Consider the following 72,089-nt stretch of genomic DNA (forward strand, 5'->3'; position numbering starts at 1 on the left):
CACCTGCTGCTTTATTCCGTATAACTACAATACATTGCACAACAGCGCCACCTGCGGCTTTCTCAGTGTAATTAAAAAGGACATAAGCGCAAGAGCGCCACCTGCTGTCTTTAGGCCTTACTACTGGTATGTTCCAACACAGCGCCCTCTGGTGTCATCAAGTGACTATTACATCGGCCGCGTTGTTCGGCCATTTTCTTGGAGACCAAAATCTCAGCAGTGTTGGAGACACTTTGACTTTCCTCTTTCTCTATCATGCTGGGATTATCGGACGTTATTCCCATTTTATAGGGGGGTCTAGGCTGCCTTGCTCCATCTCCCAGCATGCTGTGCGGCCAGCCCTGACTTCCTGTGCTGTGATAACAGAGATACTTCCGGTCCTGTCCTGGCTGTTGCAGGTCTGTGCTCATTGTTGTCACCAGTCATGTCAGGGGGTCCTTGTGGTTCAGTATGTTGGAGGCGGGAGGAGTGAGACTCTTTGTGGTGTTCAGCATTTTGTAGGCAGAGAAATGTTATGGAGGATGGAGGTACAATGGGGGGATGGGAAGAACTAGAAATCCCAGCATGCTTTATGGGCGTAGGGGATGCTGGGATTTGTAGTACTGGACAGCCAGAGCAACTAAGGAAGAGTTAGTTCAATTATACTAAAAGAAACTGCCAATGGAGATAATAGGGGTCTGTAGATAGATAATAATAATGTGTTTCTATCTTTGTACCTCCTGAAGCCTGACAGAAAAACCTGCCAAAGGATCTACAAAGTTATGACAGATTAATCAGCCCCCCGCCTGTATTTAACTACTTCCCACCCATTCTGGGAGAATGTACCTGTTTATCCTCCCCTAGTGCGACTCATGTCCACAGAGCCAATCACAGTTTGGGGTACTGGGCCGCTGTATCAAGTGATCACTGTGACTGATCAGAGTAATAAGATATGGTTGCATAATATTGTACTGCTGTGGCGGTGATCATGTACAATCGCTGCTCTGATAACATTGTATGTCAGTTTTGCCAGACATTGTCTCTGATCACCGCCACAGCACTGTGATGAAATGCAGCCATTGCTGCCAGTCAGTGTCTCCAATCACTCCCACACCAATGGCAGCGTCCCCGATCACCCCCGCACCAATGGCAGCGCCCTCGATCACCCCCGCACCAATGGCAGCGCCCTCGATCACCCCCGCACCAATGGCAGCGTCCCCGATCACCCCCGCACCAATGGCAGGGCCCTCGATCACCCCCGCACCAATGGCAGGGCCCTCGATCACCCCCGCACCAATGGCAGGGCCCTCGATCACCCCCGCACCAATGGCAGCGCCCTTGATCACCCCCGCACCCATGGCAGGGCCCTCGATCACCCCCGCACCCATGGCAGGGCCCTCGATCACCCCCGCACCCATGGCAGGGCCCTTGATCACCCCCGCACCAATGGCAGCGCCCTTGATCACCCCCGCACCAATGGCAGCGCCCTTGATCACCCCCGCACCAATGGCAGCGCCCTTGATCGCCCCCGCACCCATGGCAGGGCCCTCGATCGCCCCCGCACCAATGGCAGCGTCCCCGATCACCCCCGCACCAATGGCAGGGCCCTCGATCACCCCCGCACCAATGGCAGGGCCCTCGATCACCCCCGCACCAATGGCAGGGCCCTCGATTACCCCCGCACCAATGGCAGGGCCCTCGATCACCCCCGCACCAATGGCAGCGCCCTTGATCACCCCCGCACCCATGGCAGGGCCCTCGATCACCCCCGCACCCATGGCAGGGCCCTCGATCACCCCCGCACCCATGGCAGGGCCCTCGATCACCCCCGCACCAATGGCAGCGCCCTTGATCACCCCCGCACCAATGGCAGCGCCCTTGATCGCCCCCGCACCAATGGCAGCGCCCTCGATCGCCCCCGCACCCATGGCAGGGCCCTCGATCGCCCCCGCACCCATGGCAGGGCCCTCGATCGCCCCCGCACCCATGGCAGGGCCCTCGATCGCCCCCGCACCCATGGCAGGGCCCTCGATCGCCCCCGCACCCATGGCAGGGCCCTCGATCGCCCCCGCACCAATGGCAGCGCCCTCGATCACCCCCGCACCAATGGCAGCATCCCTGATCACCCCGTACTAATTGCATGTCCATGTTGTGAGTAATATCTTATTAAACTTATTTTATGTGTAAAGGAAAAAAAATATATACTTTTGCAAAATGGCAGCGTCCCCGATCACTCCCGCACCAATGGCAGCGTCCCCGATCACCCCCGCACCAATGGCAGGGCCCTCGATCACCCCCGCACCAATGGCAGGGCCCTCGATCACCCCCGCACCAATGGCAGGGCCCTCGATCACCCCCGCACCAATGGCAGGGCCCTCGATCACCCCCGCACCAATGGCAGCGCCCTCGATCACCCCCGCACCAATGGCAGCGCCCTCGATCACCCCCGCACCAATGGCAGCGCCCTCGATCACCCCCGCACCAATGGCAGCGCCCTCGATCACCCCCGCACCAATGGCAGCGCCCTTGATCACCCCCACACCAATGGCAGCATCCCTGATCACCCCCGTACTAATTGCATGTCCATGTTGTGAGTAATATCTTATTAAACTGATTTTGTGTGTAAAGGAAAAAAAATATATACTTTTGCAAAATCTTGTGGTAAAAAATGAAGTCTTCAAAAGACTTGATATTCCTCTTAAAAACTACCATGGAGTGTTTGCTTTCCAAAATGGGGTAATTTTGTGGGTGCACCAGGGCCTCCAAAATTGTAAGAGGTAGTCAGGAAATTAGATGTGTAATTTATGCCCCATAGAATGCCTGAAGGTGCTCCCTGGATTTTGGGCCTCTCTGTGTGACTAGGCTGTGAAAAATTCTCACACATGTGGTATAGTTTTTTTTGGCGTGTAACTCTAAGGCCTCTTTCACACGGGCTGGATTTTGTTTTTCTCAGCAGGGGATCCATCTTTTGAGCTGAGCGGAGAGAGGCTGGATGACAGGTCTGTGTCCGCTCTGCATAAGCAGAGCAGACACAGACCGCTCTGCTCTAAGGGCAGTTGGTTGTAAATCTGGCTGGCCAGATGGAGGGAAATTGATCCCTTTGTTTTTTTAAATCGGATCGGAGTTAGCTGGGTGTAAATGGACACAAGTTCGTTTATATCTGACTGCCCATAGAGGAGAATGGAGGGTGCAATCGTGTCCGCCGGAAAAATGGAAAGACGGACCTGAGCAGAAGTCTTGTGTGAAAGGGGCCTAAGTATGCCTATGATGTGTGTTAGAAATAGCATAAAATATTAACAACCTAATATAATAATAATTTTTAATTTTCTTTCCTGCATTTTCCAAAACTTTGTGGCAAAAATAAAATTTTCAAGACTCATTCTGCCTTTCAGAAGGTACCTTGGGGTGTTGGCTTTCCAAAATGAGGTCATATTGTGAGTGTTTCCCCAGTCCTGGCACGTCAGGGATTCAAGAAATATGAAAAATAATCAGGAAAGTAAAATCATATTGTATGCTCCTTGAAAGCTCAAAGGCGCTCCTTGGATTTTGGGCTCCTCTAGTCATCCAGGCTGTGAAAAAGTCTCCACACATGTGGTGTCCCCATACTAGGGAGGCATAGCAGAATTTTTTTGGGGTTATAATTGTGAGTGTGCCTATGCTGTGTGTGATAAATAGCCTGTTAAATTGACAACTTTAACATTTAATTTCTTTGTTTTCCCCAAAAAAATTACAACTTCATAAAACTCTCCATGCCTCTTACTAAAAACATTACATTGGACTGTCTGCTTTCCAAAAAGGGTAATTTGGGGGATATTTGTGCTGTCCTGGCATTTTAGGGCCTGAACAAATTAGATCAATACATCAGGATTGATCAATTTTCAAATATTTATACCATAGTTACATAGTTAGTAAGGTTGAATAAAGACACCAGTCCATCCAGTTCAACCTGAGAGAGTGTCTAACATTTTCCCTATCCCTGTACATCGCACACTCCTATCGGTCCCTACCCTCAAGGAGCCCACAATCCAAGTTCCCCATTTAACCTACCTGCATGTCTTTGGGGTGTGGGAGGAAACTGGAGTACCCGGAGGAAACCCACGCAGGCACAGGGAGAACATGCAAACTCCAGGCAGGTAGTGCTGTGGTTGGGATTCGAACCAGCGACCCTTTTTACTGCTAGGTGAGAGTGCTAACCACTACACCACTGTGCCGCCATAGTTTGTAGATGCTATAACTTTCCTACAGATTAAATAATATACACCGATTTGGCTTATTTTTACCAAAGAAATGTAGCAAAACTTGATTCATGAACATAAGGTGTATTTTTTGTTCTCCTTCCCAGGCCGCTGCCATGCCGAGCTGCATTGTGAAGGGCTGTAAGCACCACACTAGCATGAAGTCCTCCAACCCCCTGCTCACCATGCACGTCTTCCCACGGGAGCTCGGCCGGATTAAGCTTTGGCTTCAGCAGACCGGTGAGAACTTTGATGATATAGACGCGTTCGCTGCCAAAATTTTGGACGCGGCAAAAACAGGTAAATACCGAATCTGCTCAGCCCATTTTGATCCGGGCTGCTACACCACAGTGGGCTGCCGGTTGGTACTGAAACACGACGCCATACCAACAGTCTTCCCTGGGGTCTATCCCAAGCCATCCGCAGACTGGAAGACCTTCTCTCCACATGCCAGAAAAGCCCACATGGGCCTGGATGTCATAGGGGCGTACGCCCCGGGATTTGAAAATGTTGGCACGTCCAAGCTCGGCTTCCTGAGAAAAGACGCAGCAACGCAGACAAAGGCGGACAATGATAAGACGCGTCCAATATCCCTGAACACAAGTCTAATGGAGAGATGTAACAAACAGGAGGAGATATTTGATTCTAGCGGGCGCCTCATTGGGGTCTTCACGCCAGATTCTCACCAGAGAGATCTGAAGGTCAGACCAGGACTCTGGACTTATGATTGGTCAACCCAAATACCCGAAGAGCCTTCCAAGAAACCCCAAACAACGGAGAATAAAGAGGCCTTGTCTTCTCTAGAGAAAGTTCTGGTTAGTCGATGACATCATTGAGGATGTCCTCTGTAAGGGCATACTTTCACATGGGCATACTGATCGATACACCTGTGTGAAGGTCCGTCTTCACCCACAGGATGCGCGGGTGTTCCATGCTGGTAACCTGTTCAAATCATTGACGGGTGGCTGACTTCACAGACCAGCAGTGTTTCCCGGAGTATACATCCTTGCTGGTCTGATGCATGGATCAGGGTGCAGTCTGTCTGCTTTCTAATCCATGCATCAGTCTCACACAGATGTACATTCTGGGATGCTCTTGGAGATCCATCCAGCCGGCCGCCTATCATTGATTTGAACAGCCGGGCTGCACAGAACGCCTTTGAATCCAGCATGGGTAAAGGCAGCCTTTCACATCGGTGTATTTTTCAGGATTTCTGTGTGAACAAATCTTTACTTAGATGTTTTCTTCTCTGTGTTCCATTTCCAGACATCCTTTTACAACCCCATTTCCAAAAAAGTTGGGACGCTTCGTAAAATCTACATAAAACCAAATTCTTTCCAAATCTCATAAACCCAAATGTTTCTTGGGCCCCTCCTACACTCTCTCTACCCCTCTTCCCTGGGTCAGTTGATAATCAGTATGGATGTCACACCACTTACTGAAACTCAATCTTTCTAAAACTGATCTTGTAATATTTCCTCCTCCCCGATTCCCACTCATGACTTTACCATTGAAATCAATGGCACAACCATTGGTCCCTCCACTCATGCCAGGGTGTTCGGTCTAATCCTAGACTCTGATCTCTCCTTCAGCCCCCACCCAATCACTGGCTAAATCTTGCTGCCTTAACCAACGCATTTACAGAAAGGTGTGGGAACCACTCTCCTTCCATCGTCCAGCGGCTAATAAGCAGCTCAGATGGTTTTAGTGAAAAAGAAAATCCCCGGCTTGGAACAAACAAAAAAAAACAAAAACAGGGTTATGTGAGATAGCTTCAGCCATGACCGTGTGTGTGTGCGTGTGTGTGTATATATATATATATATATACCGTATTTGCCGGCTTATAAGATGACTGGGCGTATAAGACGACCCCCTATTTTTCCAGTGAAAACATAGGTTTTGGGCTATACTCACTGTATAAGACTACCCCCTTCTGAGGCAACACCATTAAAAAAAAAATCTTAACATCAGATTTGATTTAAACACAGTAATTTTAATGAACCATCAGAAACAGGTACAGAATGCAGTATATGATGGTTTGTTAGTGGGTACAGTATACCGTATATGATGGTACAGTATGCTTTGTTAGTATGGTAGGTACAGTATGATGGTTTGTTACTGCAAACTTGTTGTCACTTCCTCACTGGTTAACAAATTACTGTACAGTATACCGGTATTTTGTTTGTATATTTCGTAGTGATGCACCGAAATTTCGGCCGCCAAAACATATCGGCCGAAAATGCCCTTTTCGGCAATTTGCCGAAAGAGAAAAACGGCCGATAATGGAGCCGAAAATGGGGCGTGACCTGGGTGAGGGGGGGGGGCTCCGCCCCCCGCCCCTGGTGACGCCCATCATGGGGGGTGTATAGCGCAGGAGAGCCGCCTCCGCCGCCTGTTTGATCACAGCGCCGGGAACATCACAGCTTTCATTTCAATAGCTGTGTGTTCCCGGCCGCGCGCCGTCACACACAGCCCCTCCCCCTTGTCCGGGCACTTAGATAGACAGATCATCCGCAGGATTGGACGGATGATCTGTCTATCAAAGTGCCCGGACAAAGGGGAGGGGCTGTGTGTGACGGCACGCGGCCGGGAACACACAGCTATTGAAATGAAAGCTGTGATGTTCCCGGCGCTGTGATCAAACAGGCGGCGGAGGCGGCTCTCTTCCCTGCACACAGTGCACAGGCTGGCTGCAAGATGGCACACAGGCTGCAATGGGGCACACAGGCTGCAATGGGGGATGCCTCCTGTACCATGTCCCCAGTCTGACCATCTTCTGTATTCATCTTCTGTATTCATCTGCATTCATCAACAGTGCATCGCCCGCCAAGATTGGCTGAGGCGCACACTGTATGCACACAGGATCACCCGGCGGCCTCTCCACCCAGAACGGAGCACCGTACAATCACGATCGTCCGGCGGCCTGTTATCCAGCTTACTGAGGGCTTTACCAGGTATTCTTCCTCTTCACCTGGCGTATAAGACGACCCCCGGTTTTTGGCGGCGGAATTCGGGTGTAAAAGGTCGTCTTATACGCCGGCAAATACAGTATACATTATATATATATATATATATATACACACACACACACACACACACAGTTGTGCTCGTAAGTTTACATACTCCGGCAGAATTGATGATTTCTTGGCCATTTTTCAGAGAATATGAATAATAACACACAAACTTTTCTTTCACTCATGGTCAGTGATTGGCTGAAGCCAATTATTATCAATCAACTGTGTTTACTCTTTTTATATCATAATGACAACTAGGGGTGCAATGGATCGAAAAACTCTCGGATCGTTCCTCGGATCAGAATCACGGATCGGATCATTTTTCGGATCAGCAAATAATAATTGAATTTGCAAAAACCTGTGAAAATTCCACCACCATATAGTCCCCACTGTAATATCCACGTCATCTCCTCCACTGTAATATTGGCTGAGTATGGCTGGGTACGGCTGAACATGGCTCGGTACGGTTGGGTATCACAGAGTATGGCAGGGTATTGGCAGGGTATTGCAGAGTATTGGCAGAGTATGGAGGGATGGCTGTGGCTGCAATTGTCACAGAGCAGCGCTGTGGGCACTACAGATCCAGCCCACAGTGCTGCTGCCATCCGATCTCTCCCCCTCCACTGTACAGATCATTACACAGAGGGGAGAGAGGAACCGGCATCATGACATGACGCCGGTTTGTTTACAAGTGATCGCTCCATCATTTGACAGAGCGATCACATTGTAAATGGCCGCTGGGTGTACAAAGATGGCTGCCGCTCTGGAGATAGGCCTGTATAAAACAGGAAAGGGATATATTTTTTTCTTTTTACAGTATCTCACAAAAGTGAGCACCCCTCCCCCCCCTCACATTTTTGTAAATATTTCATTAATCTGTCATGTGATGATACTTTGTTACAATGTAAAGTAGTGAGTGTACAGCTTGTATAACAGTGTAAATTTGCTGTCCCCTCAAAATAACTCAACACACAGCTATTAATGTCTAAACCGTTGGCAACAAAAGTGAGTACACCCCTAAGTGAAAATGTCCAAATTGGGCCCAAAGTGTCAATATTTTGTGTGGCCGCCATTATTTTCCAGCACTGCCTTAATCCTCTTGGGCATGGAGGTCACCAGAGCTTCACAGGTTGTCACTGGAGTCCTCTTCCCCTCCTCCATGATGACATCACGGAGCTGGTGGGTGTTGGAGACCTTGCGCTCCTCCACCTTCCGTATGAGGATGTCCCACAGATGCTCAATAGGGTTTAGGTCTGGAGACATGCTTGGCCAGTCCATCACCTTTACCCTCAGCTTCTTTAGCAAGGCAGTGGTCGTCCTGGAGGTGTGTTTGGGGTGGTTATCATGTTGGAATACCGCCCTGCGGTACAGTCTCTGAAGGGAGGGGATCATGCTCTGCTTCAGTATGTCACAGTACATGTTGGCATTCATGGTTCTCTCAATGATCTGTATTCCCCAGTGCCGGTGTTGTGCCATATAGTGTCCGGCCATCATATAGCGTCCGCATGCGCAGTACGGAGCAGACAAAGCTTCGGAAAATCTCCGAAGTTGAACGGCGCCTGTGCCGTGAGTGGAGGTGGTAGCCCCACCATCCAAGGGACATAGGGTTGTGAATATTAGAGGGCCCCTCACGGGCGAGCTTCGCTCGCCACGCTTCGCTCGCCACGCTTCGCTCGCCACGCTTCGGGCTCGGCCTCGCTGCGCTCTGCTCTTTTATATTCCTACTCTATGTCCACTTGGATAGTGGGGATGGAAACTGGACTCACGACGCAGGCGCCGTTCATCCTCCGCAATTTTCGGAATCTGTGTTGCTGTGTACTGCGCATGCGCAGTACACAGCGGACACTATCGGATGGGGGACCTTATATGACAAGACACCGGCAGCACTCATGCAGCTCCAGACCATGACACTCCCACCACCATGCTTGACTGTAGGCAAGACACACTTGTCTTTGTCCTCCTCACCTGGTTGCCCCCACACACGCTTGACACCATCTGAACCAAATACGTTTAGCTTGGTCTCCTCAGACCACAGGACATGATTCCAGTAATCCATGTCCTTAGTCTGCTTGTCTTCAGCAAACTGTTTGTGGACTTTCTTGTGCATCATCTTTAGAAGAGGCTTCCTTCTGGGATGACAGCCATGCAGACCAATTTGATGCAGTGTGCAGCGTATGGTCTGAGCACTGACAGGCTGACCCCCCCTTCAACCTCTGCAGCAATGCTGGCAGCACTCATATCATCTTATTTCCCAAAGACAACCTCTGGATATGACGCTGAGCACGTGACCTCAACTTCTTTGGTGGACCATGGCGAGGCCTGTTCTGAGTGGAACCTGTCCTGTTAAACCGCTGTGTGGTCTTGGCCACCGTGCTGCAGCTCAATTTCAGGGTCTTGGCAATCTTATAGCCTAGGCCAGTGATGGCGAACCTTGGCACCTCAGATGTTTTGGAACTACATTTCCCATGATGCTCAACTACACCGCAGAGTGCGTGAGCATCATGGGAAATGCAGTTCCAAAACATCTGGGGTGCCAAGGTTCGCCATCACTGGCCTAGGCCATCTTTATGTAGAGAAACAATCCTTTTTTTCAGATCCTCAGAGAGCTCTTTGCCATGAGGTGCCATGTTGATCTTCCAGTTACCAGTAAGAGAGAGTGAGAGTGATAACACCAAATTTACCACACCTGCTCCCCATTCACACCTGAGACCTTGTAACGACACTATTTGTCACTGTTTACCGATTTGTTGGTAATATTTGATGATTTATTTATTTATATTATCTCACTAAACCTCACTTAGGTGGCGCAATTGAAGCTCTTTTTCAGTTACACTTAACCCTATATTCAGGTTTTTTTTTAGTTGCAGCACCTGGTAATGTTTTATCACCTTTCAGTGTTTTTTTTCAGGTGGCGTTTATTTACTCCAAATTTTCTTTTCACATACCTTTTGTACATTGTTGCACATTGTGTTTGATTAACGAGGTACAAATGACCTCAAATAATTATCACCGGTTAGCACAGATTTTTCCCTTTTAAACAATAATATTATAAAAACATGTATATAGAGATATTTAAAGTGACATACACATTTAATTAGTAGCTTTTTCCTATAAAGTTATTCACTGAGGTTAGGTGGTGAAATAGATACTCTTCATGTTGGATATTCGTCATTCAAAAGGTTAGCGTGAATCAAGAAGATACTGCATTATGGCCACTAGATGGAGCTGATGACCAAGGAAATGGATAATTATTTACTATGATCATCGGTGCCATCTAGTGGCCACAATGCAGTATTTTCCCGATTACCTGGAGAGAAAATAGCTTAGCAATATTTGATTTTGCCAATATTCGCATGGAATGAATTTTCATACAGTTTTAGCAGATGAATAGCTCTGCAAATTTTTAGAAATACCTCCAGAGTATACACAACTGTATTTATATATACATATTTATTATATATGGATTTTATGTAGTGATGCCTTTTTTTTGGGGTATTATTTTGTACATCCCAATTTTCTGTAAAAAAAAATAAAATAAAAGGATACAAGGCAGTCACAATATATCATATAATATATAGTGCTGTATTTTTGTTCATTTGTAGCTCTCCGTATTGAAACACATGGCGGAAGTTCCTCATACCCGCCCTCAGAAACAAAGGACCAGCCGCCTGCTAAACCGGACCGCTGAGATCATCTCCATCCTGACCGGAGAGGTGAGGGGGGGGGGGGCGGGGGATCCAGGGTTTGGGGGTATTACAAGCAATTAGCTGCACTGTCCTTTAAAAATGGACCTTCACCATGATCTAAAGCTAGCTATACACTAGCTTTTTAAATGAACATTCGCACGAAAATTTCAGTACATTCGTTTATTTGCTTAACATTTTATTAGTGTACGATCAGCTTAAGTGTAATTGCATCACCTCCCCCCACCAATGTCACTCTTGTCTAGGTAAGAATGACTATTGTGCCCCCCCCCCCCCCAGAGGGTTCTGCCAGGACCCAAAGGCTGGGCAGAGCCCACTGGCACATCTGCCCACATGCTGTACCAGTGGCGCCGAAGGAGGGGTGGCAGGGTCATTAAAGAGGGGACTGTAGTTTCCTCTTTATAGTGATCGATTTTCCACCTTATGGGAACGTAACTCCTTTTTTGGTCCACCCTAGGGTTGCCACCCATCCGGGATTCACCTGGACAGTACGGGTTTTGAATCCTATGTCCGGGGGTCAGTCCGCCTGAGCCCCAGACACAGTGCTGAGGAGTCTCCTATTATTACTATGTAATGGGATTCCCCGTGCAGGTGTCTCCCTCCCTGCCTGCACTGCCCGGCGCTCTGGCCGAGTCTCCGGCGCTGTGTTTGTGACACATGGCACGGAGTGGACACTGGTCTCTCCCCCCTCACAGCCGCCCTGCAGACACACAGCCTCGGCTCTTCCCCTCTGCCAGCCGATCATGTGACCTGTCCAGAAAACGAGAGAAACAGACACAGAGAGCCTGCCGAGCGAGATAAGGGGACACAGACAGAATGCTGGGTGAGTGCAGAGCTGAGGGTCTTCACTTTCCTGCAGTTCAGTCTGGTCTTTCCAGGGACATTCCAGGGCTGCTGGTTGAAGATTGCAGTCTAGTTCTCCCTGCAGTACCATCTCATCCTGGCATAAGTACTTCATTGTGCAGTGCCCACTCAGTAGCCTTTATCTAATATCTTTTCTTCTTTATTTGTGCATATGTTTGATTTTTTTTTTGATTTTTGTTTTTGGTAATTAAAAGTCCACTGCCCCACTGACACCGCACTCGGCCCCACTGACACTGCACTCTGCCCCACTGACACATCCACTGCCACCACACTCTGCCCCACTGACACCACACTCTGCCCCACTGACACCATCCACTGACACCATCCACTGACACCACACTCTGCCCACTGACACCGCAGTCTGCCCACTGACACCGTCCTCTGCCCACTGACACCATCCTCTGCCCTACTGACTCACAGTGTCCACTTTTAAGGTAGGCTAGGTTCATATTTTAACTCTGACATCTCTTTTATTAATCTAATCATATTTTATGGTCACACAAATGAGTTTGTTTTATTTAACCATGCCCCTTTAAGTCCACCCCCCTCCACTGTTAACACAATTTGGGCACAGCCACTGTTCGCAGCAGCTATGCGCGCCTCCTTACTACTCCTTACTACTCTCCTAGGGTAACTCAAAGGTATCCCAAGTCTACTACAATCCTATAGCATGTACTACAAAACAAATTGCAGTGCGCCGCTAAAGTGTTTGGGTTTGGCTTGGCGAAAAGGTGGCAACCCTAGTCCACCCCCTTGCTCTTACAAAAATGTGATAAAAATATTATTATTGTATTATTTTTTTCTGTGCTACGAACCAGCACTTCCTGCTTTTCATGCCAGGCCAGGCCCCACTGCCTTCTGGGATTGCCAAGTCACAGCTATCCCAGCATGCAGTGCAATGTACTGCGCATATGCCAAAAAAAATAAAAAAATCGCCAGTGCCCATATACTAGAACTGGCAACACTGTGCGCATGCAGAAAAAAACCCTCACATATGCACAGTCTCTACTAGATATTTGAGACTTGGCAGAGACTGGCAGTGCATCAGCGCATGCCCTGGAACTTTCAAGATGGCAGCACAGAAGAGGGTCAGGGGAGGGAATGGATACGGCTGTGAAGCTCTTCTTTAAATAATTTTCCCTTCCTGCTCAAGTGGCTAGGTGCCAGGGGTCTCTGGTTAGAGAGGAGGGTTGAAAGGAAAGAGAGAAAGGAGGGTTGAGAGAGGGAGTGGGTGGGGTCAGAGTGAGGGGGGGGGGAAATAGGTGGAGGATAGAGAGATGGGGGCTCCCCCTATACTACACCAGGAGACTCTCCCACCCCCCCCCCCCAAAAAAAAAAAACGACACTCCGACCTGCTCTGCCAATTGAGCTACTTCCAGGATCAGACGCTGCAGCCACCGCTGTCTCTTGCTTCCCCTTAGCTGTTAGCTTCCCTGACACTGAAGGTCAGCCCACTGCCGCCCTCTGGTGGGTGTCACTTGGGTGCAGTCAACACCCCCAGAGAGATGCCACTGCTTCTCTGCAGTCCTCGTAGGATCCTTTCTGCCTGGGGCCGGTGCTGCCCCCACTGAAAAATGGCGCCCAAGGCAAACGCCTGGTTTGCCTCGCAGTAGATACACCCCTGACTGACAGCTAGGTGACAGGCCATACAGTACTAGAGATGGGGGAGGGGGAAATGTGGAAAAAATTTACAGATTCCCTTCTGTGGTTTAATAAAAAAAAAAATTCAAGTGTCAGAATCCCAAATGCAAGGAATTTTTTTTTTTATTACAGGCAAAATATAAATGAGTAAGTCAGTCATAGGCAGAAGGACAGGGAGAAAATAAGGAACACACTCTTAATGGTAGAAAATCAGCTGTTGTTATCATAGAGTACAGTTTATTGCTCATTCATATTGATTCATGCGTCCTGTAGACATCTCTCAGGTTACAGCTTACTATGGAGGGAGTGTGATTGGTTGTAATGGGTAACACAGGCAGTTCTCTTCCGAGTCTGTTTAAACCTCCAGTCCTACTCTCATTCCTCAGGAATGGACGGTGGTGAAGAAGAACGCACACATCAGCAAGTTCTACCAGATGATTCGAGAGGTGAGCGGAGGTCACATGACCAGTCACATGTCCTGCTTCCTGTCCGCCTTGCTGACGCACAATCTGCGGCTTTCAGGTTCCCATCAAATGCGGGGACGTCGCCATGTTCTTCACGATGGAGGAGTGGGATTACATAGAGGAGCACGAGGACCTGTATAAGCCGGTGATGCTGGAGACCCCCAAGGATGGCAAAGACACAGCATCTCATACTGTCGCAGGTAAACTATGTCAATTAAAATTCATGCAGTACATGCATCTACAATTCTGCAACTGAACAGACAAGTCATAAAAGGGGCACTCCGCTCTGGAGGAAAAATTTATTAGGACGCACAAAACACCAAATCTAGCATACCCCCCTCCAGAGTTTTCATATTTTAATCCTGGCGCTGCACATGCAGACCAGACCAGCACACTGTGTGCAATCCTCTGCTGCTGTTCTGGGAACACCTAAGATACCGCAGGCCATGGGATTCCCAGCTCCATCCATCTCTGTATACCCTAGGACCACTGCATCCTGAACTGCTAGCCAATGAGCAGCCCAGTAGGAAATCACTGTCACCTCCCAACCTTCCTCAACTGCAGCCAGGGTGAGGGGCAGCATAAAATACAGCAAATTTAGGAAATGGAGGAGGCTCTTTGATTTCAGCATGGTTGCAGCACCTGCTGGAGAGTATCAACATTTCCTTCTCCAGGGTTTGGTTGGAGGTGAGCTCTCTGCAATCTCATGGCTCAGAGAGTGCTCACTCATGGGATTCCCAGCTCCACCCATCTCTGTACACTCTGGAATCACCTCATCCTGAACTGCTAGTCCATGAGCAGTCCGTAGGAAATCACTCTCACCCGCAACCTTCCCCCCACTGCAGATAGAATGAGGGGCAGCACAAAATACAACAAATCCAGGAAACAGGGATGGGGCTCTCTGATTTCAGCATGGCTGCAGCACCTGCTGGAGAGTATCTCCGTTTTCTTCACCAGGGTTTGGTTGGAGGCGAGCTCTTGGTTCCCTCTGCACTGGCCCACACCCTAGTCCGAGCTGGGGACCTCCTGTCCCCAGGGTGGAGCCTTGAACTTCTCTCAGGCCATTGAGTATGAATGTGGGTTCTTGCGTCTAGAGACTTCCAAGAGCTTTGGGAGGGCTTCTTCCTTCCCAAAGCTCTTGGAAGTCTCTTGCCCCCAGAACCCAAACCCAGGAATTACAAAACCAAAAGACCAATGCCCACCGCTTATAATATCCATTCTGGAGCCTCTCAGTCTGCATCCTAGAGAACCTGTTTCCTCTTTTTACATAGTAGTAGGGCACTGTCACAACATACACCTGCCAGAAGCCCTTTTATTGGCTTTTATGCAGTGGGGCCTCTTAGTGGCCTGGGAATCAAAAAGTGCAGGGGCCTACCCAAACAATCCTGATAATAAATACCCATATGGGCCTCTTATTTGACCTTGTGGTTGGTAAATCTAAAGGAGATTTACAATTCCATTGTGATGGGTGGCCAGCTTAGTGGAACACCAGGATTTCCCACACCCTGCCACTTGCGCGTGCCCCCCCCCCCCCCATCTTTTATTTAAATCCGTATACAAACCTTTTTTTCTTGACGTCTTTTTGCCAATAAAAGGACCTCACCACAGACTCTTCTGCTTCTTCCCGCAACAAGAGAGAGACATTTTTCCAGTACTGATTGGACTCATATAATGGCATGTGTGCACTACTCAGCCCTGGAGTACAGTGAGCACAGCCTGTGTGATGATGCGCCCCCTGGGGGTGAAAATGACAGGGCAGGGCTCACAGCAAATGGGCAGAATGACAGATTGTTTTCCTGCACTGATGAGCACTGCCAACATTGGACCGAGGAGGAAGCGAGGCTACGTGACAATTGCCACTATTACAGGAGAGGATGGGGGACAATACATGACAAAACATTTCCCTTGAATTCCACTTTAGCAGAGGATAAGAAAAGGGAAGAGCGCGAACGGAAAAATAGATATGAATTGATCAGATCACATGTCAAGAGTTACCATCATTGTCTGTTTTATCTCATCATGGGTGTGTTTTCATTGCAGGCAGCAATGAAGAAAAAACTCCCTCATCCCAGCAACAGCCAATCACCAATGCAAACCACAACGCAGGTAACACATCATCCGGGCAGACAAAAACAAAAAGGTATCTGTTGTAGATGAGAGCATCCATTACAGAAATATTTGTGGATTCTTCATACCGGAAACAACCTTTTTTTACTTAAACTTTTTGTCAGTAGTTCACTTTTACTAACATGTTACATGTAAACCTGTATTCAGGCAGGGCTCACAAGCCAGGAAATGAAGGGAAATCTCCCTTAGAAACAGATGGCAAAAAAAAAAAAAAAAAAAAAGCTTGGGTTTTAGATTTACTTTAATTTCAATCTGAGTGGTTAGTATGGATGATGTACCAACCTCCTCTGGCGCTCTGCAGTAGAGGTACCAGGCCTGAAGTCCTACCAGACTATAAATTGAATTTTTTAAATCTTATTTTCTAGGTATGAAAAGAATATTGGATATCCGCCATCCTCCAGACTGTCACAGAACTCCAAAACCAATTGGCACAGGTGAGGATGACGTGAACAGCGAGTCGCATGTTTGCACATATTATTGACAGGGAGCAGTAAATTATCGCTTCTCTGCCTTTTGGTTAAGATAAAGTGTAGTATATGTTCTTATCAGTGTCCAGTAGGGGGTGCTCTGCCATCATTTTGGCCTTATGGCTGGCTGTATAGTATTCCTGCTGGTATGCTGGGGGCCTAGTGGGAATAGCAACTGGGGGGCCTAGTGGGTAAGGTGGGGCATGGGAGAAATTCCCAGTGGAGGTTTCCAGGGGGCCAAATGCCTCCTGATTTGGCTGTGCTACCTTGCATGGTCAGGGGCTCAGAAGACAGGGAGCTTGCTGTGACAAGCGCTCCCCTGGGGGTGCTGGAGTAGCACTATGGGTTTGGGAACCCATTGTGGATAACAGCTCTAGGCCACAACACTAAAGCTTAGCACTACACTTCATGGGCTAGGCTTTTTTGTTACAAGACCCCAAGGCCAAGCCTCTGCACCAACACTTTTTTTTAAATTTTCTATTGTTTTTCTCATGTGCCACTTTGCACTTACAGTATAGGTGTGTTTTCTTCACTTAGATTGTAGGGTGTGGGTTTTCCGACCTACCCTGAAGTCTAAGGGAGGATGTGTGGCCCTTCAGTTCCTTCCTCCTCTGCCATATGGGGGGGGGGGGGGACTTACTTCAGGAGAGCTCCTCACCTAGTACTTGTTGGTTGGCTTTGGCTGATCATAAGGAGTGGGGTCTGCTAGGCCTTTTTGGCTAGGCGAGCCTTGCCCCCATCAGGAGTTTTGCACCCCGGGGGGGGTCAGGGAAGGTTCCGTCCTCTTCAGGAGGGGATCACATGACCTACCCTAAGCAGGCGCGTATCTACCATGAGGCAAACAAGGCATTTGCCCATGGCGGCATTTTTCGGGATGGGGGGTGGTGCCACCCCAGGCAGAAGGGCAGAGGTGGCTCTTTAACCTCTTTCCGTAGTTGTACCAAGTTGTACTTTCCGTAGTTGCATCACCCCAGTATAATTTTTTTTTAGAGCTGGCGGTCGGCTGTCTTGTAATAACAATCGGAGCGGCTTACTAGCCACTCGATTGCTATTATAAGCACCTTCTGCAGATCTCTTGGTCTCTCCTGCCCCACTGGAAGACCCAAGCGACCACCCGGTGCATGCGCCAGCTGGTTGGACAGCCAAGCAAAGATTGGCACCAGTTTTTAAAGATCTAAAACAAACTTTTCAGTGAAAGGCAATTTAAAAAGGCACGCGGCCAGTAAGCGGAATTCTTTTCCACAAGCAGTGGTATCAGCGGGGAGCATCGATAATTTAAAAAAACGATTAGATGGGCATCTGAACGATCACAACATACAGGGTTATATAATGTGCTCTTAACATAAACACGCACACACAGGTTGAACTGGGTTGACTTGAGTCTCTTTTCAACCTCACCTACTATGTAAAGCATTCAAAAACACAGATCTTGGTGTTTTGAAATCTTTTAAGTGCAGAGGAGAGATTTGGGGTCTTATAGACCCCCATATCTCTCCATAAAGAGGACCCATCACATGCCTATTGCTGTCACAAGAATTGTTAATACATTTTATTTATTTTTTAATTTGAAGTGCCCCCCATCTTCCCATGCTCAGGCATAAAGATGAACGTACGTGCCAGACCTGCACGTGCACGCAAACGGCGATCGTCACAGACATGTGAGGTATCACCACAGACGTCAGATCATTGGCTTCAGCTTCCCCTTCAGGCCCTGAGACAAAATTGGTATACCACAGCTGGAGTGGGACAAAATTTAGATGGATGGGGGCAGGGGCACCTGATTTTAGTCTTGCCCAGGGCAGGAAAAAACAAATGACAACATTGACCCCAAGTGCACTGGATTCGTGTGCATTCATATACACTTTTTGGTGCACTTTGTTGTTTAGATTTGTGCAGCGCAGCGCGGCCATAGACTGATCGAATTTTGGCTGGTTCGCTCAGTGGGTGGCTCTATCACCCCCCTAATGCCCAACATCCCTCAATTAAAAATTGGAGGAGCCGTGAGAACTATGTTACAAAATGACTCAGCAACTCTAGCTGTACTGTATGTAGTGTTGCAACTACTTATGCTTATTTATGAAAGTAATGTCATTAACCACTTGCTTACTAGACACTTAAACCCCCCTCCTGCCCAGACCAATTTTTAGCGCTGATGCACTTTGAATGACAATTGTGCGGCCATACAACACTGGACCCAAATGAAATTTTTATAATTTTTTTCCCACAAATAGAGCTTTCTTTTGGTGGTATTTAATTACAGCTGGGAGTTTTATTTTTTGTTAAACAAACAAAAAAAATGCAAAATAAAAAAAATATAAAAAATCATGTTTAATAGTTTGTTATAAAATTTTGCAAACATGTCATTTTTCTCCTTCATTGAAATACGCTGATGAGGCGGCACTGGTGGGCACTGATAGGCTGCACTGGTGGGCACTGATAGGCTGCACTGGTGGGCACTGTTAAGGCGGTACTGATGGGCACAGATAAGGCGGCACTGATGGGTGGCATGGATGGGCACTGATAGGTACCACTGATAGATGGGACTGATGGGCACTGATAGGTGGCACTGATGGGCACGGATATGTGGCATATGAGGTGCAGCACTGTTGTTGAGGCAGATTGTGGGCACTGATAGGTGGCACTATGGGCACTGATGGGTGGCACGTTTCCTATAATTAGGTGGCACTGGCAGGGGGCAGGTGGGCACTGATGATCTGGCCACCGGTGATCGGCTTTTTTTTTTCTCCTCGTGCTGTCAGCGCGAGGAGGAAAAATAGCCGATTACAGGCTCTGTTGTGATCACATGATCAGCTGTCATTGGCTGACAGCTGATCACGTGGTAAGGGGTCGGGATCGACCCTTTGCTCCGATCTGTGATCAGGCGAGTCTCAGACTCGCTGATCACAGGGCACGCAGGCCGCTCGTGCACGGGATGACGTCAATAGACGTCGTCCCGGGAAAGCAGGTCCACGCTGTAGCCGTCATTTGGCTATAGCGCGGATCTCAAGCGGTTAAATTCCATGTGCTCCCCTTTGTTTAACCTGCACCAAGTTCTTTTATGGATGATCACAAGGATGGAACTTGTTATGGTTACTTACCTCATTTCTGTGTATTATTTCCTTTATACTGCTTTATATTCTTTTATAATGAGAGCAAAACTGAAACCTACTACATCCAATGCTTCCCTTTTGTTCTTGATTTATTGTATGTAAAAACTCAATAAAAACCTATTGTAACTGAAAAATTGGAGGAGCCAGATGGAAAATTGTCAGCTGAAAAGCAGCTGCAAAAAAATCATATGCAGATGCTGCGTGGGTGTCTTGATAGCCAGTGGTGCCAGCTGTTAAAATACAATAGCCGCAGCTGGAGATTCATCCATCCGCATCCTGTTTAGGTTCCAAAAAAAAAAAAAAAATGCTAATGTATGAGCTTTATTCGTCATATTTTTAATGATTTTTTCCCCCAGATTGTAAAGTGTTCCGGAATGTGCCGGCCAAGCAATCCATTATTCCTAAAAGACCGAAACAGCGCAAATCCTCCCTCTCGGACTCGATCGGATGCACCAAGCCTGATTCCACCACGCGCGGTAAGATTCTGATCCTCCGCCATTGATTCACCCTTGTGCCTTTGTACATTGCTGGGCGAATGCCTCATTTCTTGTTCTTAATTCAGCAGCAAAGCAGAATTCAGTCCCTAAAGAAGGAGGCTGACGCTTTCTGCACACAGAATTCCACGGGAGATGCCCACCAGACGTACCACAGTCAGTTCACACTGCAGATCTTAAATTAGGTCTAATGCTAAAGATTAGGGAGTTGGGTTTTCATGTGGCTGCACTTTTACAATTTTTTCACTGCAAAAACTTCTTCAAACTGTGATTGAGTGGAGAAAAATGTAAAAAGTAGACATGGGGAAGAAATGACAAGACGGGAATATAAGAAGGTAAATTGTAGGAGAACCACCATTCCCAGCTTCCACGCTAAAGACTGGTCAGGTTGCAGTCACTAGGGCAGACAGGTGAAAGTCTGGGTGTTTTTTGTTTTTTTTTGATTCCAGGGTGTATTTGAAAATTAAATACCGTGCTGCAACAAGCTATTGGCCATTCATGTAAAGATTACCAGCTTCTTTCACACTGGTGGTATGCTTACCGCCCTCTGAAAAACGATCTGCAGTGGATTCCTATTTAAACGAGCAGTACAGCAGTGCCTGCCAGGCATCCAGGAGGCACCTCCTGGCACTGTTTTTTTTACTTTTTTTTTTTATATATGCATTGTAGGACCATGTTGCAACAGCAAGCCAGGCGTTTTGCTCGCAGTTGTGGTGCATCCACAATGAGCTCAATGGTTGAGTCAGATGGGGGGGCGTAAAACCATGGCTCGGCGCTTCCCTTTTTTTCTGCCCCCCTGGCGACCCGGGTGAACGAGCCCCAAGAGTGCACAATCCAAGTATTTTTCAGTACTTTGTATATACAAGAATCGATCTCTATAACATGGTAATAAACGCCATCCTTAATCTTTATAAGGTTGCATGATCAAGGCATTTAATTTTCACAAATACAGCTGCTTGGATATAAAAGGGGGTATTGCACGGTTAGAGACAAATAGACTTTAAGACCCCTTTCACACCACACCGCTGATAGTGGCGGCGGTAAAACGCAGCTATTTTTAGCGGCGTTTTACTGCCGGATTTGCGGCGCATTTCGGCCGCTAGCGGGGCGCTTTTACCCCCGCTAGCGGCCGCGAAAGGGTTAAAACCGCCGGCAATGCGCCGCAATAGCGGCGTTTTGCCGGCGGCATTACAGCGCTGCCCCATTGATTTCAATGGGCAGCAGCGGTGGAGGAGCGGTAAACACACCGCTCCTTCACCACGCCAAAGAAGCTGCTGGCAGGACTTTTTTCTGAAGTCCTGCCAGCGCACCGCTGTAGTGTGAAAGCCCTCGGGGCTTTCACACTACACACAATGGTGCAGCTTCTTTAGGGCGTTTTGCAGGCGCTATTTCTAACGCTATAGCGCCTGCAAAACGCCCTGGTGTGAAAGGGGTCTTATAGCTTGTAATATACAATCCTGATATTGACACGCTTGTTTTTGGAGAAGTGAAATTAATCAAATTGGCTGAATTATAAATATATGAGAAATGATTTTCTGCACGTCATGTGGATTTTTTTATTACAAGCTATTAAAGTGGTTGTAAACCTCAGATTTTTTTTTTTCTTTACTAAAAATAACAAACATGTTATACTTACCTGCTCTTTTTTTAATGGTTTTGCACAGAGCAGCCCTGATCCTCTTCTTCTAGGATCTCTTGTCAGGCGTTCCAGGCCCCTCCTCTTCATCGGGTGCCCCCATGAAAAGCCACTTTCCCTGGGGGCACCTGTGCGGGCTCGCTCCCCGAGTCCCGCTGCTGGGTCCACTGACACAGACAGCGGGACTCGGCTCCGCCCCCGCATCACAGGGTTTGATGGACAGCAGCGGGAGCCAATGGGCCAAGTACAGCATCACAATAGTAAAAATTAGCGAAACCCGTTCATGACATTTTGACCACTTCCCCAGGGTAGTACAGTGTCACTGTGGTGACACTGAACTACTCTGATGCCAGTATTTGAAAAAAAATATATATTTTTTTAAAAAATGTAAAGACTGTCTACTTTTCAAAAAAAGGGTCATTTGGGGGATATCTACTGTCCTGACATTTCAGGGGCCGGCCGACAGTACATCAGGATTGATCAATCACTATTCAAATAGTTCACCATAGTTTGTGGACTCTATAAGTTTACCACAGACTAAATAATATACACTGATTTGGGTTATTTTTCTAAAGAAATGTAGCAGAATACATTTTGGCCTAAATGTATGAAAAAAAAGATAATTTGTTTGCATAAACAGGAACTAAGAAAAAAATTTTTTTTTTGGGGGGGGGGGGGGGGGTTCTAAATTTTTGGTATTTTTTCATTTATATAGCAAAAAATATATAAAATTGTCAAAGTAGTGCAGTGCTGAATAGTAAAAAATGCTCTGGTTGTGAAGGGGGTAAAACCTTCCGGAAGCCAAGTGGTTAAAAGGCCCCTCAGACACAGGAGGTCGTGGATGCACGATAAAGCTGGTTAAAGTGGGGTGCCTCCTAAAAAAATAAAATAAAAAATAAAATAAAAGTCAGCAGCTACAAATACTGCAAATGCTGACTTTTAATAATCGGACACTTACCTGTCCCAGGACCCAGCGATGCGGGGGAATGAAGCCCCCCCTCGTTCCCCGTTCCGCTCGTGGCACCGTCATTCTTACTGTGGGCACCCGGCTGTGACTTTACAGCCAGGTGCACCCACTGCGCATGCGCGAGCGGCGCAGGGCGCTGTGATACGCCGCACAGTCATCTGGGACACGTGACAGGTCCCAGATGACTGTGCGGTGCGAGGGGAAGTGATATCACCAGCCCGGGCAAGAAAGAAGGCAGACTACGAGGGACCCCCTAGCAACAGGTATTTAGAGGTGAGTAAAAAAAAAAATTTTTTCCAATTTTTTTTTTTTTTTTTTAAAGAATTTTAAACTTTTAGATTTTTTGGTGGCAACACCACTTTAAGATCTTTCTCACAAAGGCTCCTTCTACAAACATGCACGATTGGGCCTATACAGGAAGGAGGATAACAGGAGAGACTGGCTGGAAATAAACAGCCCAGCTGATGGTTTACTTGGCCAGGAGACTCAGAGGGGGGCTACAGACATAAGATAAGTCACCTGACCCAACAATAGTGAGGCCAGGTGGGAGGCATTGTCTATGGTCTGTGGGAGCTTCAGCAATTTCTAGGTATCTTGTATGTAGAGTTGCACATCGCCATCCGCTAATCTTTTTCTTTTCTTTTCTTATTTAGCAGCTGAAGATGAAAAGTTCATAAAGGAAGAGGAAAACGTAACAGAAAGTTCCATCGGTGAGATTAAGCACACTCCGACATCACCAGAGACAGCACAGACAGTTCACACTGCAAGACACATTTTATATAAGAGTTATTTCGTTTTCTCACTTTGCTACACTTTTTGTAAGATTATTTCAACAATTTCTTCTCCAAATTATAAAATTCTCAGTGTCAAAAAAAAAAAAAATAGAATAAGCAGCGTACTTGGAAGAGATTGCAGTAGGGTGTATATAATGTGAAGAGCTGAACATCCTGCATGTAACAGACCCCCCCAACATACACACTACATGTAGAAAATCTGCTGTAGGCTCAGTATTAGGAGGATACAATCATCGATTTCACTCTATATTTCTGTTTTCAGGAAACATCACTACAGAGCTTCATAGCGACCCCCCTTTGAGGAAGGATCCCTCCCCAGGTAATACGCAATGCAAAATTAAACGCAACATGCTCACGTAGAGCCAAAAGTTGTTTTCCCCCCATTTTCGATGAAAATGGTTAACCACTTAAGCCCCGGACCATTTGGCTGCCCAAAGGCCAGAGCACCTTTTGCGATTCGGCACTGCGTCAATTTAACTGACAATTGAGCGGTCGTGCGACGTGGCTTCCAAACAAAATTGACGTCCTTTTTTCCCCCTACAAATAGAGCTTTCTTTTGGTGGTATTTTATCACCTCTGCGATTTTTATTTTTTGTGCTATAAACAAAAAAAATAACGACAATTTTGAAAAAAAATCATTATTCTTTTTGCTATAATATCCCCCAAAAATATATAAAAAAACATTTTTTTCCTCAGTTTAGGCCGATATGTATTCTTCTACATATCTTTGGTAAATAAATAATAATCGCAATAAGTGTTTGATTGGTTTGCGCAAGTTATAGCGTCTACAAAATAGGGGATAGTTTTATGGCATTTTTATTAATAATTCTTTTTTACTAGTAATGGCAGTGATCAGCGATTTTTTTTTTTAGCGTGACTGCAACATTATAGCGGACAGATCGGACACTTGGCGCAATTTTGGGACCATTCACATTTATACAACGATCGGTGCAATTAAAAATACATTGATTACTGTGTAAATGACACTGGCAGTGAAGGGGTTAACCACTAGGTGGCACTGAAGGGGTTACGTGTGTCCTAGGGAGTGATTCTAACTGTGGGGGGGGGGGGGGGGGAGGGGCTGTGTGTGACAACACTGATCACCGCTCCTGATTACAGGGAGCTGTTAACTGTGGGGGGGGGGGAGGGGCTGTGTGTGACAACACTGATCACCGCTCCTGATTACAGGGAGCTGTAAACAGTGTCCTGTCACTAGGCAGAACGAGGAAATGCTTGTTTATATCAGCAGTTCCCCGTTCTTCCTCTCCGTGAGATGATCTCGGGTATGCCCATGGACATCGAGTCTGTGGGACCCACACTCACAGAGGTCACGGCGGGTGCACGTGCCTGCATACCCCTTTTTAAAGGGCAACGTACAGATACATTAATCTGCCTGTATGTGCCCTTCTGCCGACATATCGGCGTGAGCCAGTCGGCAAGCGGTTAAAGTGATATTAAAAGGAAGAATTTATTTTTCCCTTAAAATAACAAACATGTTATACTTACCTGCTCTGTGTAATGGTTTTGCACAGCGCAGCCCCTATCCTCCTCTTCTGGGGTCCCCCAGTGGAGCTCCTGGCCCCTCCCTGCCAAGTGCCCCCTTGCTATGGGGGCACCCAAGCTGCTGCTCTGTGTGTCCAGTCACACACAGAGCACAGTTTGGCCCGCCCCCACTCTCTAATCATTGGCTCACTGTCTGTGATTGACAGTAGCGGAAGCTAATGTCTCAGCCAAGGAGGATGACAAGACCTGGGAGAGCCGCTGCTCTCGTGCACATCGGTGGATCGAGATTGGGCTCAGGTAAGTATTGGGGGGGGGGGGGGGATTTCTGGGGGGGCTGCTGCACACAGGTTTTTTTTTTTTTTACTTTCTTTTTCGATTGAAAAAGCCTATGGCGTGCAAAACACACCCAAAAAACTTTCACCCGGTGCCAAAAAAAAGTGCACACACAAAGAGTAACACACTAAAAACGTGCAACGGGTGTCTGATATCCTCCACTAGGAAGGACCTTACCCTGATCCCCTGGGGCGTTAGGCTCCAGCCGGGGACTGAGGTACCAGATTCATGGCCATCCAGCCGAAGCCGGACGACCGCCTTTCTCCGGAAAGGTCTGCCGAAACAGACCCACCCAGGTACTAGGGAATAGGGGCTCCCCCGAAGGGAGACCCCCCCAATGGAGGACAACCAAGCCAGAAGGCCTATGTCCACCCTCCCACAAGACTTTCAGGATAGGTCCGAGGACCGACACCCTACACATCAAAACGTGAAGTGACAAACGTGACTCACACAACACAAATAAAATTTAATAAAAAGTGGGGAAAGGGATAGTGAAGAGGAGAGTGAAAAGGTGACCATTGTGCAATACAATGGCCAGGCCCTCCGACCAGGAATCAAAAATTCCTCTGGTCCTAGCCAAAAGGCCGGGCCCTAGAGGCAGGTGTAAAAAAGCGTGTTATATAGTGACGTGACCAAGGTGCCAAATATCAAAGTGCGGAGCACAGTGAACATAAGGCACCCCTGAACTGCCACTTCAGGGGCACATCACCATAGGCTTTTCAATAGAAGCATCCCCGACCCCACCCCAGCCAGAAAGGCATGGAGATCTAGGAGCTTAGTGAGACCCTTTGCCATCAGGTCACACCCTCGCTCCCATCACTCCTACCTAATTACATTCGGGAAGTACAGGCCGTTCCCCCGGTGGGAGAAAGGGGAACAAACGTTCCCTCCTGAAAAACTGACCGGAGCTAAAGCTGCCACAATCCAAGCCAGAAGGCCAGGGTCCCCTCCCCTGGCGCCGACCAGTGGTTCTCCATCCCCATCAGAAGGCTTCCCTTTCGGCTATGAACCGCTCCGGGTCACCTTTACACCAGCAGCTTTTGCATAGTAACCGCCACCCCTGCTCCACCTCGCAGTAGAAAAGGGACTGAAGCAAGCGCCACCTCCTGGTAACTGATAAGAACAGATTTTTTTGAAAAAGCCCATGGCGTGCAAAACACACCCAAAAAACTTCCACCCGGTGCATAAAAAAAAAAGTGCACACACATAAAGAGTGACACACTAAAAAGTGCAGACGGGTGTCTGATGTCCTCCCTAGGAAGGACCATACCCTGATCCCCCAGGGTGTTAGGCTCCAGACAGGGACTGAGGTACCAGACTCGTCAGTGATCATCCAACCAAAGCCGGACTACCTCCTTTCCCCGGGAGTTCTGCCGAAACAGAACCTCCTTGGTACTAGGTACTATGGGGCTTCCCCAAAGGGAGGCCCCCCAATAGAGGGCGGACCAAGCCAGAAGGCCTATGTCCACCCTCCCACAAGACTTTCAGGATAGGTCCGAGGACCGACACCCTACTCATCAAAACGTGAAGTGACAAACGTGACTCACACAACACAAATAAAATAAATAAAAAGTGAGGAAAGGGATAGTGAAGAGGAGAGTGAAAAGTGACCATTGTGTAATACGATGGCCAGGCCCTCCGACCAGGAATCAAAAATTCCTCTGGTCCTAGCCAAAAGGCCAGGCCTTAGAGGCAGGTGTAAAAAAGCGTGTTTATGGTGACGTGACCTAGGTGCCAAATATCAAAGTGCGGAGCACAGTGAACATAAGGCACCCCTGGACTGCAACTCCAGGGGCACATCACCATGGGCTTTCCAACAGAAGCATCCCGGACCCCCAGCCCACGACAGCCCCCACCCCAGCCAGAGAGGCATGGAGATCCAGGAGCTTAGTGAGACCCTTTACCATCAGGTCACACCCTCGCTCCCATCACACCTACCTAATTACATTTGGGAAGTACAGGCCGTTCCCCCGGTGGGAGAAAGGGGAACACCCGTTCCCTCCCGAAAAACTGACCGGAGCTAAAGCTGCCACAATCCAAGCCAGAAGGCCAGGGTCCCCTCCCCTGGCGCCGACCAGTGGTTCTCCATCCCCATCAGAAGGCTTCCCTTTCGGCTACGAACCGCTCCGGGTCACCTTTACACCAGCAGGTTTTGCATAGCAACCGCCACCCCTGCGCCACCTCGCCGTAGAACAGGGACTGAAGCAAGCGCCACCTCCTGGTAACTGATAAGAACAGATTTTTCGATTGAAAAAGCCCATGGCGTGCAAAACACACCCAAAAAACTTCCACCCGGTGCATAAAAAAAGTGCACACACATAAAGAGTGACACACTTAAAAGTGCAGACGGGTGTCTGATGTCCTCCCTAGGAAGGACCATACCCTGATCCCCTGGGGCGTTAGGCTCCAGACAGGGACTGAGGTACCAGACTCATCTAGTGGTAATCCAGCCGAAGCCGGACGACCTCCTTTCCCCGGGAGGTCTGCCGAAACAGAACCTCCTAGGTACTTGGTACTATGGGGCTTCCCCGAAGGTAGGCCCCCCCAATAGAGGTTGGACCAAGCCACAGATACTACACTTGATCTTGGCCAAAAGGCTTTCATGCATTCTAAAAAAAAACTTGAGCCTTTACAACCACTTTTAGACCCCCGATTAGGTTTTCACATCGGTGGTTCATTGGGGAGATTTGCTCTCAGTGAGAGGAGATCTCTCCAATATGAGGGAAATCCTCTTTGACAGTAGTCTCCAGCAGGGCCGTCTTTAATATTGATTGGGCCCTGGGCAAACATTTTAATGGGCCCCCACCAGCTAGACTCAAAATGAGTTTACTGCAACAGATAAGGTAGCGATTGTGATTGGTTTCTAGAGGTTACTGCAAATCATTATTGCTCAGTGATTGGTTGCTAGAGGTTACTCTGCATCAAATTGCGGGTGTGGCTAAACTGCACTAGCATTGAGGGATGCACTATGTACAGAGTGCATAGTTGAAAGGTGTGCTACATACACACAGGGTTGAAGGGTGCACTATGTACAGAATGCAGCATTCAGGGGTATGCTAGGCACAGAGTGCAGGGATGCGCTATTTACAGAGTGCAGGGTTGGGGGGGGTGCTAGGTGGAGAGTGCAAGTTTGAGGGGTGCGCTATGTGCAGAATTCTGTATTGAGGGGTACGCTACTTTCAGAGTGCAGGGTTGAGGGGAACACTGTACAGAGTGCAAGGTTCATGGGTGCGCTACGTACAGAGTGCAGGGACAGGGGTGAGCTACGTACAGAGTGCAGGGACAGGGGTGAGCTACGTACAGAGTGCAGGGACAGGGGTGAGCTACGTACAGAGTGCAGGGACAGGGGTGAGCTACGTACAGAGTGCAGGGTTAAGGGGTGCACTATGTGCAGGGGGTGAGGTGGGTGCAGAGTGCAGGTGGTGAGGGGTGGGTGCAGGGAGGGGGCGAGGTGGGTGCAGAGTGCAGGGAGGGGGCGAGGTGAGTGCAGGGAGGGGGCGAGGTGAGTGCAGAGTGCAGGGAGGGGGTGGGGTGGGTGCAGAGTGCAGGGAGGGGGCGAGGGGTGGGTGCAGAGTGCAGGGAGGGGGCGAGGGGTGGGTGCAGAGTACCGGGGGTGAGGGGTGGGTGCAGAGTGCAGGTGGGTGCAGAGTGCAGGGAGGGGGTGAGGGGTGAGGGGTGAGGGGTGAGGGTTGAGTGTAGGGGGTGAGGGTTGAGTGTAGGGGGTGAGGGTTGAGTGTAGGGGGTGAGGGTTGAGTGCAGGGGGTGAGGGTTGAGTGCAGGGGGTGAGGGTTGAGTGCAGGGGGTGAGGGTTGAGTGCAGGGGGACGAGGGGTGGGTGAAGAGTGCAGGGGGGTGAGTGGTGGGTGCAGAGTGCAGGGAAGGGGTGGTGGCAGAGTGCAGGGGGTGAGGTGGGTGCAGGGTGCAGGGGGAGTGAGGGGTGGGTGCAGAGTGCAGGAAGGGGGTGCGGGGTGAGTGCAGAGTGCAGGAAGGGGGTGAGGGTTGGGTGCAGAGTGCAGGGGAGTGAGGGGTGGGGGCAGAGTGCAGGGGGTGAGGTGGGTGCAGAGTGCAGGGGGGTGAGGTGGGTGCAGGGGGGGTGAGGTGGGTGCAGGGGGGGTGAGGGGTGGGTGCAGAGTGCAGGGGGGTGAGGTGGGTGCAGGGGGTGAGGGGTGGGTGCAGAGTGCAAGGAGGGGGTGAGGTGGGTGGGTGCAGAGTGCAGGCAGGGGGTGAGGGGTGGGTGCAGGGGGTGAGGGGTGGGTGCAGGGGGTGAGGGTTGGGTGCAGAGTGCAGGGGGGTGAGGGTTGGGTGCAGAGTGCAGGGGGGTGAGGGTTGGGGGCAAAGTGCAGGGGGGTGAGGGTTGGGGGCAAAGTGCAGGGGGGTGAGGGTTGGGGGCAAAGTGCAGGGGGGTGAGGGTTGGGGGCAAAGTGCAGGGAGGGGGTGAGGTGGGTGGGTGCAGAGTGCAGGGAGGGGTTGTGGGGTGGGTGGGCAGAGTGCAGGAGTGCAGGGGTGGAGGGGTGGGTGGGCGGGCAGAGTGCAGGGAGGGGTTGCGGGGTGGGAGGGGTTGAGGGGTGGGTGGGAGGGGTTGAGGGGTGGGTGGGCGGGCAGAGTGCAGGGAGGGGTTGAGGGGTGGGTGGGCGGGCAGAGTGCAGGGAGGGGTTGAGGGGTGGGTGGGCGGGCAGAGTGCAGGGAGGGGTTGAGGGGTGGGTGCAGAGTGCAGGGAGGGGTTGAGGGGGTGGGTGCAGGGAGGGGTTGAGGGGTGGGGGCAGAGTGCAGGGAGGGGGCGAGGGGTGGGTGCAGAGTACCGGGGGTGAGGGGTGGGTGCAGAGTGCAGGTGGGTGCAGAGTGCAGGGAGGGGGTGAGGGGTGAGGGTTGAGTGTAGGGGGTGAGGGTTGAGTGTAGGGGGTGAGGGTTGAGTGCAGGGGGTGAGGGTTGAGTGCAGGGGGTGAGGGTTGAGTGCAGGGGGTGAGGGTTGAGTGCAGGGGGTGAGGGTTGAGTGCAGGGGGACGAGGGGTGGGTGAAGAGTGCAGGGGGGTGAGTGGTGGGTGCAGAGTGCAGGGAAGGGTTGGGTGCAGAGTGCAGGGGGGTGAGGGTTGGGTGCAGAGTGCAGGGGGGTGAGGGTTGGGTGCAGAGTGCAGGGGGGTGAGGGTTGGGGGCAAAGTGCAGGGGGGTGAGGGTTGGGGGCAAAGTGCAGGGGGGTGAGGGTTGGGGGCAAAGTGCAGGGGGGTGAGGGTTGGGGGCAAAGTGCAGGGAGGGGGTGAGGTGGGTGGGTGCAGAGTGCAGGGAGGGGTTGTGGGGTGGGTGGGCAGAGTGCAGGGAGGGGTGGAGGGGTTGAGGGGTGGGTGGGAGGGGTTGAGGGGTGGGTGGGCGGGCAGAGTGCAGGGAGGGGTTGAGGGGTGGGTGGGCGGGCAGAGTGCAGGGAGGGGTTGAGGGGTGGGTGGGCAGGCAGAGTGCAGGGAGGGGTTGAGGGGTGGGTGCAGAGTGCAGGGAGGGGTTGAGGGGGTGGGTGCAGGGAGGGGTTGAGGGGTGGGGGCAGAGTGCAGGGAGGGGTGGAGGGGTTGAGGGGTGGGTGGGAGGGGTTGAGGGGTGGGTGGGCGGGCAGAGTGCAGGGAGGGGTTGAGGGGTGGGTGGGCGGGCAGAGTGCAGGGAGGGGTTGAGGGGTGGGTGGGCAGGCAGAGTGCAGGGAGGGGTTGAGGGGTGGGTGCAGAGTGCAGGGAGGGGTTGAGGGGGTGGGTGCAGGGAGGGGTTGAGGGGTGGGGGCAGAGTGCAGGGAGGGGGTGAGGGGTGGGTGCAGAGTGCAGGGGGTGAGGTGGGTGCAGAGTGCAGGGGTGGGGGCAGAGTGCAGGGGGTGAGGGGTGGGTGGGGGCAGAGTGCAGAGAGGGGGTGAAGGGTGGGTGCAGAGTGCAGGTGGTGAGGGGTGGGTGCAGAGTGCAGGGAGGGGGTGAGGGGTGGTGGCAGAGTGCAGGTGGTGAGGTGGGTGCAGAGTGTAGGGATGCATGGCTCTCCTCCCCTCCTGATTCCAGTACAGAGCTCCACACTCCACTCTCCCCCCCAAGTACAAGGTAAAACTTTCCTCCCTCTGCCATCCCAGTACAGATTTTTCCTCTGTCCTAAAAGCTACTCACAGCATGTTGTCCAGTCCCCCGATGTCCGTGCAGCATGCCAGTGTGAGGTAGCTTCCCCTGTGCAGATTCCCTGCTCCCTTCCTCCTCTGCTCTCACAGAGCTTGTGTGTATCCGACACTCCCTAGAGTGGCCGCCGGGAGAGGAGCAGCGCTTCTGTTTTTCCAAGTGACATTAGCAAGTCGCCGGCAGACAGTGGGCGGATGGCTCAAAAGGTGGGCAGCGCAGGGCCCCCAACAATGACAGGGCCCTTGGCAGCTGCCCCTTTTGCCCTGCGTTAAAGACGGCCCTGGTCTCCAGAACAGGCTTCCCTGTTGGAACATTATGCCTTTAGATACACTTTAAAGTGATCCCAAACTGAAGGTATAAGGTAACAGTTTTGCTTCAAATCCATTTCCATGTCACTCTGGATGACTTCAATTAAAGATGGGATTTCAAGTCTTTTTCCAGTGTGTGGCTATCCAGAGTTTGGTCCTGCTTGTTTGCTCATAAGCGATACTGAGATTGCTTCTCAACACATTTCGTGAAACAAAGTTCATGTTATCTAACCAACTTCTGCAAGGAGACCAGATCATTAAAGTACATAGTAATAAAAACAAATATGCCCTTATAAGAGGGACAGATCGGTTACACTCTATCAAAAGTGAGTACACCCCTTACATTTTCAAGGGACAACACTGAAGAAATGGCACATTGCTACAATGTAATGTAGTGAGTGTACAGCTTGTATAAAACAGTGTAAATTGTTTGTCCCCTCACAATAACTCAACACCCAGCCAATAATGTCTAAACCGCTGGCAACAAAAGCGGTTTAGACATTAATGGCTGTGTGTTGAGTTATTTTGAGGGGACGGCAAATTGACACTGTTATACAAGCTGTACACTCACTACTTTACATTGTAGACAAGTGTCATTTCTTCAGTGTTGTCACATGAAAAGATAGAATAAAATATTTTAAAAAATTTGAGGGGTGTACTCATTTTTGTTAGATACTGTAAATAACTTGTTTACAAAGAATAAATTAGGGGTCATGCTTACACAACAAACTAAACTAAGGAAGCCTCATTTGTACATCTTCATAAGTCATTAAATTGAAGTAATCCCTCACAGGAAGGCAGGTGCAATGGCTAGGTATCGTTTTGGGAAGGAATTTGATTCTTTGATTGATTGACTAATGCACAAGTGGGGCTTCTTATGTCATATTTGTTGCATAAGTATGACCCCCCCCCCCCCGTTTCATTTTTTGTAAAAGTTATTTACATACAAGTAGAGTGTAACCGATCTGTTCCTCTTATGAGGGCACATTTCTTTTAATACTATGTGCTTTAGTGACCTGGTCTCCTTGCAGATGTTGGTTATCAGCCTAGAGGCGATTCAGTTCGCATTGTGCGCTATACAAGTATTTCATTCATTCATTAAAAAATGTTCTAACTCCTGATGAAGTGAACTTTGTTTCATGAAACGCGTTGAGAAGCAATTTTACAGTTTTTATTCACTTATCTCGGCAGTTATGTCTAGCGTAAAGTATTGTAGTGTATATCAATAGTGTCTTTCACCATTTCTCTCTCTCTCTCTATATATATATATATATATATATATATATATATACACATATACATATACACACACACACACACACACACACACACACACCAATGTGAACAATATAGTTATAAAAGGCTTATATAATCGTCTGTAATTTTCTTTGGTCTGATTCCTTAAAATACTTATGGGCATTTATTTTTGCCTTTACTACTTGCATTCCAGCATTGGATAGTTGAATGGCTAGGGGTGGGGCTTAGTGTCAGAACAGGGCAGGGCTTAGACTGAACTGGGCCAATAATCCAGGGAGGATCCACAGCAACACAGAGATTGATTTGCAAAGTATCACAGGCACTTACATCATAAAAGGTACCCAAACTTCAATGCAGTTGTAACCGCAGAAATATTTTCAAGGTCAAGACAAGGCTGAAAGTTGGGCCAAAATTCAGCTTTATCTTTTGGAGAACAAGAAGTTCAAAAATAGGCCAGATAGATACAATGTACAACTCCTCACCAGATATCAGCTCTGATGAGCATAAGTAGTATCTGAAATTTCCATAGTGTTATATAGCAGCATTGATGATCAGGAAGTATGGATTATTAGGAAAGTCAAGCCTTTCACCTACACCCCAAGTATAGCTAATACTCTGTGCATTCTCATTGGCAGCTGAGGTCCGTCATAGATGGGGCACGAGGAATGATTCCCACCAATCAGAGAGCTCCGAGCTCTGGATAGCGCAAGATGGAACCACATCGTCCCGCTTTATACCAGAAGATGACCCCAGACCCCCGGGACGGACCCACAAGACATATTCCAGGAAATCGCTGCCGCTCCAGTGTCCCCTCAACCTCTCGTCTGACAAACCCCCTGACTTGAAACCCAACGGTTCGGGATCAGGCCAGACCGGTTCAAAAAGGCCGGCGACGGGGAACCAGCACTGGTGCGAGCAGTGTAATGAGCACTTCCCTGATAGACGTCAGCTGACAGCTCACAAGAGGTTACACACAAAGAAACCAAGACGGTGACTGGGGCTGTCGCTACCCACAGCGACAAGATGGCAGGCGCCTGAACATCCTGCAATGTGATAACTGACACAAGGCCACAGATTCCAATTCTGCATCGGGAGAATTCCTATAGACTCTTCATAGCCGTCATTACACCTCAGTATACGCTCGCATTAGGACACAGACTTTTGTGTCATCTGTATTGCATTTTCTTTTGTCTATAGAACAGATATTCAGTTAATAAAATCCTTATTTGTAGTTAAAAACAAATCCGTGGTTGATACAAATTTCTTAAAAAAAAAAAATTGCCAGGACCTAAAAGGTCAAAGTCAAATCTGAGAATTTCAATTTTCGGTTTTTAAAGGATACGTTTTTATTTTTAAATAATAAAATGCAAATTTTTTGCAAGTAAAAGAAAAAAATACATTTACTATATATTTATCTTAGGAACTGTCACTGTAGATGTCTGCCCATACCTCCTATATGGGCAGGCAGTTACTTCAGTCCAGAAAGAGACAATGAACTACGAGGATACTCGCCAGCGCCCTTGTAGTTCATGGAGAACTACAAGAAGTCAGCCACAAAGGCTGACAGTACTTGCAGTCTATTCATTCGCAGGACTCTGTTAATGGATGATGTGGCTGTGTGGGCACTGGATACTGCACTGCTCTGCTGATATTATGTAAAAAAATTGTAAAAACAAATAATATATATACGTATATATATATATATATATATATATATATATATATATATATATATATATATATATATATATATATATATATATATATATATATATATATATATATATATAATTTTTTTTTTTTTACATACTTGTAAATGCAGTGTCACTATAGTGGCATTGTACTGCTATGGCAGTGATCATGTACAATGGCTAGCTGCTGTGATATTACTGTACGCCAGTGCCACCAGCCATTGTCTCTGAGCACCGCCCCAGCAGTACAATGTCATCAGGCTGAACCAGTCACAAGGTTCCTAATCATCCCAGCATTAATCACAATGTCCCCGATCACCTCCACACCAGTCACAATGTCCCCGATCACCTCCACACCAGTCACAATGTCCCCGCTCACCTCCACACCAGTCACAATGTCCCCGATCACCTCCACACCAGTCACAATGTCCCCGCTCACCTTCACACCAGTCACAATGTCCCCGCTCACCTCCACACCAGTCACAATGTCCCCGCTCACCTCCACCAGTCACAATGTCCCCGATCACCTCCACACCAGTCACAATGTCCCCGATCACCTCCACACCAGTCACAATGTCCCCGATCACCTCCACATCAGTCACAATGTCCCCGATCACCTCCACACCAGTCACAATGTCCCCGATCACCTCCACACCAGTCACAATGTCCCCGATCACCTCCACACCAGTCACAAAGTCCCCGCTCACCTCCACACCAGTCACAAAGTCCCCGCTCACCTCCACACCAGTCACAATGTCCCCGTTCACCTCCACACCAGTCACAATGTCCCCGATCACCTCCACACCAGTCACAATGTCCCCGATCACCTCCACACCAGTCACATATGTCCCTGATCACCTCCACACCTATCACAATGTCCCTGATAGACATCTGCAGGTTGTTTCTTAACTAATCGAAATTCGGCTCAATTTTGCATCTTTCGGACGTTTGGAGAGTTCACGGGATAAATGTCTGGTTAATATTGGAAGGAGGTATCCAAGTATCCAGAGACATTGTGAGCGGATCTACTCTACCATGTTAAATAATATCCTCTGTATTTAATTATTACTGGTTTTAGTAATAATTTAAAGATTTAAGCTGCGAAGGTCAGGTGCAGACCAGCACGGAGCCCACTCACACTGTGTAGCAGATGATGCAAGTCTGAAAAGGAGGGTCGCAAACGCTGGTATGTTATCATCCACAAGAAACCTTTTTGGAGACTTCTAAGACAGAATATGCTTCTGCCACGGTGTTCTGCCTGAGCAGTCTCTAATAAGGTTTCTTGTGGATGATACCAATGGTGAGTTATTACTCCCATAATAATTATACACAGTTGTCCAGAATTTTTTTTTAATATATATATATATATATATATATATATATATATATATATATATATATATTTCAAACGCTTCTAAAATGCGAACGCGGCATGTGTATGCGGCAAAACTGACATTTTAAATGTGGTTTACCATCTGTCAAGTTAAATCGTTCAGGAGAGGTCCCATGTACATGAAGCAAAAACACACATTGTGGTCCGTCTTTAGCGTGTCATTTTACATTCTCGTTTGAAATTATTGTTCGAGACTGAAAAACAGAATGTGGGGTGTGCCAGCTTGAAGCACACGGTATACATTGCTGTCATCACTAGGCGGAGGTCAACGATCAGTATGACAAGGAGGAAGTGAGTTGTTCTTTGCACTTTGTGGAGCGTGTTAAACACACCTACTGCTTGGAGTTTCAGCATTTGGTTCTCATTCCAGCTTGGTACAATGGCTTGCAGTGACTTACGAGAAGAACTAGACTGCTCTATTTGCCTGGAAATTTATACGGATCCTATAACACTAAGATGTGGACACAACTTCTGCCGCATCTGTATTGAGGACTACTTTCTGAGGACACAAGAAAAGACAGGAGTTTATAGCTGTCCTGAATGCAGAGAGGAGTTTCAAGATCGGTCTGATATGAGGAAGAACAAAACCCTGTACAACATAGCCCAGCACTTCCTGTCCATTCCTGATCAGGAGGAGACTGGGATCTACTGTACTTACTGCGACACTCCTGTCCCTGCCGTTAAGACCTGCCTGCAGTGTGAGACCTCAATGTGTGATGATCACCTGAGGAAACACAACAAATCAGTACAACACGCTTTAATTCCACCAACCAGGTCTACAAGAGATGGAAAACGCTCCATCCACAAAAAGATCCTGGCGTGTTCCCGTACTGAGGACTCTTCTTGTATCTGTGAGTCCTGCAAGCTTGGTGGAGAACATAGAGGCCACCAAGTGGAGTCACCAGATGAGGCCTCTGAGAAGGATAAGCTTAAAATAATTCTGGAGAAACTGTCTGCAAGGAGAGAAGAGACTGAGGAAAGGGTCCAAAAACTGCAGGAACGCAGGAGAGAGGTACAAGAAAAAGCAGCCAGTGTAACGGAGAGAGCTACCGACCTATTTAGAGAAATCAGGAGGCAACTGGAAGATCTCGAGAAGAGAGTTATGACTGCGATTGCCAACAAGGAATTGCAGACCTTGCGATCATTCTCTAAACTGATTCAGCAGCTGGAGGTACAGAAGGAAAAGCTGTCTAGTAAGATGAATCACATTGAAGAGATGTGTAACAACACCGACCCAATGACCATTTTACAAGAACCAAACAGACAGGAGGTCTTGGAGGACACACTTGAGGATATAGAGGCAAGAGAAGAGAAACGGATCCATGACGGAGATCTGGGTGAGAATCAGATCTTTGACACATTGACTACAGGTTTATCTGACATCATATCTGTTGTAAGACAAAAGATCTGCGCCCTGAGGGATTCAGACATCAAACTGGATATCAATACAGCTGGAAACCGAGTCGTTATCTCTGGTGACCTTAAAACCGTGTCTTGGTCAGAAGAGAACCAGGGCCGTGCAGAGACAGCAGAGAGATTTGAGTATTATCAAGTCCTGAGCACCAGGAGATGGTCTTCAGGGCAGCACCATTGGGAAGTGGAGACCAGTGACCCAGTGCGTTGGAGACTTGGGCTGTGCTATCCCAGTACAACAAGAAAGGGTGGGCAATCACTCTTTGGGAACAACGCTACCTCCTGGTGTTTACGGTGGTGTGACAACAAGCTTACGGCGATGTATAATGGTAAAGTTACCCATTTACCTTACAGGATCTCTCATCGTAAAATAAGAATACATCTGGATTATGAAGCCGGGCAGATCTCTTTTTTTGAGCCATGTGACCCAATTCGGCACCTCCACACTTTCACCACCACCTTCACTGAGCCACTCCATGCCGGGTTCTGTGTCTGGACAGGATGGGTGCGAGTCCTGAGCTAAGAAAATAGGCAAATTAGTTTTTTTTTTTTATGTTTTATGACATTTTCACCCCATGCCATTAAATACGTTTAGCAAGAAAAAAAAATCATCACAGGGGATGTTACTTAGTTCATTTTGATGTGTCCCTTGTGCTACTCTTTCCTGCTTTAGCTGAAATTAACACAAAACATCAAACCTTGTAAATACAAATTATACCAATGTTCCTTAAAGTCCCGTTAGAGGAACATTGGCTTTAGCTGAAATCTTCCTTCGAACCCCCTCCACCACCGCCGCCATAATATTCCGGTGCAGCAGATGGGTTTAAAAGAGCTGATGTATGTATGAGAGGCACTCATGCCAACTATGACTGTACAAAGCCGTACTATAGGTTCTATGAATGAAACACAGTCTATGAATAGAGGAGGAAGACCTTTTGGTCATCTTCCCATCCTCCATTCATAGAAGCTATAGTACATCTTCTACGAATGGAGGGGGTGGGTGGAAAGGGCAGGCACAATCGTACTCTTGACATGTGCCTGTCACATGTCCTTCGGCTCTTTTAACCTGCGCGGCACCTCAAGATTATAGGGGTGGGGGAATCAGAGGAGGAAGATTTCAACTAGCAGCACAAGGGGCGCAGCACATTGATTGTAAGCAGGGCTTTTTGTTCCCCTCAAAAATAGGTGCAAGAACTCAACCATGACCCCCCAAAACCCTCCTTTTCCCTCACACACCCTCCAAACCACATTAAATAGTGGTAAATTTTTACTAACAGTGGAAGGGTTTTAAAATGGCATAAAATACCAGGAGTGTATTACTTACAGAGTGCAGAGATGGTGGGGGGTAACACACAGTTTCTGGGTGCACTACACACAGGGTGCAGCGTTCAGGGGTGCACTACACACCGTGTAAAGTTCAGGGGTGCACTACACACAGGGTGCAAATTTCAGGGTTGCACTACACACAGGGTGCAAATTTCAGGGTTGCACTACACACAGGGTGCAAATTTCAGGGTTGCACTACACACAGGGTGCAAATTTCAGGGTTGCACTACACACAGGGTGCAAATTTCAGGGTTGCACTACACACAGGGTGCAGAGTTCAGCCTTCTTCCACAGCTGTTTACCTCTGCATCCCCGATCCACATCTCATTTTCACCCCTCTTCAGTCTGACCTCTGCATGCAACCCACCTTCATGTACCTCCCTGCACACTGTAGGTGGCTCTGCCTCTCTCACTTGCAGGGAAATCATCCAGTAGAGGTGTCGGAATCTGCACTGCACCACGGTCACCTGCATTCCCTTTTGTCTTCATCCTGCACTCAGTGGGAGCCACTCAGGAGCTCAGATCTGTGGGAGACAAGCTGTCACTTGTAAATACAGAAGCCAGACTTCTGTGCTTACAAGTGATAGTGGTGAGCATGGAGCAGAGGGGGCCTGAGCAAGAGGTGGTGGAACGGAGTTCCACAAAGTTCCACCTGAAAAAAAAGCCATGGCTGTAAGTAATGTCCCTTGTGCTGATTTATTTATTTATTTTTTGGCCAACCTTTGGTAGGGTGCCCACAAACACCAAGATTTGCAAGCAGCAATAACACCTGTCCTGACCAAAGATCCAGCTGATCTGATTGGATTGAGATTTAATACTGTAATGAGCAGACCTTGTGGGTGCCCACAGACTGTTAGATCTTTGGAAAGCCAGGTGATCGGTTCATAACATTTGCTACAATGACCTTTTCCTGAAACTGAGTCGTATTATAGCGACTTGCAGCCCATGTACAGAAACAACATCTTTCTCTTCTCTATGTAGCAAATGATCATTTATTATTTACACAGATCCTCCAATATGTCGTAAAATGAATTATTTCCAAACATTGGCTGTGTATGTACAATTGTAGCCACAAAATAGAGCAGAGACTGAAAAGCTGATTTTAGTTACACGATTGAAAGCTCAAAAAGGCATTTTCCTCTGCCAGTATAGCCAATATGACAGAATCTGAGATGCAAAAGATGAACTACATTGTTAATTTTAACCAAGTAGCAATTGTGTTATGCTGAACTCCATGCATATACAAATAAAAAAGACAAATTAAATTCTGTATTCCTAAATGTATCGTTTTAATTCTAGCAGTGTACCTGAATTGGGCATGGTATCACCTTATTGCAGTCTCTATACAGCAGAGCACAAACTGTCAGAGGGAGAAACATCTCTGGGGGCCAATCAGGTGTGCTCATGTACGAACAAGGGTCATGCTGATAGGATGAGGGAGCATAGTGACAAAGAAGCTTTCAATCTCATCTTTTCACAGGCTGGAGGGGGCAGGACAAGACCTTGGGATCTCCTGATTAGATACACAGGGCTTTCATGCGAGGACTAGATGGGCAAAAATACAAATCCTTTTGCAGGGGTACACCAGCCCTCTTAGGCTCCATTTACACCAATATGTATTTTCATGCTTTTTGCAGAAACTCAGGCCATTTTTTTTTTTTTAACATGGGTTCCTATGGAACACGTTCACATCAATGCATTTTTGGAATGGGTGCTTTTTTTTTTTTTTTTTTTTTGGTGCAATAGACTTCAATGGAGAAGCTGAAGAAATGCATGTAGTGTGTTTTTACCACGATTTGTGTTTTGTTAGGGAAAAAAAAACGTAAGATGAGAACGGAGGCAAAATCGGGTAAAATAAACATGGAAAGCAAACTGCATAGGTGTGAACGGAGCCTAAGGGTCATTAATTCGGGTGCAAAGAGCTGTCCACCTGGGGTTGCCGCCTCATCCCTTTATACCCTAACACATATGAATTACACAGGTTCCGTGGCTAATTAGGGTGGTAATTAAACTCACTTGGTGCCTTATCTGCATTCAATTAGCCTCAGAACCTGCGTAATCGATATGTGTTCGGGTTTAACCACTTGCCGACTGGCTCAGGCCGATATACATCGGCAAAGCGGGTCGTTCCCGTGAATAAGGTTCGATAGCAGGCGCGCGCACCTGCTGCACAGCGGAGAACCCGATTCGTGTGGCCAGCGGGCGCGATCGCATGCACGAGAGCAGGAACAGGAATTTGTGTGTGTAACGCGCAAATCCCTGTTCTGTTAGGAGAAAAGAGACATATCGTTTTTCCTACTTAGTAGGAACAAACACTATGTCTCTTCCTCTAGTCAGTCCTATACCCCCCCCAGTTAGAACAAACCCAGGGAACACACATTTAATCCTTTAATCGCCCCCTAGTGTTCAACACTTCCCTGCCAGTGAAGTAAAAAACAAAAGGTTGCGCTAACCTAAATAAATCTAACATCAAAAAATATAAATAATATAAATGTGTAATTTGAATCACGTGTTATACTGTATATATATATATATATATATATATATATATATATATATATATATATATATATATATACATACACTGAATATACCCTTGAAAGTGTCAACAAAGAAAAGAAAAAATTATTGATCCATAACAAGTAAAGTCCAAAAGAAATTATCCAAAAAACGAAGCAATCGTAAACGTCCTGTACGTAGTGCAGTATTGAGTGGCAGTTCAAATTATATAGTGACTTCCGAAGTAGTGAATGGCAATTCAAATTACAGTGATATCCGCAGAGGTAAAAGTGACTTTTGTTTAGTGAATCCCACCACCATCTGAATTTTGCGCTTACCAACTCCCTGATAATATGTGCCTGTAGCTATTGCCCAGCCAGGGCCTTTTCCTCTAGACTTTCCAGAACCGATCCAATCGTCCTGTCTATGGAAGCTCTGCTGGTTCTGTTGATCAGGACTGTAATCTCCCAAATCCTTTGCTGCCGACCAATATTGCTATATCAATTGGTAATATGGTTGTAGCTCAAAAGAGGAAAAAAAACAAAAAAAGAATAGCCATTGGTAGAACCCGATGGATATTTATTAAAAAAACAAAAAACGCTGTAGACATATAAAACAAGGATAAATAATTACAAAGTAGATAAAAAGTTGCGGCCGGCCGACTGCAATACACACGTCCGTGCTATACAATGGGACGTTACGCGCGGTGACGTCAGCACGTCGCTCCCCGACGCGTTTTGTCACAAGTTTGATGTAGTCATGGGGCACAGGTGGCGTACTAACATACCGCATTATACACAAAGACCAAACCTCGTTCTGAATCGTAAGTGGCTGGTTCTAAAAAACGCCATATTGGATAAGGGACAAACTCTGCTGCCAGAACGTGTTAATCTCCATCCAATAATGCCAAAACCAAATAACAAATATGGAAAAATGCCAATATCTTAAGGGACAAACCCCACTACTTATTGCGGGATAAATCTGGAAAACATGTAATCGTGCATCAGTCCAGGGACAAATACAATTCTCACTATTCAAACACAGAGCTAGCATCGATGTATGCACGGCAAAAGCGCTAACTGTACTACGTGTACTCGTGTTACGCAAAACAGGGATTTAAAAATAAATTACTATCACAGGCTCCCTAACCACTAAATTCCCCCCCTTACACGTACCTCATAAACTTAGGCCACTGGTTGTGTAAACTGACCTCAATCAGTAACGCCCAAGGATCTCAATATAAATTCTAGCCCATAGACGAACCGATATCGGCCATCGAAAAAGAGTCTCATCCACAACACCTAAAATGATTTTTAACCTCAGGGGAATACACTCCTGTGCATCCTTAGAATTAGATACAATCCGGAGTGTGACAAAACACTCCAAAGTGTCATCCAATAGGTATAATAAATATGACGTGATCATCGGGAGATGAACTTCACATCAAAATTGTTTTAGATCAGAAGGTGCATGAAACACAGCACCCAGTAAGGTTGCTATAAGTGACGCGCACCTAAACCGATATCCAAATCGTGATAAAATATACCAATTATGGCCAATACCAATATCTTAGATCATAAGGTGTCCTCTTAATAGCATTATGGGCCCCTGGGCCAAGTAATTCACTGGGGGCCCAGATCCCTGACGGCCATCCTCTGCTATTCATCACGTGATCAGAGCAGTGCCCATTCTGCCCACAAAAGCAGCAGCAGTAGTGAAGGTTCTTCCTTAACCCCTCCCCCAAAGCACCAGAAACGGTCGGAGGAAAGTATCATGGGGAAGATGTCATTTCAATGGTAGATTTAGTCCAGTGACGGGCTGCTGCTGTTCCCACAGCTCATGTCCTGGGCCAGCCTAGTAAAAAGCGTGACTATCCAGGCAAATCCGGGACCATTTGCAAGTCTGATGTCATGCATGATTATTATGGGGCTCCCATGCCCCTGGGAAGTACCCATGCATTAAGAGGTTGCTAGAGGTTCCTTGAGCTGCGGCTAATTGAATTTAGATTTAAAATCGTACCTGCAAAATTCCAGGACCAACACCACTCGGTAAAGTCAGCAGCCTTACACCAATTATTTTTTTAACTTTATGTAAGTGGCACTCTTTCTACTGACCAACAATATAGGGGTAATTTTTCCCATTGTTCCCTGATTAATTGGGTTTAATCAGGGTTCCTCAAGACCGGCAACCTATTTTAGGGGTTCTTCTGCAGTAAAAAAAAAAGGTTGAGAAAGGCAGATCTAGAGTTTACTTAAAATGGGAAGACAACAAAAAAAAAAAACAGTGAGCACCCATTCTGCAGATGGAAAAACCTTGTTGATGAGAATGGAGAGATGGGTTGTAGCTGACAAATAGGCTACACCGCCGTTTTGAGAGTAAAGGGAGGTTAGTCTAGTGTTCCTAATAAAGTGCCTGGTGAGTGTATAATCAACACTGGAGGGATGACTGCAGAAAGTAGGTAGGCCACATTATGGTATAGGTCATGTCACAAACGATCTGACCTTTTCTGATCTGGGTCAGGCAACTAGCATTTTCAGGCCATTGGAGACCATAAACATGATTTCAACCTGAGCAAGCCAGGCAGTGACAACTTCAAACCATCTCCATCTGAGGTCTGTGCTGCTACTGAGAAAAGTAAACGGTGGTTGTGGGACAATTATGGGATTTGTCATGGAGGTGCACTTGGCTTTTTATTAGGAGTGGCCCGCCTGTTCGCTAGTAAGTGCTGAACGACTTTTTCAGTGAGGATCGGCCATATTAATGCAGTTGGAGGAAACTACGAAGAGTAACAGATTTGTTGCAGGAGGCAATTCATCGACACATGGAGAAATATTAATATTAAATGTTTATAACTGGATTATTAGAATATATTACATCAGGGCAATAAAACTACATAAAGGTTAAAAGGGATTGTAAATTTTAATTTTATATTTTTTTTATGATGTATATATGGGTTATTGAATGTAATGTGATTGTTAGTCACAGTTGGGCAATGTGAACGTGTTAGATGTAAGTTGTAATGTTGTATGGAAAAAATATTTAATAAAGATTACTGAATTAAAAAAAAAAAAAGTGATTGTAAAGGCTTGTTTTTAAAAAATTTTTTTTTATATAAAACAACAAACATGTCATACTTACCTCAGCTCGTTTTGCACAGAGTGGCCCTGATCTTTGACTTCTAGGGTCCCCCGGGGGGTCTCGCGGCTCCTCACTTCAGATAACCCTTTAGGAGAAGTGCTGTCCCAGGGGTTACCTTGTGGGCGTGCTCCCGAGTCCAGCATTAGCATCCATAGACACGAATGGCGGACTCGGCCCCACGCTCCGGTGGCTGCACCGTTGGATTTGATTGACAGAAGCGGGAGCCATTGGCTACGCTGCTATCAATCTATCCAGTCAAGAGCCAGGACCCCACATCTCCAGCGTGGGAATTACGGGGCTCAGGTAAGCAAAACAGGGGCTGGGGGGGGCGGTGACTGTTAGACGTTTTTTTCACCTTATTGCAGAGGATGCATTAAGGTGAAAAAACATGAGGGTTTACAAACCCTTTAAAGGGGATGCATAAAACTGAGTTTTTGATAGAGTAAACTTAAACCCCTGTGCAGATTTTTTTTTTCCTTTCTGTCCTTGTATCATTGGGGAAATTTACAGAAAGTTAGAGGGAACTCTTGGGCCTCATTCTCATGAGGCGGATCCGCTCAGCAGAGTCCACCAGCTCAGCAGGAGATCTCTCCGTTGATCTCGGCTGAGTCGGCGGATGATAGGTCCGTCTCTGTTTGCTGAGCGGGGAGGGGCCTGTCAGAGCACCGCCGATTCCTACAGAGGGATCAGACAAAAATGGACAGCATGTCTGTTTTCATCAGATCTCATCCGATAGGACTGATGCCAGCGTATTGCCATACGTCTGTTTTTAGCGGATCGGATCAGAGGTCAGCAAACATGGTAACCTCTGACATCTGTCGCTCCATAGACCTGCATGGATCGTCCAATCAGGTCCACCTAAAAAACTGACAGACGGACCTGAACGGTCCATTCATGTGAAAAAGGCCTTAGGCCTCATTGTACACTCCTGCTGGTAAAACAGATGTTCAGAGGAAGTTGGATGCTTTTTTCTTCTGCCCCTGAACTCATCCAAAGCTATCTTATCAGTACATGTACGCAGGTTCATTTAATGTCGTTTTTAGGTAGTTGAGTTTAGATATCTTTTTTGGAAAGTAAAAAAATGAGTTCAGACGCTGAGTTTAGAGGCATTTCAACCGCCAAACGATTCTAAACCAGTTAACAAATATTTAGCTGCATTTAGTTTACAAGCGTTTTTCATTTTTGCCTATTTTTCAAACACTTCTAAATGCAAACCGTAGTGGATGGCTTGATGACATAACAGAATGCGTTGGACATCGAGGTTTACAAGGTTATCATTTCACTCTTGCTGCCCAATACAGACTCAGAAAAGACGAGTTATATAATACAGCTGCAGCTTTGCCCAATAAAAGGTTTATGGAAAGCTGCAGTAAGGAAAGGAAGACTATCTATAGAGAAAAGACTTACCTGTCTAGATCCCACAGCAGAGTTTCAGGTCGAGGAACATTATCTAGAGCATAATAGAGCAAAACATTTGAAATCCACCCAGAAAGTCAAAGAGAAGGCTGAGATCTGCTGGTCATCTGTGCCATACAAAAAGAACTGTGTGCCACATGAGACCTCCATGTGTGACGATTACTTAAAGTAGAATTTATGGCACCTTTGCTCTGAAGAAAGGGGCATGTCCCCTCGAAACATGTCAGCTGGTACTATCATCCATTTGAACCTGAGTAGATCTACGATGGGCCACCTTCTGGTTTCTGGGTTTATATAATGCCATCATTCACGCTGTTCTTGTGAGTATATATAATTTGTACCTTATGCTTGAGATAATGCAGTAGGCGATTATGCCATTTGCTTGTGTGTTGTAAATATATTATTTCTGTTTCCTCCATTCTAGAAATGGTTAACTTCATTGAAGCATTAACTAATTTACACACTTTTACCATTATTATTATTCAGGATTTATATGGTGCCAACAGTTTGCGCAGCCCTTTACAACGTGAGGGCAGACAGTACACTTACAATACAATTAAATACAGGAGGAATCAGAGGAACCTGCTTGGTAGAGCTTACAATCTACAGAAGTTCATAGCAAGATCTTTAATCCAGATGTAAAAAAGGTTGAGTACTTTACAAGTGAATAGCCTGTAAAAAAAAAAAAAAAAAAAAAAAAAAGAAGAAGTTCTGCTTTATCAACAAGTTTGTGAATTGATGTTTTTTCCATTTACTGAAATGTTTGCTTTTCACTATCTGGCCTAGCTGGCCCTGTCCACATATGTGTAATTGGAGTCTTGGAGTAAGTGACTGTGAAGATGTGTAAACATCTGACAGGGTCACACAGATCAGAAAAAAAAAAAAAAAAATAAATAACTGGCCCGTCTCATAATCCAGGCAAACTAATAACACTCGAAATGCTGCGGTACATGTTAATGTGGTGCCATAAATTCTATATAATTCATAATCACACATGGAGGTCTCATGTGGTACACAAATCTTTTTTTATAGCACAGATGAGCAACTGAACTGAGTGTTGGTTCTGAAAAAGAGGACATATCCCCCGAAACATGTCAACTGGTACTATCATCTATTTGAACCTTAGGAGTTCTACGATGGGGCACCTTCTGGTTCCTGGGTTTATATAATTTCATTCCACTTTCCTAAACCGTGCATTTAGTCTTCTTACATAGCAGTTCTAGGCAACCTGTGAAAGTATTTCATTAGTATTCAGCAACTAATAGTATCCAAACATTACAGATGTGCAGAAATCAGAAATGCTACTAAAAACGAAGACAATTCAAAACACAGACACACTGATCCAAACCAACTGCAAAAGCTAGGATCCATTCCCTGGCATACAGTCTGGGAGCAATCACAGTTTTGCACTTATCAAAGAAGTCAGTATCTGAGCCCTGAGAGTGTAGGCTGCAAAAACATGACCACATGGATTCAGCAGCATCTACTGTGAATGCTAGGGGGATCCCTGAGCCTAGAGACAATCCAGGGGTGTTTGTGGCCGGACCAGGAGGCTAAAAGGGTCCTATCTGGTATTCTTCACACACGACAGACGTCTTAAACACCTAAGGGTAAGAATTAGTCTGCAGAGTCCAGTTTTGGACCAATGAGGAAATCTGCCAAGTTTTCACGCCAGCAAGAAATACAGCGGGGTCAGGGCTACAAGCATGAATTCCTGCCCTGGTTAGAGTACAGCTTCCCAGTAATTCACAGCACATTAGAATACTCCTTGATGATTCATGTAAGCCACCACCATGGTACAGTCCGACAGAACCAAGGCAATGAGTAGAAGGGATTCTGTCCAGTGCCAAACTCAATGGCAAGTCTGGTCCTGTCAGGTGAATGGGATGATCCAGAGAACTGAATCCTCATGTCCCACTTTGCCAGAATGGTGAATGGCAAGTCTGAAGTAAAATTAAAGATATAGGGCTGCCTTATAGTTTCATAGTTAGTAAGGTTGAATAAAAACACCAGTCCATTCAGTTCAACCTGAGTGTCTACAATTGCCCCTATCCCTGTACATTTCACACTCACATCGGTCCCTACCCTCAAGGAGCCCACAATCCCAGGTCCCCATTCATATACTAGGGCCAATTTTGGACAGAAGCCAATTAACCTACCTGCATGTCTTTGGTTTGTGGGAGGAAACCGGAGTACCTGGAGGAAACCTGCACAGGGAGAACATGCAAACTCCAGCAGTGACCCTTCTTACTGCTAGGCGAGAGTGCTAACCACTACACCACTGTGCCACCCACTAAAGAGGACCCCATTATACGCAAGATCTTCATGCAAAATGCCAGGTCTGTTTGTCTTTGGACTGCAGAGACCAAATGCGGGAGCAAAGAAAATAACTTAAAAAAACTGGGCCGAGACTAGGGTGAGGCTCAAGTACTCGAAGTGATGAGACAGTTCCCGTGCTGTGTTCTGGAGGATTAGGGTCTTCCTCAATTCCAACAGGGTCTGCACTGTCCGAAGTATGCAAGCTGACCATGCCTTCAGAATTCTGTTGTCCAATATACCACTGCTGATGCATAGAAAGAACAGGTAATAGTGTTTTGGGAAGACCCAAGGAGTAGTAGAGAGGTCCAAGAAAAGGCCAAACTGAGAAGAGGCAACAAGCCTCCAGCAAAGACACAGGGAGAGCACCAAGAAGAAGGAAACATGCAATGTGCATTCAATGATTGACTCAGAAGCCAAAAGGTCGCTCATATGGGGGAAGCAATGACCCGCTCGTTGGATTCCATGCAGGACTTTTGTACTCAAATGGAGAATGGGGCAGATGCCCCCTTGGGAAAGGGCTACTGCATCAGGGCAGTGTGACGTTCAGCCAAACCGTAGGCGACACAGAACCCGTATCTTCAAGTCCTGGAATCAGAATAGGATGAGACTTTGTAAAGGTATACAAATGTTTTGCAAGCGAGGCAAAACCAGAAGAGTCCTGATCATTAGAGAGAAGGGTCATTTAAGATCAGGTGAGCAGGAGCAGCTGTGCAAACAATACACAGAGACTCATTACAGACAAGGATGTCACATCACAAACCACTCTGAAACAGCAGGGGATAATGGCCATATGTGACTAAGTCAGTGTAGGTTGCAATACAAACTGTTTACAATGAGAAATCACCCCAAAGGGATACCCATAAGCCCCGCAGAGAAGGAGAATTTATTCACAGTGCATGGCTGGGTCACCATCAGCCACTGAACAACAAGAGACAGTGAGACAATACCAACAAGGTCTACTCACTCCAAGTGACCAGATCACCATATACAGCGATAGACGTTACTAAGAAGGGTTTCTCACAAACCGCAGCAGAGCAGGGAGGTAAACGGCCATGTGTGACAAAGCACTATAGGACATGCTACCAACATGTATATCGTCTCTGGTCAATATGGACCCACTGGAGAATAGGAGAGGTTAAGGGCTGTATGTGAATAAGTCACCATAGACTGCTTTGGAACAGTAGATAGTGAGACATTATCAACAAAGGCTACTCACAGCCCTCTGCAGAGGAGGAAGGGGTTAACGGCCACACAAGTCACTCTAGATCAGGGGTCTCCAAACAAAGGGCCAGTTTACGGTCCTTCTGAGGGAGAAAGTCACTGTGGCCAGTAGGAGTAAAAAAGGTGGCAGTGGGAAAAAACAAACCCCCATCATTGGTGTCAGTGGGAGGAATTTTGTCCCATCATTTGTGTCATTGGGCCTCATCGTTGGTGTCATTGGGAGGCTATGTGCCCCATTGCTGTGGTCATTGGGAGGAATTGTGTTCCTTCATTGGTGTCAGTAGGGTGAATTATCCCCCATTGTTGGTATCAGTTTATGAAATAGTGCCCTAAGGGCCTGATAAAAAGAAGGAGTCACAGTTTGGAGACAACTGCTCTAGACTGCTGCATAACAGTAAACATAGTACCCATCTACATCACCAACCTCATCTGCAGATATCGCCCAAATTGTCCCCTCCGCTCCTCCCAGGACCTCCTGCTCTCTAGCTCCCTTGTTACCTCCTCCCAGGCTCGCCTTCAAGACTTCTCCAGAGCCTCTCCCATCCTCTGGAACTCCCTGCCCCAGTATATCCGATCAGCCCCTACCCTGCCCACCTTTAGGAGATCCCTGAAAACTCATTTATTCAAGGAAGCATATCCCACACCCACCTAACTGTCCCCGAGCCCCCACCATCAAATCATTCTCTGCAGCTATTTTGTACCACCACCTCCCTTTAGAATGTATACATTGTTAAGCGCTGCGTAAACTGTTGGCGCTATATAAGTCGTGTATAATAATACTAATAAATAATAATAACATAGTGACACACAAAAAAAAATAAAAAAACACACCTAACAACTGTATATAGTGAGACATTGTCAACAAGGGTTACGTCACCTACAAAGGCACATGTGGTGCCCTATATAGCAGGAGAGGGCAAAGATATTCTATGACCAAGTCACCACAGTCCGCAGCATGAAACTGTACACAGCGATGAAGTTCCCCTGGCCCAGTGCCTGTGTGCTATACAGCTGCCATGTATGGTGCCACAGTGTCCCGGAAGGGAGTCATAGCAACAGTCATAGCAGGGTGGAAAATGCCAGGGGCTATGCCAGGCTCATATGGCATTCTCCGAACGGAGCGCTGTACTGGCAGAAGCTGAACTGGGCCTCTGTACCAGGAGTACAAATATCACATAGCATGCAGAGAAAGCTCTGTGGAACTGATGAAGCCAACACTTCAAAGAAGAGGGGTCTTCCGTGCCGCACATCCAAACATGTAAGATGAAAGTCAAGAAAGACCACCTCAGCCCAGGCTCCCACCAGGCCACGCCTCCTACGCATTTCGCTCCGCCCCTCGGAGCTTAGTCATGGGGATCATGAGAGCACTTTGGCAGCCCCGGGAAAGTACAGCATAATGTACTGAACAGTAAAAATTTTGCCAATGAACAAATCATGTATCCAAACCATAGCACCATGCTCCATTAGACCCCGGAGGATAAGAGCATGGCACACCAGGTCCAGGGAGGGAAGGGCTGAAGCCTAACTCACCCCAGCAGATTATTTTCTTCCAGGAGCAGGATATGGGAGATGAGCCCCATCCTGGATTCACCCTCCTTGATGGGCATACTCCTGAAGGGGTCCTTCAGGACCATGGCCCCACCACAGGCACACTTTTGCCCCTCACCAATAAAGCACCCTGCAACCAACTCAATACAATGAACCACGTGCCAAGGCGAGCGCCCACACAGGATCCAGTGCCAAAGCAACATGGCAGGCCAGCCCCACATGTTTATCAAATTGGGATCCAGGTACAGCCTCCCAAGGTTATGCCAAGGAGTCAACCAATCCGGAAAGCTGTGGAAGGAGAGCCACAGGTTCTATAGTGCAGCTAGGAACCTGATGATTCTCAAGAGAGAAGAAAACCCAACTTCTAGTGGCAAGCATCCCTCAGTAGAGAGAAGACATCCATTACCTAAGGGCACAAGGCTAGCTAGAAGTGGGAGGAGTTACATGGGGGTGGTTACTGCAGCTCTCCTTTTGGCAGTGTCCAATCAAGCGGTGGCAGCATATAAACCAAGGTTCTTCATTTTAAAGAAAACTGTGTCCTGTGTGTCCAAGAAAGGTTTGTACACATTTTTTTTTCAGTACTTATGAGGTGTAATTGCATTATATCTGTCTGCACAATTTGGTAGCAATCTGCCCTTCTCCCTTGTAAAAGGTGCTCTGTTTGGGGTGCCTTGATTCCAATGAAGGACCAGGAGCTCTTAACCACTTGCTCACAGTAGATTTACTATGACCGAGCGGCGGCTGCAGGCTCAGCAGTGTAAAACATTGCCATCTTGCTTCCGGGTTTGGACACAGCGCGATTTTGTCAGCAGGTCCTGGCCAAAGATTTATAGCCAAGGCCTGCCGATTGGCTGTATCCAATCACACAAGACTCTGTACACAGATCAGTGATCCGGCTGTTTCTGCTCCCTGCAAAGGGCCACACATTACAGACGACAATTGTTAGGCATGCAGGAAACCCCTTGATGTTAACCCCTTCCCAGCCAGTGTCAATAGTACTGTGACGGCGTACAGTATTATATCTTATCACTGTATTAGTGTCACTATTGAGGTCAGTGTTAGTCAGTGTACCTCCCAGCAAGGGTCTGTTAGCGCCAGATTGTCCGCCACACTATAAGTCGCTGATCACTGCCATGACCAGCATGTTGTCATATCTGCGTAAATTCCGGTATATATCTCATCGGTTGCAGATGCTAGAACCTTCACACAAAACACACTTATTGGCATTTTTTTTTCCCTTTACCAAAGACATGTAGCAGAATTCATTTTGGCCTAAATTGATGAAATGTTTTTAGATTTTTTTTTTTTTTTTTTATTGGATATGTTTTATAACAGAAAGTAGAAAATAAATGATTACTATATGGCCAGCTTTAGGAACCATACTGTCCAGGTGTGCGGACAGTGAATAGCTTCAGAGGTCCTACAGGTCAAATGATAACTATCTCATGCATTTATCTAGTCCCGTTTGACGTTGGCCAACTGACATTTTCATCTGCCTTAAGGCCCGATTCACACCTATGCATAATGCTTTTTGCATATTGCAGGTGCATTTTTCAATCCATTGAAGTGTATGGAATGAAAAACCAGAAAAAAGCCCCTGACCCTTTCCATAAAATGCACAGATTTGAACTAGGAAACCATGTGAAATGGACTGTAGTGTGTTTTTGCAAATCTGAAAATGCGCTAAAAAATGCGTAGGTGTGAACCAGGCCTAATACAAAGTCTTCTGCAATTAGGTTCTGGAAAAATATTTTAGTTCATGTCAAAGCTGCATTAATATAACATTTTTATCCAATATTACATCCTGCATACCTTACTATGTTCTGCATACTCCCTGCCCTGAGCTCTGTGGCTCCTCGCAGCCTAAAAGAACAAAGCTCTGCAGGCACAGGAGGATGGAAGTGAAATATTACGGTAACTTGGGCTTTGGTCCCCATTTTTGTAAAGCCTTCTATGAATGGCTCTAGAAGGTCCGAGACTGCGTAATGCTGTCTAGTCAACAGAAGCTAGGCTAGTGACCAGCTTCTTTTGAATGGTCATGCTGGAAAACCAGCATTGCAGCATTTGATCAGTGCTCGCAGCCAATAGCAAACTGTGTAGATACCCAGATTTAGGGCAGCGGGTATAAGGAGCAGGGCATGCTCCCTGGGCAACAATGTGGGTAAGAAAAATCCAACAAACAGATTTGTCTACATTTTTTGTAATGGCCCAGTGTCTGGGGTATATACAAAATTTAAAATAAAAAAATGCTATGAACGTTAATAAGCACACAGTTAACCCTTTGATCGCCCTAGATATTAACCCTTTCCCAGCAAATTATATTCGTACAGTAAATATTTTTAGCACTGATCACTGTATTAATGTCACTGGTTCCCACAAAGTGTCAGTTAGTGTCCGCTTGTCTGCTGCAATATCACAGTCCCACTAGAAGTCACTGATTGCCACCATTACTAGTATAAAAACAAACATACCTGTAGCTGCTGACTTGAAAAAAAACCCGCCACTCATCTCTCCCACGATCTAGCAGTGTGCCAACTCCAGCTGGTTTCACCCACTGTCTTCTTCAGCAACGGCATCTTAACTATGGGCACCTGGCTGTGCATACACGAGCAGCGCTGCACATCGTAAATGTTCAAGCAGTCTTCTAGTACCCGTCACGTGTTGCAGAAGACTGCAGGGGGCGAGTGAGGGAGAATTTCAAAGCGCAACTTCCCCTTTTGGGTGGAGCTCCTTACAAAGCATCTTACATGTTAGAGGTCCAATCGAATGCTGCCTTTTATGGATGATTTGGATAATTTCTTGAATGGGAGCCCTAGTCACAGCACTGACACCTCTACTAGTCGAAACTGGACTTTTTGCAAAATGATATACTGTACTAAAATTATAAAACATGGCACATAGGACGCTTCTGTCCAGTGGGTCCCGAGACCCTGTGGATGGAGCCTTAGGCTCTGAAAGGGGTAATGGCAGGGGAAGTAAAAGCTGAAAACACGAGCACTCGACAGCTCTTCTGATTGTGGAAGCAACTCTGGCTAGCAAGATAGGAGATAGAGAAGGCGATTCTACATGCAGTATTACACAGTTTATTAGATCAGCGCAATTAATAACCCTTACAAGATGTAGGTGGTGTGTAATGGGCTCATCTGACAATAGTCCAAGATCAGGTTCCTGCTCCTGTGGCTCCGAGTCCCCTTGAGGTCCAGCAGCAATAGGAAGGATCAACGACCGATAGAAGGAGGATCTGTCATGCAGTAGTGGTGGTGGAACATACGCCGTACTCATGGACCGCACAGACTAGAAGTCATGTTTGAATGTGGGCAGCAACGCATCTTGGAAGCATGCGTACAGCGCCCATTCCTTAAACGTGTTAAAGCCCACATTCTGATGTCACTTCTTGTCTGTGCGGTCCAAAAGCACGCCGTGCGTTCCACCACCAGATGACAGAATCTCCTCCTATCAGTCACCATTCCTTCTATCGCTGCTGGGCGGCAAGAGAACGCGGAGCCACAGGGGCAGGAACCTGGTTATGGACTGTGATGGTCAGATGAGCCCGTTACACACCTACATCTTGTAAGGGTTAGCTATTGTGTTGATCTAAAAAAAACTAATACTGCACTTGGCACCTTCTCTATCTCCTATCTTACTAAAATAATAAAGAAAAGCAAAAAAAAAAAAAATAGAATGAAGAGACTCAAATACATGTCATTTCATATACATATTTATATATATATTTACACACATATATACCATGTACAAAGCTACATTCTAAACCCCCTGGGGAAGGGGGTCAATGATGGAAATAAATACTCCAATCCCTACATAAGAAAGTGATATTTCCTGTTTGCAAAATTAGCTCTTTCCAAATAACAGGCAGCTTTTCAATGATGTACTATCTATAGTCAGCTTAGGAAATATTCAAACATAAGATGGCAATGAAGGATTAAAACAGAATCAAAACATGATTAGAAGTTTAAGTGAAAAGAAAAAAAATTGTAAACACAAAATTAATACAGACAAAAAAAAAAAAAAAAAAAAAAAAAAAAAAAACTTTAGAAAAAAAAATTCCTTACAAGGAATAAAAACATTTCTGCAAGGCATCAATTCTCATCCTTCTTGTCAAAGCCATTTTTATCATCAACAGAAACATACGATGTAAAGCCCCATTTATTCAGTTATATTAAATCCTTTGGTACATTTGTAATTAGGATGGAATAACTCTAGAATTGTCTTTTTTTTTTTTTTTTTGGAGTTGTGATGTTTCCTTCACATGGAAAAGACATATATGGTACATGTGTGATGCTTCAAAGATAAAATACAACTCTCTATCCAAACATGTCATACATTGGTTCATCTTCTTTTTTTTTTTTTTATATATAAAAACATAGCCGATAAGTCTATAAGTACAATAACATTGTGAGCACATTAGCGTGTGAAATATATGTATATAAACAAGTTAGTGTTACAGTATCTCAAACTTATATAAAAGTTATTTTAATATTATATAAAATACAATTCAGCAATGCATGACTCAAGTTTTAAGAATGTACAGGTTTGACTTCTGCAAGGACAATTATTATACGAACAAAGTGCAAAAAAATCCACCCAATAGGTTTTGGCAGAAGTATTAATATGGGTTTCGAAACTGAAGAAAAGTGAATTTGAATTGTGAAGAAAAAAAAAAAAAAAAAAAAAAGGAGCTTACCCTTTTCTTTTTAAAAGTTAGTAAAACTTACCAAACAGTCATGTGAGAAAAAAAAAAAAAAAAAGTAAGTACATTCCATGAAAATTTACTTTTTCAATTTAAGTGACATTAGAGTTTCATTCAAACAGTGCCTACAGATAAAGTGATATACTTGAACAAATGACAGGTTATTCTCGTAATCTAAATCAAAATGCTAAATTGTCCAGTGAAAAAATTAAGCACAACTTTATGTTTGCCATCACTTTAAAATCGATCAAATTAGAATCCGGTGGCCTGGATTAGGGGACAATGAATAGAACCTCCATAGGGAGCATGAAGGTGGAACCTGTTTTATTTTAACCTTAAATATCTCAAATTGGGTAATCGCATCGCCAATGACGTGTCATCATGCCAAGATAATAGAGCTCTCTAAAGGCCCTCAGAAATAAAGTTGTGGATACCTACGACTCTGGCAAGGGATTTGAAAAGATTGCCAAATGATTTGAAATCCATCATCCCACTATATGTAAAATAATCTAAAATCTAAAATAATAATAAGCTACCAGTATGTCTAGGACTGACCGACCCACAAATTTCAGCCTAATGCCGCGCACACACAACCAGACTTTTTGACAGCAAAAGTCCGACGGAATGAGTCGGTCAGACAATTCGATCGTGTGTGGGCTCCATCTGAAGTTTGCTTGCCAAAAATCCGGCGGACTTTAGAAATAGAACACGTTTTACATTTTTCCACCGGACCGAAAAATCTGTTCGTGTGTATGCTAGTCCAACGGACAAAAAAACCGACGCTAGGGCAGCTATTGGCTATGAACTTCCTTATTCTAGTCCGGTCGTACATCATCACGTTCGAATCCGTCGGACTTTGATGTGATTGTGTGTGGCCAAGTCCGTTCATTCGGAAAGTCCGTCGGAACGCCGCCGATAGTCTGTCGGAAAGACCGTCTTGACCTAGTCCCTCGAAAAGTCCGGTCATGTGTATGCGGCATTAGAGCTGACCACTGGATGGCATAAAAATAGTTCTTCAAGAAGCCCAAAAAGACATAATGATGGCCGAGCTGTAGGTAGCTCCTGAATTTTATAACAATTTTGATTGTGATAAATTTGTAGGCAACGCCTGAAAAAAAAAAAAAAAGGGCACCATTTTAACCTCCATGGGAGGTGTGCCAGGAAAAAAAACCTTAGCAGCCTCATAGATCATGCACTTTTTTTTCCCTTCACCATGGGTGGAAGGAAAGAATCACTCGATTCCCCCATCAACACAGTTGGTGTTGATGGGAGAATCCTTCCTGCAACAATATTGTGTTCTGCCAGTGGGGGGCCTTCCCGGCCGGCAGAACACGGTTACTACTAATGTCTACAGCCACCGGCAGTAATCGCATGTAAAAAATCCAACAGGCTGGTGTATACCCAAGTCGATCAATGGATAGATTTGGGTACAACTAGCCTGCCCATAGATGGATCGAGTCTCAGCCAGTCCTTGCTGAATCGGCCAAGATTCAATACATCTATGGTGGTCAGCTTTTGCTGTACAAAAGAACATTAAAGGGAATGTAAAGGCAGTCTTTTTTTAGCTTAATGCATTCTGTGCATTAAGATAAAAAAGCCTTCTGTGTGCAGCAGCCTCCCTCATACTTACATGAGCCCCCTTAAGATCCAGCGATGTAAGTTTGTATCAGCTGCCTCGGACTCCCCTCCTTGTTGGCCGAGACAGCGGCACAGCACCATTGGCTGCCGCTGCTGTCAAAGTCAATCTGATAATGAGGAGAGAAAAGGGGGGGGCCGAGCTGTCCAAAAGTTGTTCAACTGGAAAGGGATTTTTCAACATGATAATAATCCAAAGTACACTAGCAAATCCACCAAATGAAGGGTTATGTATTGACCCTAGTCAATGCCCAATATGAAACATGCAGTCCACACAACATAAATTTTGAAACTGAAGGAATTTTGCATGGTTAAATTGCAGGAATTCAGCTACTTTGTAAAAACTGCAAGCATACTGAGTTAAGTCTAATGAGATGCATGTCACCTTGCAGACCCATCTCTCTTATTCAAATCTGACAGGTTTATTGTGCTTCAGGAAGATAACTTCTGGAGCTGCGAAGCTGCTATTCCGGCCCCTCCCCTTCTGCTCAATCACAGAAGCCTTTGTATTATTCACAAAATACAAAGCCTCCTATGAATGGGCAGCAGAGGGGAGGGATGGGCATAGCTGCTTTGTGCTTCTCTCCTCTCAGATCCTCTGGGAGTGCAATAAACCTGTCACATAAGTTATAGAGATAAGTCCAGGAGTTGACTTACACCTAATTGGACTTGTCTCAGTGTGCCTGCACTTTTTGCAAAGTTTCTGGATTCCTGGTATTCAGCTTTAAGTGGTCAAACATTTTGATGGCCAGAGAGAATGGCGGGCAGTTGCATAAAACTCATACAAGAATTAATTCCTGCTAAACACCAGCTTCTGAAGCTAAGGGTGTACTTAATTTTTCCACAGTTCACCATTATACCTATAAAATGTTGTTAAAATAATTGAAAACTCAAATTTTCTTTGCATTTCTATTCACATACATCACATTTTATCTGCATGAATTGTGTAAATATATGTCTTTGCCTGTTTTTATACGTTAGAGAAGTCAAATTTCCCTGGAGGGTTCTTACTTTTTCACATGACTGTTTACCCAAGATTTTTTTTTTCCTTTTTTTAATGAAATCCTTCATTTTTCAATTATTAAAAAAAAAAAAAAAAAAAAAAAAAAATCTGGGAAATGGTGTTGGAACTACGCACACTAAAAAAGGTTATCGGCTATTTTAGCAATTATAGAATACATTAAAAATTTAAAGTGCTAGTAAGTGGCAGACAACACTTTTCTGAAATAGCATGTTTGTGGTACATGGTTTTGTTCTGAAATCTAAGCCGAGGAAGAGAGGAAAGAACAATCCAGAATTCTGTTCAGAGATTTTACAAAATCGTAGCAAATCAGAATATCTGGAACATAATACTGAAGAAAAAATGAAATAAAAATAAAAAACACAAAATCAAAATTCTATTGATTTTGTCTGTAGCGCAAAATTCAGTGTTCTACAAAATTGCAGATTTGGGAAGGCGTTTTCCTACTAGAAAGCAAGCAGAAAAGTTTCTTGTGTCACACCGACAAACAATTCTGTCCTTTGAATGGCACAAGCTTTGTGCATAGGAGGATTACCAAAAATAATTGCAAATTTGAAAAAAAGTGAATATGGTTCTACGCGTATCTATATCTAGATAGTGTTTAAGGCTCAGCAAGGCAAAATGCAAAGCTTCTTTTAATATTTTAAATAAACTTATACAATAAATATCTGGAAACTTTACAGATCGGAGGTTTATCAGTCGCCGCAGTTGGGTTGCATGCTTTTTAAAATTTTGCAATAAACCTGGTTCACACCTATGCGTTTTTTTTTGGTGCTACAGTCCATTTAACATGGTTTCCTATGCGACACGTTCACATTTATGCTTTTTTTTTTTTTTTCCAGCGTCAGCGGTTTTGGAAAGGGTCAGGGAGTTTTTTTTTTTTTAAACGCAAAACGGTGCATTTTTGGTTAAAAAATACTTTAAATGGAGTTGCAGTAAAGCATGTAGTGTGCTTTTTTTTTTTTGCTGTGATTTTACCCCAATTTGCCTTTTTTAATTTGCCCAACAACAAATTGGCCCAGAAAGAAATAAAATAAAACATACAAAGAAAATGCAAAATGCATTAAAAAAAAAAAAATACAGGAAAAAAACGCATGTGCAAGAACGCAAAAAGCACTTCAGAAACAGATCAAAAGCAAATTGCATAGATGTGAACCAGGCCTTAGAGCTGAAGTTTAAACTGCTCATATTTTGCCTTCCCTTTCATTCTGTTCTAACTGTCCTATGTGGCTGCATGACCCCTGACCCTCTGTCTGGACAGTGCTGATTGGCCCTGGGCCAAAACCTCTCTAGCAATACACACCAAACTGAGCTTGTCTCCTAGCCTCTGTTCCATCAGAAAATGGTTTGGGAACAGTAAAAGAAGGGAAGGATCAGAGAAGACAGAATCAAACAGCCCTTTTACACAAAGCAGAAGATTAACCCCTTAGGTTCCACAGCGAATATAACAAGCATCCTTTCCTGTGTATAGACGGATTTTACTGTTGTGGGTTTACTAACACTTTAACCCCTTGGTGCCGACTCCTGACAGCCCTTTAAGAGGTTTGGAATGCCAAGAGGCGGGGCGGGCAGGGGCTTGTGACCATTCGACCGCTGTGATTGGCTGTCACATGATCAGAAAATTTAGATTGAGTGCTTTCCGTGAGACGTCGGTTACTGTGCCGGGAGCGTACAGGACACGCGCTCTCGGCACAGCGCTGTGGGTGTTATTGTATGCAAATATGCGGTCGATCGGTGCCAAGGCCACTGAGAGGCCGCAGATTTGCGTGCGCTCGGCGCCAAGGTGTTAAACTCAAGGCAGTCCAAAACTGCAGAGGCGGCAGCAGTTGGCCGTGTTATCCAACATATTAGATAAAGCAGTGAACGCAACATATTTTAGAAAATTTTGCTACATTTCATGTGTGGCCAAAACAATGATGCGACTTCGCAGACAGCTGCGCATGACTGTGTAGGTTTGCAGAATTGGCAACAATAAATCCTATTGCACTGTACATGCACACACACACACACACACACACACACACACACAATCATACACACACACAGCTGCAGTGGGCATTTAATAATCATCTGTAGCGCTTTGTCCCCTATATTCTGGGATTGCTAAATGTTTGCTTAAAGCTACAGCCAGCACTTCCATGAAGGTCTGTATTCATTACCCCTAGACCAGAGCTGGAGAGAGACGTTTGCTGAGCAAGATGGTATTTTACTGCCTACGACTAAAAAACATCCCTTCATATGATTGGTCTAAATACATTATAATGTAAAATCAGGTGAGGCATTTAGACAGCTTTTTAGAAAGACAAATCAAACAAGCCGACTGCCTGCCCTGACGCCACCCCCGCCCCCCCCAATTGCACTGCCTTCCCTTACCAAGTTGTATGTTAATGAATTTATTTTATTCCAATGCATCCTCATGAAAATACTTGAGGAAACCAGCAACAGAATAAATAACCAGTAATAGCAGTAGGTTTTAAAGCAATATTAGACCCAAAAACAAAAATTTAATATATTGCAGCTTACCAATCATATACGGCGGCTGCATTCGTTTTCTCTTTTTTTTTGGCTCCCCCCCCCCCCCCCCCCGTTTTTCACTTGGTGATCTGTCCAGTAACACCTGTGGTCAGAAGGAGGTGGCATTGCAACCCATGATGGGTATGAGAATAGAACTGGGTACTAACATTTATAGGTAAAGTTGATCCAGGGAAAATCTGATTACCTCTGGGGGGGATCAGGAAGGAATTTTTTCCCCTGCTGTAGCAAACTGGACCATGCTTTGCTCAGGTTTTTCACCTTCCTCTGGATCAACTGTGGGTGTAGGATTATATATATGGGATTTTACCATTTATTTATTTTGAACTAGATGGACTTGTGACTATATTAGTGAAACAACTCTGGAGAAGGGTTTTCCAAACTTTCTAAATAAAGGGCCAGATTAGTGTCCTTCAGACTTTAGGGGGGCCGGACCATGGTCAGTGCGAGTAAAAAATAGATTTACATGTCGCCTGTAGTCACTAGGAGGTGGCATTGCAACCCATAATGAGAATACGGGATAGGAATAATGCCCTATTGTTGGTGTCAGTGGGAGGAATAGTGGCCCATTGTTGGTGTCAGTGGCAGGAATAATGTCCCGTTGTAAGTGTCAGTGGGAGGAATAGTATCCTATTGTTGGTGTCAGTGGAAGGAATAGTGTCCCATTGTAAGTGTCAGTGGGAGGAATAGTGCCCCATTGTAAGTGTCAGTGGGAGGAATAGTGTCTCATTGTAAGTGTCAGCGGAAGGAATAATGTCCCATTGTAAGTGTCAGTGGGAGAAATAGTGTCCTATTGTTGGTGTCGGTGGAAGGTAAAATCCCATTGCAAGTGTCAGTGGAAGGAATAGTGCCCCATTGTAAGTGTCAGTGGAAGGAATAGTGCCCCATTGTAAGTGTCAGTGGAAGGAATAGTGCCCCATTGTTGGTGTCAGTGGAAGGAATAGTGCCCCATTGTTGGTGTCAGTGGAAGGAATAGTGCCCCATTGTTGGTGTCAGTGGAAGGAATAGTGCCCTATCGTTGAAAACAGTGGAAGGAATAGTGCCCTATCGTTGAAAACAGTGGAAGGAATAGTGCCCCATTGTAGGTGTCAGTAGATGGAATAGTGCCCCATTGTAGGTGTAGGGGGGAGGGGAGTGTTGAATATATTAGCATATTTAAAAACACTAACAAATTGAAGCCAAACTCCAGCTCACACTTTATAAGGCGTTACAGCAAACTGTTTTTTTTTCCTTTAGGGATAAAGATTTTGAATGAATATATAAAATCATATTCATTTAAATCATCCCTGCAAGTGTTAAATGGTTTGCCTCATTCATATCAACTGATACATTTTGCTGGAGAGCTTGAAAGAAAGCCTAAAAAAAACAAAACGAATGCAGCCATCGCATTTAAGAATTGGTAAGCTGCAATATAATAAAAGGTTTGCTTTTGGGTTTAATAGCGCTTTAATTTTTAGCATTTAGGCAGAAAATATTTATACCTAGAAAAATATATAAAGATTGATATTCTATGTCCTCATTATTATTAGCCTCTAAAAGATGAGTTAAAGCAGAACTCCAGGCAAAGCAATTACTATGTAAATACAAGAGCCATGTATTCTATACTAGAAACTTGGTGTGCATTTCTTGTGTATTTCTTCCTGTTTATGGTGTAGTCCAGCACAAAACTCTCTCCCTGTACAGAAGCTTGCTGTAATAAAGACTGCTCACTGCTGCTCTCTCCCTTTGTGCAGGGTGACTGGTCTGGTCTCCTTCCCCTCCTGTCGTTTTTTTCTGCAGGCAGTCTGTAGTTGGTGGTGCCTGCTAGGCCCCTCCCACAGCTTTGCTCTTACTCTCTTTGTGCTGGATTCCTGTACTGGTCTCCGCCCCCTCCTGTCGCTTTTTTTTTGCGGGGAGCCTGCCTGGTCCCTCCACAGCTCTGCTCTCTCTCCCCTTGTGCAGGATGACTGTTCTCGTCTCCTCGCCCTCCTGCCGTTTTTTTTCTGCAGGCAGTCTGTAGTGGGTGGTGCCTGCTGGGCCCCTCCCACAGCTTTGCTCTCAATCTCTCTTGGTGCTGGATTACTGTACTGGTCTCCGCCCCCTCCTGTCGCTTTTTTCTGCAGGGAGCCTGACTGGTCCCTCCCACAGCTCTGCTCTCTCTCGCCTTGTGCAGGATGACTGTTCTTGTCTCCTCGCCCTCCTGCTGTTTTTTTTTTCTGCAGGCAGCCTGTAGTGGGTGGAGCCTGCTGGGCCCCTCCTACAGCTTTTCTCTCTGCACAGGTTCTGTACAGCACAGTGATGATGCCACTATTACATTTACAAGGCAATATTCTGAGCTTGCAAAAACATAAGGTGCACAAAAAGTGGATTGATGTCCTTTTTCGGCTACCAAATACATTTAAATGAACATTTTATTAGTGGAGTTTAGATTTCAATGTAAAGATTAGAATAATGGAGCTTCGTTTTAAAACTTTTGGTAGTAGTAGTTGTGCACTTTGCGTATTCTGGCTGCCGCCAGTGGCAAGTGTCTTTTCCATATTTTATACTTAAAGTGGAAGTAAACTCCCCTATCGTTTTCAGCCAAGAAAGCTGCCATCTTTGCCTCTGTTTAATCTTCAACTGCTATGGTGCTGCACATGTGATTCGTTATGACACTAGCCATTGGATGGTTTGATAGTTTGGCTGAGAGCACAGCCAATGCGCAGTTAGCATTCCCGGCATGCCTTTTTTTTTTTTTTAACTGTTTAAATCGATGGGTTTACTACCACTTTAAAGTGAACCTGTGCTTCCACTATACAGGGCAAAGCAATACGGTCACTTTAATGGCACACCCACAGCTGTTTATAATTTGACCCTGGGAGGGAAAAGGGGAAACCCCATGTCAGATCTACATCATAGCCTGAAGTTGCCCAGATCACTAGTGCTGTCACAGGGGAGGAAGGATAAGGAGTCTTAGGATCTCCTACACCTGGAAATATTGAGGATTTCTCATCTGCCGCCATTAAAGTAAACCTGACATTTTGCTCTATTCTCTGAATGGGCCAAAGCTGCCCAAGAACAAAACCAGATAAATATATTTCCTGCTCCAGCAGCTCCATCTATACATTTACAGCCCCATTGGGTGGATCAAACACATTTTAGTCCATTAAAGTAAAAAAAAAAAAAATAAATCAAACACCTTACTCTCCAGAGGGTATAATTGCCCGACAAGTCATAAAGATAAGAGACTGCATTTTCCTCTCATCAAATATGAAATTGTGGATGGAACCTAAATAATGTACAAATATATTAGTTGTAAAAACTCGCTTTAAAAAATTTTCACAGCAATATTAAAATGCAATTTAAAAAAAAGCTGCAAAGCCCAACCGTTATAAAAACGAGGCGCATGTTAACGCTTGGATATTCTCGCACTTGCACTCACCTCCCAGCCATGAACATCGGAGCAGCCTGGGTACAATCGTTCATAAGAAACATTTAGGATCTGAACCAACATTCCACCAATCAACAACCATTTTTGTCTGAAGACCTACGCCAACAACCAGTTGTATCCAAGCTCACAGGCTGCTCTCTCTCTCTCTCTTCGTAGAGCCAACTGCTCCGCAGTATACCTCACCGCTGTAAATCAAGTTTGGTCCACTAGTTATATACCCCAATCTTATTTTGGGGGAATAAACATAAAGTCGATTACAACCTTTACGCCTACACAGCAAAAAAAAAAAAAAAAAATTACCTTGGAAAGGAAAAGAAAATGGAATTCATACAGCCAGAACGGTTACAGTAGGAGAGTTTTTTTTTTTCTTAAATACTCAACCAATATGGATCATGAAAGCCACTAACTTCATGCCACCAATCGGTTTTCAGAAAGTTTAAATTCAGGAGCAGATGTCCCGCCGTGGATATGTTAATTGTGAGACGGCAAACGCTGGCAAATCCGTGCAGAGTGCACAATGACGGAGCTTGTTAATAAGGGGTGGTCAGCAGGCATTGAACGCCAAGAAATCAGAAACTGCAGTGCAAATAAAAAAAAAAACAAAGATGGCTGAAGTGTCCACTCGGAATCCACGCCCAGAGAACGCACAAGTTTCTGCGCCAGAATGATGCATTTCAATAGGTTTGTGAAGGTTGTATATACATACAGTCGAAATGTTAAAATAGTTGATAAAATAATTCAGAGTAGAAAAAAAGATGAAAAAATACATCATGCAAAAAAAAAACAAACAAAAAAAGTCCTTCCAAGTTCCAAGGCCATTTCCTTCACTCGCTGCTGCTGTTGCACATAACCTGCCAGACGATGAGGTGGCTTCTCTCCACTTTGGCCATGGAGGGATCGAACGGCAGAGATTCTTCTAAATGTTCAGAATCGGTTGCGTCATCCCCTGAGGAGGAAAACATAAAATTCATTCTGAACCTGAATGAACATTACTGCTTCATGTTTGTACAAAAAGGTATCAGATCACATTTAATGACAGTGCCTAGGGGAAATATAGGAAGCTTTGACCTGAAAATTGCTTACGCCAACCAAACACCAATCGATGGATATGGCAAGGTGAAGCAATTTAGCTACAGAATTAAAATTGCAGGGTTCAACTAATCTTGAAATGCCCCAAGGGTCTCCCACCCCTCCAACAATGGTGAGATTCCCCCCTAAAAATGTGCATCTCTGCCTCTCCCACAAAGATGAGATTTCGCTCCAGTAGTTTGTGTCTCTGCCCCTCCCACCATGATGAGATTTCTCAACAGTAGTTTGTGTCTCTGCCCCTCCCACAATGGTGAGATTTCCATTCAGTAGTTTGTGTCTCTGCCCCTCCCACAACGATGAGATTTCCCTCCAGTAGTTTGCGTCTCTGCCCCTCCCACCATGATGAGATTTCTCAACAGTAGTTTGTCTCTCTGCCCCTCCCACAATGGTGAGATTTCCATCCAGTAGTTTGCGTCTCTGCCCCTCCCACCATGATGAGATTTCTCAACAGTAGTTTGTGTCTATGCCACTGCCAAAATGGTGGTTTCCACACAGTAGTCTGCGTCTCTGCCCCTCCCACGTTGGTGAGGTTTTCCTGCAGTAGGTTGTCTATGCCCCTCCTGGAACTGGGGTGTCACCCTCTCCGATCTGTTACATGTTTAATAGAAACTGTGTACCATGAAGGGAATGTGACACCATAATGTAGCTTAGTAATAGCCGTGGCAGCTGGGTAAAAGCAGAGATATCACTGGTGGAGACTTCCGCATATGTAAGATTGCATGCGGTTAAATTTTCCAGCAACTATACAAAATTAAACCCCAATACAATTGGGAACAATAGAAATAATGGTGCAATGAGATATATAGCGATCACACCTAATTTGACACAGTACATCTAATGATCAGCACCCCCAGTAACCTCCAGAAGAAGCCAATAGAAGGGTCTATAACATAAATCCATCATCTTACAATGACACTGGAATCGGTCTCTTACCCATCCTAAAATCGATATACCCCTCTCCTCCGCTCATCACCAACATAGACTTTTGGGGCAGGTTACTCAGCTCCTGTTGTGCGGCGGCACTTTTCTCTCCGGCTGCATCTGGCGTGCCACCACTGGACGGGCAAATCACCTGACCTAGTGAAATAACGCATCAGCAGCTTTTCATTTTTATCAACTTAAACTGTTTCATGTGTTCTTTAAATTCTATTTTACTTCCAAAAAGAAAAATTGGTCCTAAACCCAAATGATTCGCATGACGACAAAATTCCATAAGCAGAGGTCACCTTCAGTAAGGATGGCAAGAAGTTTTCTACAATTACATTTACTGTAAAATTTGAGATGCTTTCACCCCCGAGTCCCCGTCCTTTAATGTGATGATGGGCTATCTTTACTGTTTGGTAGGCCAGCGTTTATCAACCTTTTTAAACACGAATGCCGGGTAGACACTATTCATTTTTTTCTTTGGTCGGATCTGTTGTACTAACAACATGAGGTTAGCTCAGCGATATCCCCTGCTGAGCTGTTGTGTTCTGACGATTTTTTATTCAGTGCACTTCTACTGCTAATAAGATCTATGTCCACAACTCAATGTGTTACAAGTAATAAGCTGGGATATCAGTGGTGTCAGTGGAAAGAATAGTGCCCCAACATTGGTATCAGTGGAAGGAATAGTACCGAATCAGTGGGAGGAATAGTACCGAATCAGTGGGAGGAATAGTACCGCATCAGTGGGAGGAATAGTACCGCATCAGTGGGAGGAATAGTACCGCATCAGTGGGAGGAATAGTACCGCATCAGTGGGAGGAATAGCGCCCCACCATTGGCATCAGTGGGAGGAATAGCGCCCCACCATTGGCATCAGTGGGAGGAATAGCGCCCCACCATTGGCATCAGTGGGAGGAATAGCGCCCCACCATTGGCATCAGTGGGAGGAATAGCGCCCCACCATTGGCATCAGTGGGAGGAATAGCGCCCCACCATTGGCATCAGTGGGAGGAATAGCGCCCCACCATTGGCATCAGTGGGAGGAATAGCGCCCCACCATTGGCATCAGTGGGAGGAATAGCGCCCCACCATTGGCATCAGTGGGAGGAATAGCGCCCCACCATTGGCATCAGTGGGAGGAATAGCGCCCCACCATTGGCATCAGTGGGAGGAATAGCGCCCCACCATTGGCATCAGTGGGAGGAATAGCGCCCCACCATTGGCATCAGTGGGAGGAATAGCGCCCCACCATTGGCATCAGTGGGAGGAATAGCGCCCCACCATTGGCATCAGTGGGAGGAATAGCGCCCCACCATTGGCATCAGTGGGAGGAATAGCGCCCCACCATTGGCATCAGTGGGAGGAATAGCGCCCCACCATTGGCATCAGTGGGAGGATTAGCGCCCCACCATTGGCATCAGTGGGAGGATTAGCGCCCCACCATTGGCATCAGTGGGAGGATTAGCGCCCCACCATTGGCATCAGTGGGAGGATTAGCGCCCCACCATTGGCATCAGTGGGAGGATTAGCGCCCCACCATTGGCATCAGTGGGAGGATTAGCGCCCCACCATTGGCATCAGTGGGAGGATTAGCGCCCCACCATTGGCATCAGTGGGAGGATTAGCGCCCCACCATTGGCATCAGTGGGAGGATTAGCGCCCCACCATTGGCATTAGTGGGAGGATTAGCGCCCCACCATTGGCATCAGTGGGAGGAATAGCGCCCCACCATTGGCATCAGTGGGAGGAATAGCGCCCCACCATTGGCATCAGTGGGAGGAATAGTATTCCATCACTGGTGGGGAATTATGCCTCACTAATGGAGTCCGTGGGAGTAATGGTGCCTCATAGCAGAAGGTGTAGTCCCACGGTGGCAAGAGAAAGGTAAGCAACGGCCCACATCTGGCCAATGGGTCAAAGTTTGGAGACCACAGCTGTAGGTAAATAAAGCCAAGTTTGTCTTTTACAGTAAAAGTGGAGATCGTCATAGGAATTCAGCTGTCCAATCTCCAGATTGTATCATTCTGATAAATTTTTTGGTGAAAGTCATCCCCTTTTATACAATTTTTCATTATGTCTGTGTGAATTTCCCACACTTTCACAAGTCTACATTAAAGAATCACGTAATAAATCAGAGACAATATTAAATGGACATGCCTAAATGCTCAATGATACACAAGCTATTTTCTCATCTATTAAAATGTCTCTTCCCTTCTGATTTGTGATCAATAGGATTTATAAAATTGGTGGTCACCAACATTATAATTCCCAGAATCCTTTTTTTCTGTTCCAGTAAATGGCTTATTGCCTTCCCTTGTTGTTCTCGGACAACCGATTTGGCACTGGCTAATTATTACATTCAGAGGCATGCTGGGAGTAGAAGGGGTTATACCTAGACACCCCCCCCCCCCCATGTCCAAATCTTTTTTGTAGGCGGCAGTATAACCCAAGCATCTCTATTTAATGCAACACTTTCAAGGTCTGTAGTTCTCTTGGGGGGGGGGGGGGGATTTATGTCATTGCTACAAAATTTAATTTTGCACTTTAAAATGCAATATGTCCATTGAAATTGTGCCACCAACAATCCCCTCCCCCACCCAAGAGTCTAACATTCCAAATTACCTGGTACTGCAACAAAGAACTTGACAGCATCGCGGTGACCGTGGAAACATAGCTGTGCATGTGCCATAGAACAGTATGGTATGAACGTCCCGGGGGTCACCTTATCGCTGTTCTCATCACCGTAGACTCGGATCACGCTTCCTGGACGATTCCCGGAGCCAGGTAAGGCTTTGTTGGCTTGAGATTGGAAGATAAAAACGAACAGAGGTGCAATAACCATACACACAGCGGTAACAAGCACATAGGAAAATGGTCATTTAGGAAGCGCAACTAAAAAGGGGGATACAAATCGGTTTAGTATTCCAAGCACCTGCCTGAACTATTAGAAGAACATGCGAAGATGCTGCAGGAAGAGAGGAATGCGATGTGTTTTTTGTTCATCTAGCACTAATATATGCTTAAGGTGCCTTACTGTGTTTTATAAATGCTGCCTAGAACCTAATAACCAGATCACTACAGGATTGGTTGAACTAGATGGACTTGGGTCTTTTTTTCAACCAGAATATGTAAGGATCAATGTTGGCAATTTGTTATTGCTTCCCAGCAACTGACTTGTCACAGTCTAATCTGCCTCGATCAGACATATGCTATAATGCAATGGAAGTTGCTCAAAATTATGTAATAAGCTGGGACAGCTACTTTTTAATGGTTTGGGCAGCCTTACCAGTTCTGCTTGCATTTATTAAGAGCCCTGAACATACCAGTCCATCAGCTGCTGGTCATTTGATTGCTGGGATGGATTAAGGCCTAGAGATGAAATACCTTTCCTGGAGTAAAGGCTGTCTCAGGTTTCCTTCAGTGCAGACCTCCTGCATGAAGGTGTCAGCTTTTATCAATGATGAAGAGCCAGATTGCAGTTTATATTGGTCTTCCCTCCCCATACAGAAATCTTGTGGCCAAGTACACACCAAAAGGGATTAGTGCGCACACTGTTAAAGTGATTTTGAAAAGAAAGAATTAAAAAAAAAAAAAAAAAAAATTTTTTTATCTTTACTTGGGTACAATGGTTGGGTACAATGGTTGGGTACAATGGTTGGGTACAATGGTTTTGCACAGAGCAGCCCCGATTTTCTCCTTTTTGGGTCCCCCACACCTCTTGCTATGGGGCTCACTGTGTGTGTCTATTCACAGAGTGCAGCTCAGGCCAGCCCCTGCTCTCTAATTGGCTCACTGGCTGTGATTGACAGTAGCAGGAGCCAATGGCTCCCACTGCTGTGTGAGCCAATGAGGAGAGAGAGAGAGAGAGAGAGAGAGAGAGAGACCTGCGAGTGCTGCTGCTCTCATGCACATCACTGGATCGAGATGGCCCCAGATAATGCATTAAGGTAAAAAAAAAAACATTGAACTTTTAGAACCATTTTAATGTCAAGGAATCCAGAGAAGTATAATGAGCTGGCAAAAAGAACAAGCTGCATACAAAAGAAAACCACCCACTAGAGGACCTGATGCATTTCACTCCCTACACGGGATGCATTGGACCAGTGGCGTATGCTCAGATCGTCTAACATGTGACCAAGTAGCTCAGCTTTTCACCAGCAGTGAAGGGACCACCGGGGCAGTTTTCTCCAGAAAAGGTACATTAGCCTTCACTTTCTATTTCCCCATTCCAGCAAGAAATACAGGTATGTTTTAAAGGGAACTGACAGCTATTGTAAATTGATTTGATTGGCTACTTCATACTCGCTTGCATTCCCTGACTTTAGGCTAGTTGCATGAAAAAAAACTGTCAGCTTCAGGTCAGAGTTGCTGTACTAACCATGGGAGGTTAGTTCAGCAACCTCCCCCACTGAGCTGTTGTGTTCTGACATGGGGACACCCCGACCCCGCTAGAACACTCTGATCAGCATGCTCTGCCATTGGCTGAAAGCGCTGATCGGGTGTCTGCTGGTTTTCCAGCATGCATGGTCAGCTGCTGGTTTTCCAGCATGTACAACCTGCTTCTGTCGGACAGGCCGACATACACACACAGGCCTAATGTCAGCAATTTTATTTTATTTTTTTAACGCCCATTGTCTCCTGACATTCGGCCCGTGTGTAAGGGGCTTTAAAAAGCAACTGTCTGCTCACATGCTGGGTAAAGGCTTAAAGCAGAACTATGGGCAAAACTGTTTTTTGAATTTTGGATAGAGGAAAAGCAGGGTTATAACCACTATCAGATTTTATTTTCTCACCACCTCTGTCCCATTACGGAGATTTTCATTCACTTCCTGTCCCATAGCCAAAACAGGAAGTGAGGAAATCCCTGCAAATTAAGGGTATTTCTTTGGGACACCCAGGTGAGCAGTGCTAGTTTCCCCATTGGAAGATTTCTCCCCTATTACTTTTCTAAGGACAACCCAAAATTAGTAATTTTCTTTCACGTGCAATGATAATGGTAAACAGAAAAAATAGAGAACGTAATCTCCTTAATGGGGGTACAGACCGCAATAAAAACCTGAGGGATGCTAACCCCTTTACACTCTAACCAAAATGAGAAAAACTTTCTTGCCTTTAGTTATACTTTAAAAAGTTTATGTCTGGGGGGAAAAAAAAAAAAAAAAAAAAAAAACAGTAGTACATTTTTTGGTAGCAGAGCTTTTAAAAATATACAACATGCGGAAATATGCATGTATTGCTGAGATGTATGCTTTTTTTTTTTTTGTTGCCCAGACATACACTTTAGGAGACTTAATATCTCATCAAGCACTCCTTTTTATCACCGGCATGTTTTCACCCTATCACCTGCTAGATTTACAAGACACATCTATTAGAATGAGAAGGCCATGGAAAGACAGACAGGTCCAGGAGGAGAGCATTGCGTGGGAAGGAGAAGCTCCAGAGTGGATGACACGATGTGGTGACCAGCGCAGAGGGAGCGACTGTAAGATTAGCTGCGACACATGAGAGGAGGCTAATCTGTTGAGCCGTTTAGTATTACAGTAGACTACAGCCAACAAGGGCTCCGGAGAAAACACATACAAAAAAAGGAGTGAATCTACACAGCCAGGACAAAAGTGGCTACTGAGAATAAAGCCTGAAGGGAGAACTTGTTGACTGTTGGCACTTACCCCTCAACCCAAGTAACCGGCCCTGGTGCAGTATAATGGCTACAAGTAAGAGAGTAAGGGGAGGGTAATGGACAGGGGTGACAGTGAAGAACAAGTTCTTGAGAACCTGGTAGG

The 72,089-nt window shown here is 46.0% G+C and overlaps 3 protein-coding genes and 1 pseudogene across 5 annotated transcripts in view; 3 read left to right on the forward strand and 1 right to left on the reverse strand.

Moving 5' to 3' along the window:
* Positions 1-212: 212 nt before the first annotated feature.
* Positions 213-34,264, forward strand: LOC143935123 (uncharacterized). The gene is made up of 11 exons (XM_077458764.1): positions 213-398; positions 4,322-5,029; positions 10,831-10,941; positions 13,824-13,883; positions 13,960-14,101; positions 15,942-16,007; positions 16,394-16,462; positions 19,962-20,081; positions 23,356-23,412; positions 23,759-23,815; positions 33,657-34,264. The coding sequence occupies exons 2-11, from the start codon at positions 4,331-4,333 to the stop codon at positions 34,013-34,015; spliced, it is 1,740 nt and encodes a 579-aa protein (XP_077314890.1). The 5' UTR covers positions 213-398; positions 4,322-4,330; the 3' UTR covers positions 34,016-34,264.
* Positions 16,526-16,672, forward strand: LOC143937568 (U2 spliceosomal RNA; annotated as a pseudogene).
* Positions 34,265-36,285: 2,021 nt separating the features above from the next.
* Positions 36,286-41,895, forward strand: LOC143935125 (E3 ubiquitin/ISG15 ligase TRIM25-like). The gene has a single exon (XM_077458766.1). The coding sequence runs from the start codon at positions 36,485-36,487 to the stop codon at positions 38,039-38,041; it is 1,557 nt and encodes a 518-aa protein (XP_077314892.1). The 5' UTR covers positions 36,286-36,484; the 3' UTR covers positions 38,042-41,895.
* A 19,031-nt stretch (positions 41,896-60,926) lies between these two features.
* Positions 60,927-72,089, reverse strand: part of SPAG9 (sperm associated antigen 9) — a 94,112-nt gene continuing 82,949 nt past the window's right edge. For 2 of the 3 annotated variants that reach the window (XM_077458767.1, XM_077458769.1), the window contains 4 exons: positions 71,976-72,014; positions 68,929-69,105; positions 66,313-66,456; positions 60,927-65,236 (listed from right to left, as the gene is read on the reverse strand). In XM_077458767.1, coding sequence (XP_077314893.1) covers positions 65,115-65,236; positions 66,313-66,456; positions 68,929-69,105; positions 71,976-72,014 — 482 coding nt within the window. In that variant the 3' untranslated portion in view covers positions 60,927-65,114. The remainder of the gene's footprint in view (positions 65,237-66,312; positions 66,457-68,928; positions 69,106-71,975; positions 72,015-72,089) is intronic. The other variant, XM_077458768.1, reaches the window with a different exon arrangement.

Source organism: Lithobates pipiens, unplaced genomic scaffold, assembly GCF_037356315.1.
Source record: "Lithobates pipiens isolate NorthernLeopardFrog02 unplaced genomic scaffold, aLitPip1_a1.2 Scaffold_28, whole genome shotgun sequence".
NCBI classification, from domain to species: domain Eukaryota; kingdom Metazoa; phylum Chordata; class Amphibia; order Anura; family Ranidae; genus Lithobates; species Lithobates pipiens.

What these genes read in the sequence shown, in the direction of transcription:
- LOC143935123 (XM_077458764.1), top strand. Translation starts at nt 4,331, where the DNA reads ATGCCGAGCTGCATTGTGAAGGGCTGTAAGCACCACACTAGCATGAAG. An exon ending in GCCTGATTCCACCACGCGCG is followed by an intron (nt 20,082 to 23,355) that starts GTAAGATTCTGA and finishes TTTCTTATTTAG; the next exon opens with CAGCTGAAGATGAAAAGTTC. An exon ending in GAGGAAGGATCCCTCCCCAG is followed by an intron (nt 23,816 to 33,656) that starts GTAATACGCAAT and finishes TCTCATTGGCAG; the next exon opens with CTGAGGTCCGTCATAGATGG.
- LOC143935125 (XM_077458766.1), top strand. Translation starts at nt 36,485, where the DNA reads ATGGCTTGCAGTGACTTACGAGAAGAACTAGACTGCTCTATTTGCCTG.